This window comes from Hemicordylus capensis, chromosome 4 (genome assembly GCF_027244095.1).
Source record: "Hemicordylus capensis ecotype Gifberg chromosome 4, rHemCap1.1.pri, whole genome shotgun sequence".
Classification (NCBI taxonomy): Eukaryota; Metazoa; Chordata; class Lepidosauria; order Squamata; family Cordylidae; genus Hemicordylus; species Hemicordylus capensis.
Genome location: NC_069660.1, coordinates 61,036,374 through 61,108,462, shown reverse-complemented (window position 1 = coordinate 61,108,462; position 72,089 = coordinate 61,036,374). Strand labels below are relative to the sequence as shown.

The 72,089-nt window shown below is 44.3% G+C and overlaps 1 protein-coding gene across 1 annotated transcript; it reads left to right on the top strand.

The window, feature by feature from the left end:
• The first annotated feature begins 14,732 nt into the window (after positions 1-14,732).
• Positions 14,733-66,052, top strand: C4H6orf132 (chromosome 4 C6orf132 homolog). Its single transcript, XM_053248887.1, has 5 exons — positions 14,733-14,883; positions 37,294-37,409; positions 56,650-56,725; positions 60,829-63,838; positions 65,630-66,052. Exons 1-5 carry the CDS (start codon positions 14,733-14,735, stop codon positions 65,733-65,735), a joined length of 3,459 nt encoding a protein of 1,152 aa, XP_053104862.1. The 3' UTR covers positions 65,736-66,052.
• Positions 66,053-72,089: the final 6,037 nt, after the last annotated feature.

The window sequence follows — 72,089 nt, the reverse complement described above, 5'->3', positions numbered from 1 at the left end:
ATACTGCTGTCCAGAACAAAACTCATTTCGTACACAGATGAAAAAAATTAAAGAGAACACTGCCGTGCAGGTCCCACAACCCACAAGGACATATTTTGGGAGGCATAGGTATTTGCATAGACATATTATCAGAAGGCATAAGCTGCAAAGAGAAGGCAGGATTGCAGAAAATGGCCCCTGCATGTGGAAGCTTTCCCTGCACACACTTCTTAGTTTGGATGTAGGCCACTTGCGTGGGCAGCTGGGGGAGGTTCCTTGACTTCAAATCAATTCAGATTTCACGTTGGCTGAAATATTTCTAACCTATCAAAATTAACACTCCACAACCACGTTGTTTGAAAATCTATAGGAATGAACCCCAACCCCACATCATTTCCTAGTAAATAAGTTTACCAATGCATGATTATCTATACTCTTTTTTAAATTTAGCATATTTATATACCACCTCATACTCATGTCTCTGGGAGGTGTACAATAAAACAACACAGATTAAAACAAAAATTAAAACACTAAAACAATTTAAAACCATAACACATTCTAGACATCTGATCAAAATTCAGATTTGCAGGAATGAAAACTCTTTACTTCATCTCAGAAGCTGAAGAATAAACATTTTTGAAAGCATAAGAACAGCCCTGCTGGATCAGGCCCAAGGCCCATCTAGTCCAGCATCCCCTTTCACACAGTGGCCCACCAGATGCCTCTGGGAGCCCACAGGCAAGAGGTATGTGCATGCCCTTTCTCCTGCTGTTGCTGCCCTGCAACTGGTATTGAGAGGCATCATGCAAGATGCCTCTCAATATGAGCAAGAGGCTTGTATTTCATAAACCTGGGTGGGTGGTGTTGGAGATGGAGTTCCAGTACATCAGCCTTTTGCACCAACTATCCTAATGACCTCTAGGGGCGCATTGGGAGCAGAGATAGTGAGTAAGGGTCTCCCTAGCTGTTCTGCCTGTCTCTACTCTATGACCCCTGATTGGACTCCTCAGGTATTTCCTGTGAGAGTCAGAATCCCTTCCTTTCCTCTTAGAGAGCAGATGGAAACATCTCCCTCCCTCCCTATTCATTATGTAGTTCTATAGATTAGGATTAGGTCTTTCCTATCCAAAGTGTACTTCACCAATAAATACTTAGCATTTAGTTTTACAAGAATCTTCATGTGTCTTCTCTAAATAGCTGCAACAACTAAACTCTGCATTCTACTCTGTAAATGGAACGGGTAACTTCTTTAGTGCTCTGCTAATTAACTGGGGGTAAAAATTACAACCCCCAACAGGTGGTCGGGGAGCTACACTAATATTGGGCAGGATTGAGACTAAATTGGTCATGGCTCAGCACCATTGAATTAATTAGACAAGTTAATCATGACCATTTAAGCCCGACTAATGTCAATGAGGCTTAGTCTGGATCCTGCCTAGTGTTTTTTCAAGAATGCTGAAACTCCCCCGCCCCCCCCCCCCAATTTGCAATAGATAAACATTGCAGCAACCCTTGTACATTTAGCACCAACTTTTAATGTTATCTTTCTGTCCACATAAGATTAAATGTAAAAGTTAATTTCGTCTGAGAGGCATAATGTCTGACCGGTAATTTCAAAGAAGCATCAAATGTACTATTCTTCATAGTGGATTTATGGAAGTGTCAGTCAGCAGATTGTCAACAGGTAAGACATTGGAGAATGATGGGATGTTGCCTGTCTGTGGCATCCTTTCCTATTCCCTGAGCAGTTCACAAGAAACCTACCCTCCAGGTTTTCTACTGTGGAGATCAGAATCTATGTTTTTATGCATTGTTTTGACTTTTCTTGTTCAGCTTCATACCTTTCTGTGTTCCACTTAACCTGAACGGTGCTGGTACCAGCAGCTTTTTGAAACAGGCTGTTGTTGTATAAAACAAATGTTTTGTTTCCCTGTAGTGAAATGGGCATGAAGAGAAGCGCCTAGATGTTGGTTGTGTTTTTGTTAAAATAATATTTCCACTTCTGTGTTTATTTTTTGGGGGGGGTTTAAAGGACTCATGCTCTGTTTGCATTTTCAACAAGCATGGATGAAAGGAGGCAAGATCTGAACTGTGATATCGCGTAAAAACAACACAATAGCTTCTGAAGTGGGTTTATATGTGTTTGCACACACACACACATGCGCGTGCACACACACACAGAGTAAATTGTCTTTTGTTAGACCAAATTTGTCTAATGTCTATTATGATGCCTTTAGAGTTACATAGAACTTCTCTATTGAACTGAAGAGAAATGTAATTTAGTATTCCTGCACTAGGTTTCTACCAATGGTTCATGCTAATGTGAAGCATCACAATATGCACCTGACCTGCACTATCTGCACTGTAAACATCTAGTGATCTGTGAAGGCATGGTATTAAAAATGATCAATTTTCCCAACTTCAGTTTCCCTTGCTTCAAATGTGTAGTTGGGAATTGTGCAAGCAAGCCCTTATGACCAGTTACTGATTTCTTAAGAGAGAGGTACTCTGGCTTAAGAAATCTGGAATCTGCGCCCTCTTGACATGAAAGCCCTGTCCCTAGCCCCAGTCGTGGAAGGGGAGGGATTATGGTTTCTCAGATGTGAAGAGACACTCTGCACATGCTCAGGTTCTCTTTCCCCATTACCACTGGCTTAGATGTTTGGAGGCTGAGCCTTGGTGTTAAAAACATGTTCTTGGACTGAGTCCTTTTCAGGTTCTTACCCATTAGGTCTTGATGGAAGCTGCTGGCTGTGGGCAGAGCTTGTCATGTGCTCCTTTCTGCTTGAACCTGGTTTATTACAATTTACCTTGGTTCAAAGGCTAATAATAACAGGGTTTGGGGGAGAACTTAATTGTACAAGCACCAAGATCCACTGGAGATAGAAAGCAGTTTTTTAAGCAGGCGCCAGCCCAATTGTTGCCTGTGAATGTCCAGTTTAGGAATTCTCACCAGACATTTGCAAAAGAAGGGAGTGAACTGGTGATATTAATGGAAACTAAATTAGACTCTATAGCCTTCCTTAGAGACACCCCACTTGCCCAGACTGGATTGCAGAAAATGTCCTCTGAAAAAAATGCATGTACTTTCCCCCCAGCACCCTGGCTCTCCGGCACTAGCAGTGCAAAGTGAGCAGTGTAGACGGCACAGTCTGCTTCATCGTGGCGGACTGGAGAGGGACCACTGTTGGTTGAAGTCTCTGATCCAAGTGAACTCCTTCAATTGTGGGATTTGGAAGCATTTAATGAATGCATACAATGAGGCTGTCCTCACAAGCAGTGAAGACTGGGCTAGGGCAGCTAAGCGCGGGATTGGCTGCCCATGAGAACGGCCGGTAGCTGCAAGGCTTCTGGCAGCACCTCGGAAGCAAACTCACCTAGGGAGTTTGTGTTCCATCTAAGAGGGATTCCCAGATGTTGTTGACTACAGCCATTGCAGTAGTCACTGCTTAAAAGCCATTGCAGCTGGGGATTTGGGGAGTTGTAGTCAGCAACATCTGGGAATCCATTAGAGGGAACGCCGCTAGGGAGCCCGCTGGTTACAAGCATGAGTGTGCCTTTACCCCGGGCTAACTGCTTGTGTGTCAGCTCTGTTGGCTCCCAGCCAGCGCTGGCATAGGAGCGAGCTCCCAGCCGTCGCCGGGGGCATCCCCACAATGCATTGCGGTGGGATTTCCAAGGGCTGGGATGACACATCCCAACCCCCACACCTCCGTGTGCCCATGGTGGCTGTGGACCATCTGGGCATGGGATCAGCATGCCCAGAAACTCCTGGAGGGTCATCTGTGGGGAAGGCAAGCTTCTGCTGTGTATCATGATTATGTGGCAAACCTATAAGACATGAGGTAGGTGATGTCACTTTGCACTGCAGCTAACCTAACTGTTTGATAGATAGTGGGTAGCATCAAGCTAGCACTTGGGTGAATGGAAGACGTTCTATGCACACAAGGGGGCAATTTTCACAGATCCCTGCTTCCTTCTGCAGCCTCCCATGACCCCAGGAAATACGTCCTTGAGGGTTGGGGAACTTCAGGGGCAGGGTTTTTTGGGGGGGTTTTTTTGAGGGGATGCAGGGGGCAGAAGAGGGAAGGGGGATTGGTGACAACGCCACCTTGCCTGAGTGGAATGTCTTTTGCTTGCTAAAGTATTTGTCTGGATGTTATCCAGCAAGTTTACTTCTTAATGGGCATGGATTTAGTCATTTCAGGTGGGGAGTAGTAAAACTATATAATGTAGCTCTTTGACATACATGCACAGAAGAGAAAAATAAAAGCTGTCATTACCATTACTCTGGAGGCAGCCTCAGAGTAGCTTGCATGCAAAAATCTCATTGAAGACTGTTGTGGGAATGGTCTAGCAAAGGTTTTGTTTGCCATTAAATCTGGGAACAAAAGTCAGCATCTCAGATCCTGGGATCATTGGCAAATAGTTATTGTGCCCTTCCCATTTCCACATTTCTGTCTACTGTGTTTCTAGCGAGATTACCAACATCTTTCCTTTAATGGATTGTAGCACAGTTAATTGTATCATCTGCCTTTGATGAATAGGAAAGAATCCAGATCTTTGCAACTGTTATGTCTACTAATAGGGTTGTGCACAAAACCGGTTTGCCCAGTTGAGTTCGAATTGAACTGGACCAGGCACGCTCAGTTAAAAAAACACACCATACAGGCCCCCCTGGTTCGGTTCAAATTCAAACCAGTTCAGGCCCAGTTAGGGGGTGCCAGATACAATTAAATTTTGTTTTAAAAGGTTGACTTAACACAAAGTTGGTGGCCTTGGGGGGGGGGCTGCCATGCATGCACACAGGCCATGTGCATGACCAGGCCATATGTGAGATCGAGCCAGTATGCACAGCCCTATCTACTAACGTTTAATAGCACTTGGCTGTCTTGCAGAGCACAAGTCGTCAATATGTGGATGGCATGAACTAGCACAGGGGTCCCCAGTCTTCAGTCCCCAGATATGGTTGAACTAGAACTCCCATCATACCCAGTCACAGCAGCCAAAGGTGGCCTTGCCTTATCCAGCAGACATGGCAGCCAAAGGCCATTGTGGCTGGGAGGATGGGAGTTCTAGTTCAACAACATCTAGAGACCCAAGATTGGGAATTCTAGCATTAGGATGTGATTTACTGCCATTTTCCTCTTCATCGTCAACCATGTGTGAACAATGCAGAGTATCCATTTCTGGAAAGAAAATGAGGTGTACGTACTGTAGTTCAAGGTGAACAATTGATATTGTATCCTCAAATGGATATGTGTGGATGATGTGCTAAGAGATTTGAAAGATGGTGAAGATGTTTAGAAAATCAGCACATCTATTTAGTATATAGGGGTTTCTGGTGGGGAATGTAAAACAGTTGCCAAGTTACTTCTAGCAGGCAAAAATTGCAGGGAACCTTGTTGGTCAATTAGAAAAAATCCAAAAATAACTGCAGTCTAATACCTATTAGGACCAATGAAAAGATCACTAAGTAGTGTGAGCAAATTTTCAAGTTCGCCAGAGTCCCAGTGGATTAAAAAAAATTGCTAACATCTTTCTAAGTCATCCTTTCTCTAAAGGTAGGTAGGTGTGTGTTTGTGTATGTTTCTAACCACCCATTAAGACTATTCTTTCAGAAAGCTCCTCCCATTTTCCCTTCACTTCCCTTATCTATATAGCTTGCTGAACAGGTTTGATCAAACAATATAAATACCAAGTCATATGTCTTGCATATTTTTCACAGGAACTGTGGTACTGTGCACATGTATTATGAAGTGAGGGTGAGATGAGAGGGAAATTGGGCTCGTGTTTAGTTTGTGAGTTTGCACACAGATAGTTCTTCTCAGATCTTGGATGTGCTTCTCTGGTGAACCTAAGACTGGCGAGCCTGCACATCCAAGGCCACTCGGGTGCCCTGAATGCCTGGCATGCAATCCACACACCAGTTGAAGGGTGAAGGTAATTAGTCATTCTGATATGGGTGCATACCTGATGTCTTAGATAACAAAGTGCAGGAATTAAGATGAGTGCCATAACTTGCAATTTCCACAGTTTTTGGAGCATGAGTCAAAATCCGAGGCACCTTAATTTTAATCTTAGAATGAAGGGTTTAATTTTTAAAAAAATTATCCCCATATTACAGATGAATAGTAGAGGTAGAGAGATTTGTTTCTTGCCTAAAACCACCAAGTGAGCTTGTGACTGAATTCCCACCCCCATCCCTCCACATGAATGGTGAAGCTGAGGCAGTTGAACTCTTCAGAAGCACCAGTGCTGTGTTTGTCTGGGTGTCAGCCACGGAGCAAGAAGGACAGCAGCCCCCAGTTAGTGCTAAGCAGAGATCATGTATGCAGAGTCCTTTGAAAACTTATTTATTTATTTGTTTGTTTATTGATTTGATTTCAATACCGCCCTTCCAAAAATACAGGGAAATAATAAATAAATAAGATGGATCCCTGTCCCCAAAGGGCTCACATTCTAAAAAGAAACATAAGATAGACACCAGCAACAGTCCCTGGAGGTCCTGTGCTGGGGGTGGATAGGGCCAGTTACTCTCCCCCTGCTAAATAAAGAGAATCACCACGTTAAAAGGTGCCTCTTAGTGCACAATATAAATGCTTGGTATTACTATTATGTGTCAACTCTTAGTGACCACATGTGGTCGCTAAGAGTCAACACCTACTTGACGGCACTTAATCAATCAATCAATCAATCAACTCAATCATTACTATTATATTGACTTCAGTTACTAAAATGAAATGCAAGTATTGAGTCTCTGTGGGCTCTTCTTGTGATAGAAATGAAAGGCAGAAGATGACCTGAGAAAAATGCTAGAAATGAAGTGGACATAACGATTAACAATCCAGTCTTATGCATGTTTGCTTGGAAGTAAGTTCCATTGAGTCCATATGGTGCATTAACTGTAAATATTTGAGTTCCTTCGGCAAACTGTTTCTTTGTATCAAACCTTAAACAAACCAAAGATCTCTCAGCATGGATTAAAGAGAAGGGAATGTTTTGCAAAGTGAGATTGGCTCAAGAAATCATGGTTCTCAGCCTTCTAAGTTTTTGAATCCAGTATGACTGCATATTTTAGTTAGCAGACTCCTCTTTCAAGGACAGGTTTGCTTTCTGATAATGGACCAAAAGAGGGGGAGGGGGGCTGATTTCAGTGTTATAGAGTTTAATTTACTTAAAAAAAAATACTCCTGTGGTCTGATGTGAGCTAAATTTTTACAAATTTTATTTTAAATTTTATTTATTTTTGTTGTACACCACCCAGGACCTTCAGATAGGGTGACATAGAAATGTGATTGATAGATAGATAGATAGATAGAGCCAGAGTATATAGCCAGTCTAGTATAGGAAGTATGTTGCCGGTTCATTCCAGGATCATTCTAGCCACTTATTTATTTATTTATTTATTTAATTATTTATTTCTATGTATGTAATCCGCTTTGGGAATTTTTTTTGTTGAAAAGCTGAAACTGTCCACCAGTGAACTACAATCTACTTCTGTGTCCAGCCTTGGATGAAAATATGGAGTGTATAAGTTGCAGTGAACTGCTGATGCACTGTGCGACAGCATAAGGCATTTCCCCCACTCTCTGCTTCCTACTGAAGCTTCTTGAAGTCCCCAGAAAGCTGTTGCTGAGCGATGCAGGGGGAGGCGGATACCTGGAAAGCACTATGGCCAAGTTCAGATGTAGCGACAAAACCAGAGTTAAACAGGGAAGAGGATGGAACTCCAGTACATCCAAACACATGAAACCGTGGTTTTGTGGCAAAACAATCTCCAGTTTGCCTCACTAAACTCCAAATTTAACCTTCAGTTAGCACAAAGTTTCACCGCCGAGACTTGTGGTTTGGCTGCCGAAGCGTCTGGTCTGGCTGACTCCAGATGCCGCCATAACCACGGTTTCTCGTTGATTTTCAAACCGCAATCACAGAGGCCCTCCTATCACCTATACAGCTATGGTGTTGCCCAGAAACAGGGATGCTGCAACAGTGTCAGGAGGGGAACAAATGGATGCGGGGGGCGGGTGCCCAGGGTTGGGTCCAAAAGACAACCCCAAGCAGGGATTATGGAGCAACCAAGTTCTATTTTTTTCCTTACAGAAAGGTTGGGGAAGGGGGTCCCAGCCCCTTTCCCTTGGGGGTTAATGGTCCCTAGGCTTATTCACGAGAAGAACAGTCTGTGAAGAATAGTTCCAAATTTACTTGCTGGGACTCATGTACTTGCCACCCATTCTCCCACAGACCACTCTCTCACGAGAGTGCCAGACCATTAGGGCTCAAAATTGAGCCAGGATGGTCTATGAGGAAGGCCATGGGGATGGGTAGCTGGGTGAATACTGCCCCGGTCCTGGTGACTGCTGCCAAGTAGCTGTCAGAGTGTGCCTCCTGCCAGCCTGCCCATCCATGTGGACAGATGCACCCTTGCCTGTGCCCCTGCTGTCCTGGGGCTGCTGGAAACTGGGGCTCCCCTCTCCCATGGATCCCCACACTGGCAGATCTGCATATGGTGCAACATCAGACCAAACCTGGGAATTTTGAATGGGTTTAAAGATCCGTCCACACACCTAGTATTTTCCCTGTTCACACACATGGGCAGGCTGACACATGGGGCGTCAAAATCCCCTGTGGGTGTGCACAAGGCTTCACAGGGAAGGGGGTGTGGCAGTGCTCAAGTTTAATCTTTTGCCATTGAGAGTTGGGGGGCCCTTGCAAGTGGGGTCCCCAGTGGCGGGATTCGCTTGACTCGTGAGTGTGCAGTCTGAAGAGAGACCTGGGGCAAGCCACCCTTGGTCCTCCCCAGTGGACTGGCCCTCTCATGAGAGGGATAGCCAGCCATCAGCAAGCCACATGAACAGGGCACCCCGTCGTAGTGCCAGGAGGGGAGCAAATGGTGGGTGGGTGGGTTTAAAAGGCAGTCCCGTGCAGGGGGTCTCAAGCAGCCAAGTTCTATTTTTTTCACGGAATGATTGAGGAAAGGGGGACCAACCTTTCCCCTCTGGGGGGTTTGTGCTCCCTAGGCTTACTTATGGCCAGGCACCAGGGTCAGTAGTGCTCCAGTCTTAGGAGAGTGTCCCGCTACTGCGAAGACAGAGTCAACTGACCCGGGGCACACTGCTCAAACATGAGAGTGTGAGGCCATAGGGACACCCCCATACAACTCATGAGGTGAATGATCAGAGGGGAGGGGAGAGAACTGCCAATCAGAAACTCTACTGATGCCTGATGGCAAAACATCCCCTTCTCCCACAAACTGCTCTTTCATGAGAGTGCCAGGCCATTGGGGCTCAATATCCAGCCAGGCTGCTGTGTGGAGGGAAACAGTGGGAAAGGATACCCCAGCTACTGCTCTCCCAGTCTTAGCAACTGCAGCAAAGTTGCTGTCAAACTGTGGCCCCTGCCAGCCTGTCCACCCATGTGGACAGGTGCACCCTTGCCTGTGCCCTGAAATGACAACCCCATGGTTCCAAGATCACTGGCAAGTGGAAGCTCCCCTCTCCCGTGAATCCTCGCACCAGCAGATCTGCATACTACACAATGCTAGAGCGGACCCGGGAATTTTGAATGGGTTTAAAGGTCCGTCCCAGTGTCTCCACCATCTGCACAGTGAGTCCATGGCATCTGGAGCATCAATCTCCTTTGGGTGTGTGCAGGGTTTCACAGGGAATTGGGGCTTTGCAGATATGATGTTCTGTCTTTTACCATGGAGCGTTGGGGGCTCCATACAAGTGGGGGCCCCTTAGGTGGGCTGGCTCAATTCATGAGCGCACAGTCCGAGGGGAAACACGGGGCCCTCACAGCCGCATGACCTTCCCAAGTAGACTGGCCCTCTTGTGAGAGGGCAAGCCCAGCAGCAGCAAGAAGGCCTAGCAGCAAAGCCTGTGGGGCTCATTGGTGGCACCAGGGAAGAGCAGCCTTCACAAAACACGCATGGTAGCATCTCCCTCCGGCCCACCACCAAGGGCGCAAGTACCTCGGCGAATGCTGACCTGGTGACTGCCACCAAGTAGCTGTCAAACCGGGCCCACTACCAGCCTGTCCACCCATGTGGACATGTGCACTCTTGCCTGTGCCCCCAAACAGCAACCTTGCTGTCCCTGGAAAACAGGGGCTCCCCTCTCCCGCAAAACCCTGCACCAGCAGATCTGCATAAATGCAACACCTGACTGAACCTGGGGATTTTGAATGGGGTTAAAGGTCTGTCCCAGTCTCTCCCCCATCTGCTCACATGGCCAGACCATGGCACAGAGAGCGCCAACATCTCCTTTGGGTGTGTGCAAATGCTTCACAGCGAATGAGGGGGGGAGTTTACATACATTCTGTTCTATCTCTTACCATGGAGAGTTGGGGGCCCCACACAAGTGAGGCCCCGTTACGTGGGTTGGCTCAACTCATGGGTACACAGTCCAAGGGTAGACCAGCGCCCTCACAGCTACATGGTGTTCCCCAGTAGACTGGCCCTCTCCTTAGAGAGCGGGCAAATGGCAGCAAGCTGCCAGTGGAGCTGGATGTTGGTTGGATCTGCATGGACTACTTTGCCAAGGTTATCCCTCTCAATATTATCCCAGGTGATGGTGGGACGCCCCCCCCCCCGCATCCTTTGCCTTCCCTCATCTACATATCCCCTCCTAGGCTACATATCACCTCCTAAGATGTCTTCAGGTTCCACTCCCTTTCCTGAGTAACAGGGAAATAGCCCCCCACTTCAGGAATCATATGTGTGTGGGTCTATGTGGGTGCAGGGCTCGTGGGGGTGTGTGTGCCATCACTGTCCAAAGAGGCATTGGCATGGCATTTGATTGGTTGGTTGGTTGGTTGGTTGGTTGGTTGATTGATTAAGTGCCATCAAGTCAGTGTCAACTCTTAGCGACCACATAGATAGATTCTCTCCAGGTTGATCTGTCTTCAGCTTGGCCTTTAAGATCTCTCAATGGAGAGGAGAGCTGGTTTTGTGGTCGCAAGCATGACTTGTCCCCATAGCTAAGCAGGGTCTGCCCTGGTTGCATCTGAATGGGAGACTTGATGTGTGAGCACTGCAAGATATTCCCCTCAGGGGATGAAGCCGCTCTGGGAAGAGCAGAAGGTTTCAAGTTCCCTCCCTGGCTTCTCCAAGATAGGGCTGAGAGAGATTCCTGCCTGCAATCTTGGAGAAGCCACTGCCAGTCTGTGAAGACAATACTGAGCTAGATAGACCAATGGTCTGACTCAGTATATGGCAGTTTCCTATGTTCCAGTGGTGCATTCATTGCTGTCATAATCGGGTCCATCCACCTTGCTGCTGGTTGTCCTCCTCTTCTCATTCCTTCAACTTTCCCCAGCATTTAAAAGGCATTTAAATGCCCTTTCCATGCCAAGAGCGGGTGGACCACTCCAAAAATTTATGATTGCACTCAGCACCCCCCCCCCATTCGAGATCGTGGCCAATCGCAGCAGCTCTGCTGACATGGTGATGCTTTGCCCACAGTCCTGCCATGGAGCTTGCTGGGATCTGCCTCAGTGGCCTGGCAGAAGGGAGGAGCTCCTCTCTCCTGCAACTGGAGGTTGGTGAGCCATGGTTTGACAAATGTCTGCAGCACAATTCACAGTTAGAAATGGAAACCGCGGATTTGCCAACCTCTGGTTTCATGCTATGTCTGAACTCAGACTATGGGAAGTGCTGGTGAAGGCACCTCTCTGTTCCTGGTTTCCAGAGAATTCTCCTTCTCCCTGCCACCTCCTGTGCTGGATTTCATGCCATTGCCAAAAGTCCCATTACCCTCTGCAATAGCTTTTCAGGAGACTCAGGAAGCTTCAATAGGAGGAGAGGCTTTGTGGAACACAGAAAGCTGCCTTATACTCAGTCAGACCATTGATTCACCTAGCTCATTATTTTCTACACTGACTGGCAACAGTTCTCCAAGATTTTAGGCAGGTCTCTCCCAACCCTACTTGGAGATGCCAAGGATGAGCCAGGGGCCTTCTGAATGCAAGTAGGTGGTCTACCACTGAGCTGTGGCCCCATCCCCTAAGGGGAATATCTTACAGCAGACACTGCTCGCATGTAGCCACCCATCCCAATACAAAACAGGGCAAACCTTGCTAAGCAAAAGCAACAGTTCATGCTCGCGACCACAAGACCAGCTCTTCTCCTCAAGGAGGATGTTGTGCATCGCTGCTGCGGATGGTATGATAGGAAAAGCATGTACCTCAAAGTTAAAATGGGCTCTTCTTCATAATGACCTTTTCCTATCCATATTCATTCATGGTTGCTTCCTCTTGCTCTGAAAAACAGCAAAGAGGAATGTATAAATAATGACAGAGAAAAACACTGCTGCTTATTCTAAATGTAAAGTGCTCCAGTGCCATTTGGGAAATGTAGCCCATCTGTTAAGTTTTTAATTGGGCCCAACTCGAACACACACAAAGAGCCATTGGGTTGCTAGTTGAAGTGCAACTGTGTAGAACCTGTTACGTGTCCATCTAAATTTCTTACTAGACCTTTCCCACTGAGGTACTAAATTTGTACCCAAATTTGATGGAAAGCCTAAGTTTTGTGCCACATTATGAAGCTATTCACACGCGTAGCAAAAGCCGGGCTAGGGAAGCCCAGCCCAGTTATCGCTGCGCATGTGAACTGCCAGAAGCCATGTGGCTCCTGGCGGTGGCATGGCAGCAAACCCTGTAAAGTAGCCCACTGCTTAGCCAGGGTTTTGGGCACAGGTGCGCCCAAAAACTGGGCTAATTGATCGTGTGTCGCTGCCCTGTGGCTTCACACTGCACCGACACATGAGTAGCCTCCCGATACGTGTCGAGAGGCTGCCCATAATGCACTGCGCACCCACTGAGCTGGGTGATCGTCTGCAGACTCACCTGAAGTTCTTCACATGGATCATGTGAAGAGCTTATTTGAGTAATTCAGAGGAAGAAATTCAGTTTTTGCTACATTTGTGCTTGTTCAATATGAATTTACGCATCCACTGTGTTGGTTCTAGATTATTGGTGGTCTAGGGAAAATGTGTAGATGGAGAAGAGCACTGAGAGAGAAGTGATTTTCCAAACCTTCCTAATGTATCTTTATTCTGAAAGCTGTAGTTGATTTACACAAGGGTGAAACCCCATGCGGATGTTCCTGAAGTTGCTCTGTTTTACTTCCCCAAAAACTCTGTTGCTGCTTTAACATGTGGAATCACTAAGCGTATAATTCATCACTACATAGACCATCTCTGTGCCAGCACTGCACATTCCTGAAGGAGTCTAATGTTGGCATGCAGATAGCCCATGTGATGAGGAAACAGGATGGGTTTACCGCCACTTAATGTTATGGTGGTGATGGGGACAAGTATTCAGAAGGAGGCACTTCCTTCTTGGAAAACAGATCTCTTCTGCCTTTCTGTCTTTATGATCTCTGTTTCAGGCTGAAAGCAAATTCTTAATCATTCCCTCCGTACAGAGGCCCTCTTACACCTGGACTTCTGGGCAGAAGTCCAGGGCCTCCACACCCCTGGGGGCCCCCAAATCTTCTTTAGTCTGTCCTGGGTGGTGTGGCATTCACACCACGCTGCTGCACAAAGCGGCCGATGGTGACCTGTGCTGGGCAGCCAAGCATTACCTCTGCTTTAAAGACAGAGGTCGGGGTGGGGGGAGTGAGGAAAGAAATATGTGGGATGGGAATATGTGAAGTAGTGTGTTGCAATGTTTCTGCTAATGCATATTTGCATAAATATGCCTGTTTTATATTCTTAGATTCTTGTGAGTTCAGTTGCTGTTTTTGTCCTCAGGAAACCATGTGTTAAAAATATGCATGCATCACGGGGTGTGGGGAGGGGAGAGGGGGAGGGAGCGCCTCCAAAGGTCTTTAGGTCCAGGCTCCCAAATTACCTAGGTATACCTCTGCCTCTGTATATATAGTACACATGGTGAGGGCCCATGGAGAAAAGTTCCCCATGCCAGCTCCTTGGCCATGGGGAGGCTCATCAAAACCTTAGCCTGAGCTCACAGAGATGTTATGAAGGCAAGAATTCAGTGGCTCTGGATAAGGGAGTTGTTTTAACTGTACACAGTATTTTATTTATTTTATTTATTTGTTTAAAATATTGCTATACTGCCCAAAACTTGCATCTCTGAAAAATATTTCTGTTTTATCTTTTTTTTCCCTTCAATATGTCATTTTTGAACTGCGCATTTTCAAATGTTGTTACCTATTCTGAGACCAAACAAATAACATAACTGCCAACATGTCCCTATTTCCCCATTCATCATAATGGGGGAAAAGGCATGTTGGCAGGTATGAAATAAGGCAGGTTACAAACCTAAATAAATATTAACCTGGTAGATTGGGTAACATACGTATTGCCAACCAATGCTTTTTATTCACTTGACTTTGCCTCTGACAACCTGAAAGGCATGTTTGATTTGTACTGCTTTTCATGGAAACCTTTGTGAGTCTTACAGACTGTCTTGGACGTGGCAGCAGCACCTTGGGGAAAGACCTTCACAAGTCTCTGGGCTAAAGAAGGGCTGGTTTTAACAATGGCTCATTGTAGCAGCGAGGAAAGAATGTGACTGAAGTGGCTGCTACGGGGTGTGGCCAGCTGACAGCAGCCAACCCCCTCTACCTGCTCAGGTGGTTTACCTTTAAAGCAGCTGACAAGGTAGCTCAGCAGTCTAGCACCTGTTGGAGCCTCTGCGTGCTGGGTGGTAATAACTGAGCAAACTGGAAATATGTCTTGCTAGAGGGAACTTTTGGAGACGCATCAGAGAGGGCAGAAGCAAAGATGAAAAAGAACTCCATGCAGGGAACTTTTAGCAAGCTCTTTGGGAAAAAACATGCCAACAGTAACAACAATTCCGCCACTTCTCTATACGCCACCAACCCCCCATGGATCTTCACACAGGAGGTTAGCTCTGACAACCTGGCACGCTCTGGTCAGTATGGCTTTTCCTCTTTTTGAGCTTTCAAGGGAGGGAGAGGACTACCAGAGGAGCTGATTTGTGCTCTCGCTGTGCAACTTTATCTGATCAAACTCCAGCATGTAGGCTGTTCAGTTATAGGGGGTGATTGGAGAGAGGTGGGGTGAGCGACTGTGATCCTGATTGGGGTGCTTCAGCTGTACCTTTCGAGAGATCCTTATGAAGTAGCTGTAGAACTGGGCAGCTGCAGGAAGCATTTGGTAAGAATGACTGGATTAAACAGAAACTTGTTGCAACCTGCAAAACTAAACTAGCAGCCTGTGATCAGCTCTCTCAAAAACAACAAGGAGGATTCCAGCAGGTCTTCTTTTAAAGCAAGGATATGAGGGGGTAGAGCATAAACTGAGGAGCATCTCCACCAGACATCTGTCAATAAACCTTTGACGTTTATGTGAGATTACAGTTGTGCTGATTTGCTGCCATTAGGAAACCTTTAGAGGAATATTTCGTGCGTGCCTCCTGAGTTGGAGGCAGTAGAATTGTTTATTCCGTGGGCTTGATTTCCCTCTTGTAGTTTGTAATTGTGGTACAACCACCTGGAGGCTCAGATGGGAAGGTGTCAGCTCTAAATGGCGTCAGAACAGCATCCATGAAGAGAATGGGGATTGATCTTAGTTTAAGCTGAGCTTAGGGTGTGATCCAGCAAGCACACTGTTGCACAACCTGTTTGCTTTAGTAACCATGAGAGAATCCCATGCATGTGTCATTGGAACAAATGGAGGTTACACAAGCGAGATCTTCATAGACAGCACCCTTGGAGGCCATTCAGCAGGATGGTTAAAATGTACAGAGTTATGTAACTTGTACCTGGGTGTCAGCTTAAGATAGGCAGCGTTGCTGGGGGTGGGGAGAACAGCGTTGTCTCAAAATCCAGGACAGTGATATCTGGGATAAAGGGGAAACCTAAGCAATAGGAGAGAGGGGTGGAAACAGAATTCTCGGATATGAATTGAAATATGAAGCTTTGCCCTTTGGCTTGCTTCTAGTTCAAAGAATGAGTCAGTGCTTTACTATGATCAAAAAGTGTCTCCGTGTTTAGTTACCAAGCGATGCCCCAAGTCCAAGGCAGCATCTGTCGAATCTGCTCAGTGCTAAAGTTAGGAGTCGGCCTCTCCTGATGGTTGAGCCTCTATAGAAAGCTTTGTATGATCACTCGGGTCCCTTTGCTTACGGATTCCCATGTGGAGGGCTGTGAGGCTGCCAAGAGTGAACAGCAGTGGGATGCAGTGTTGTGGCAAAGGGCCCTTCTTTGATTGACAGATGGATTGATCATATTTCTATACCACCTGATATAGAAAGCTCCAGGCATGGAAGAGGTAAAACATAATATTAAAACAATATAAAACAGTTAAAACTCATAAAACAGATACAAATTTCAATGAGTAGAAACAAATTAAAATTTCAATTTCAGTCAAAAGACTGGGAAAACTGGTACGTCTTCACTGTCTTACTAAAAGCATACAGAGAAGGAGATGCTCTAATTTCATCAGGGAGTGAATTCCAAAGCTCCAGGGCAGCCACAGAGAAGTAGGGATGTGCATGGAACTGGCGACGGCCAGTTCGATGGTGGGGAGTTACCTTTAAGGAGCAGGGAGGGTGTTCCAGTGTACCTCCTTGCTGCCCTGGTGCATGATGGACCGGAAGTAACTGGTGTGCATGCGCACATCGCACACGCACACCTGGCACCTCCATGGTGGAGGGAGTTTAAGAGCACTCTCCCTGCTCCTTAAAGGTAACCACCCCCCATCAAACCAGCCAAATCTCTGGACCTTTGAATCAGTTCGGAGGTCCATAAAGGGGCCTCCGAACTGGTTCGTGCATATCCCAACGGAGAAGGCCCAGTCCCGAGTTGCCACCAAATGATTCTGTGGCAACCATAACCGGACCTCTCCAGATGATCTTAATAGGCGGCTGGGTTCACGCCAAAGAAGGCAATCTCTTAAGTTTTCTTGGTGCTCTCTTTTGCAGTTTTTCACATTGTCTTCTGTAATTCATGTTTCCTGTCCATACATCCTTCCTTCCTTCCTTCCTTCTCCCAGGATTGTGGGATGTTCTCTGGGGCCAGTAACTAATATATGAAGAAATACGTACAGATATCAGTCATGTTGAATAAAGAAAGGTCTTCCCAAGAAGCAATTTCAAAACAGTCACTTTGGGCAGCAGATTCCACTGGGGAATCTTTTCCCAACCCTCAATCTATTTCTTTGGTCTGTTGCTTTAAAAAATAAATGCAAGGAGTGGGGTAGGAAGAGAGGAATCTATCTATCTATCTATCTATCTATCTATCTATCTATCTTTGCTTCAGGTGCAATTGATCTAAGACTGGTACTGTGTTGTGTACTACGTTCAGTAGTACAGCAATGAAACAATTTCTGGGATGAGAGATACCAGGTCTGTTCAAATACTAGTTTTAATTTTTAAAGCCCTAAAAGACTTGGGACTAGGTTACCTGGTTGCCTTGCCCCATTTGTCCCTACCTGGATTATGAGATCCTCTTCAGAGGCCCTGCTCCCAGGACCCCAGCCAAATGAGGTGAGGCAGGTGGCTACTAGGGAGAGGGTCTTTTCAGTGGTGGCACCCTGTTTATGGATCCCCAGTGAGGATCACCTGGTGGCATCACTTTCTTCTCTTAGACACTAGGTGAAGACCTTTCTGTTCACTCAGGCTTTTAAAAACTGGTGGGGTGTTTTTTGATTTTTTAAATTAAAAAAACACCATTTTGTATTGTATTTTCCATTGCTGTTTTTCTTTTTCTTTTTATATGTGCTTAATTTTATGTTTTATTCTATTATTGTGAGCTGCCCAGATAACAATTTTTAATGGGGTGGGATCACTAAGATTTGACACTGACTTGACGGCACTTAATCAATCAATCAATCAATCAATCAATGAACAAATGAAGTTATTATTATTAGCTAGATTTGGTATAAAGTAGCTTCCTGGGTTCCTAAATGTAACACTGGGCCATGGTTTGACGTTACAAAAACATGGACTCCCTTCTTCCCTTGTCTTCCTATTCCCTCCTTTTCTTATGCACAGTGATCAGTAACTTCTGAGCCTTGCTTGTAAAAAAAACTCCCAAAAAATACAACCCTCAACCCTCAAAACATAGCTGATCATTCCATCTGAACCAGGCAGACTATGGTTTACACTTGCCTGCAGCTCAAGACCTCTATGCACCTGAGGCAGGGTGCCAAACAATGCCCCTTGTTGCATGCATCTCCTCCCCTTGCTCCCCCTAGTGTGTGTGGAGGAGATCTTGCTGCCTCACTGGTGCCCCAATAATCTGCTGCCTGAGGTGACTGCCTCACCTTGCCTCATGGAAGGGCTGCCCCTGGATGTTATCGAAACCCATTTTGCAAATGTGGGTTTCAAGCAAGCGCAAGCCATCATTTGTCCGGATGGAACAGCAATCTGTGGCTTGCCACAAACAAGGACTGGACATCACTGATGACGACATGCAAGGAGAGAAGGGAAGGGAAGATGGAGTGCACAAAGCAGAAGCTCCTCAGAGCTCATTCTAATAAAGCAAAGCCATGGCTTGGCATTCTGTCCAAACAGCCCCATTGTGGGAGTTTACTATAGACTATGATGACTATGAATATTTATATACTGCTTTTCAACACACGTTCTCAGAAATAAAGAAGATGGTTTGCTGTCCCTAAAGGGCTCACAGTCTAAAAGAAACATAAGGCAAACACCAGCAACAACCACTGGAAGAATGGTGTCCTGGGGCTGAATAGGGCCAGTTGTTCTGCCCCTGCTAAACAAGAGGATCACCACTTTAAAAAATGCCTCTTTGTTCAGTTAGCAGGGCATTTTTCACACAGGGCTTTTAGCTCGCATCTCCTCCAGAATGGGCGGGGGGCAGGGTGTTTACATATCAGCCAGATCTACTCAGAAGTCCTTGCAAACTATTGGGAAGCACTTCACACACGATTTGGGTTTTTCTTTGTAGCTCGGTTTATATCCAAGATTTAAAAAAACATTTTTGTGTGTCATTTTGGGGGGCAGCTTCAGACTTGCAACAAAGCCACACAATGAATTCATGGTAAAACCTGCTGTGTGAAACACACTGAGGGGACTAACAGAGAAACCCTGATATCCAGATCAAAAGTTGACATTGATGTGAGATCTGAATGAAACATTTTCTTCTTGGGTCCCCTTAGTGAAACATTTATCAGACCCTGTCTTAGTTTAACTTGTTTTCTAGTGGTCTGGGACACCTTTGTGTCATCTCCCACCTCCTAAAAGTTTGGACTTGCAGCAGCTGTTATAGGGTCGGCTCACACATGCGATTGGGCTATTTATTTTATTCCTACGATTTCTCTTGTGTGTAGTGTTGCAGGAAGAAATGGGTTGGACATGGACATAAGCCATGGTAAAGTTGTGCCATTGAGTCAGTGTCGACTCCTGGCAACCACACAACTGTGTGGTTTTCTTTTGGTAGAATACAGGAGGGGTTTACCATTGCCTCCCCCTGCACAGTGTGAGATGATGCCTTTCAGCATCTTGCTATATCACTGCTGCCCGATATAGGTGACAAGCCATGGTAGCTGGCAATAATAATTAGCAATAATTTCTCTGATGGCAAAAAGTGTTGCGGCCGTTGTAGAAATGCATGTGTGCAGATGACGATTGCATGGAAAAAATAAGCAGCCAGATCCCGTGCATGAGGTAGCCTACATCTCCACAGCCAAGCAACTTCAAGGGTTGGTCTGCTGCACTTGGACAGGCAGTTGTTTTGCTGAGCTACTGAGAGGTTACTCGGACACAATGACAACCTGAAAGAAAGGCTAAAGGTAGGAAACAGCCGCACTTGGCACAGCGAGGGCAGGGAGCACAGAGGCCCTGGGCTCCTCAAGCTTCACTGGGTGTAATCAAAGAATGATAAGAGTTGTGAGGGACTTTGGAGAGCTTCTCGTCCAACCCCTGCTCAGAGAAGGGAAGCTGGTGCAGCGTTCCTGATAGTTGGCCAGGCTCTGTTGGAAACCCTCCAATGAAGGAGAGAGAGCCCTCTGCTGTGTGAGTCAAACTGTTCCAATCTCATACAGCTCTTCCAGTTAGGAAATGCTTCCTAATGTCTAGTCTAAATCTGCTTCCTTTCAGCCCTCTGGTTCTAGTCTAGCTCTAGCTATGATCTTATGATTACATGAGTGAGCTTTGAGGAGCCTCAGTTCTGTGTGCTCCCTGCTTGATGTGTGGCAGTTTCCTACTTGCAGTTGTTTTTCACAGCAAACCATGAGTGGCATTTCATCTGAACAGGCAAAGTGTACAATTTGCATTTGCCTGCCAATCAGGATCACAAACCAGGGTTTGAGCCCTTTCCATGTGAACATTCCCATCGTTTCCTTGTATTTTGGCCACTTGTCTGCTTTCTGCTGATGGAACTTAATTACATGCTTTTTAAAACTGGGAACTTTTTGGCATCATGGGTAATCTGAGGCAAATCATCTCAGGTTCCTCCGCCCCATGATGTCCAAATAACCAGAGCTTCAGATCCAATTCTTCTCCCCAACCTGGACCCAACCATGTTTCTGATTCTTCCCCTGGAATGAACCCTCGGTTGGAATTAAGTCATACTCATGAAACCATTGCCTCCTACGTGATGCACAAACCAGAGTTAACTGTGGGAAACTCCTCCCTCTCTTAAATGCAGTTGGCTGCCGCAGCTGTCCTTCTGTTGGAGGAAGCCTACACAGCCAGTTCCTCCCCCTTTGTAGCCTCCCAAACTGCAAATGATGATAGTCTGGGAGTGTGCTGGGGGAATGGAGGCGAACTGCGGGTTATGTCCAAAGGTGTATTAAAGATGTAATACATCTTTATATGATATATATCAGGGCTACACAACATTGGCCTTCCTACAGATGCCGGACAACAATTCCCATAATGCCACTGTGGTTGGGGGTGATGGGAGTTGTGGTCCAACAGGGGCGTAGCTAGGGGAGAAGGGGCCCGTGTTCGCCCCTCTCTCCAGCGGCCCCACAGAGTGAGGAAGATAATGAAGAAAATAGGAAAATAGGGAGGGATGGAGCTGGGGGCCCTCAGGAGCTGGGGGGGGGCTGGGTTATTTGAACCCCTTTGCTCAATTATAGCTGCACCCTTGTGTCCAAAACCACTGAAAGGCTGAAGTTGTGTAGTCCCGGTATATAACATAAACCTGATCTACAGTGGTGACAGCTACATTCTGTTACGAAAAAATTATACATAATTGCCCCGAGCCTGCTATGGCCTATTGAGAAACGAAGTGGTCGGCATGAGGCAGACTGATGATAGGGGTGGCACTGGAGCCACTCCAGGCCTAACTATTTTACCAGCCCCCTTCCCTGAAGGTTTGTTGCATACTTTCCATGCTCCATGTGCTAAAAGCGACGGAATGCCTCAGCTAATCCCCACCTTAGTTTTGCACCAGATGAATTGCAAAGTAAACACAGGTTACCCAGCCTGAAATGGGTGTGGGCTTGTGGGTGTCACTGACTCAGAGATTCCTGAATCGAGTTCCCGGCCCCTCCCTCTCCCTTACACCTCCCTTAAAGCTACGGATGCACTCAGTCTCAAGAAACAGCTAAGCTGCCCTTCTCATGTGTAATGCAGTGAATGACATGACATGGTTAGCAATGTCACAGAAATAGCTCCTACCCAGTTACATATCTGAACTAATTATATCGTTGTCTGGGAGGGTAAAGTTCAGGCTCCAGTTTCTTCTAAAATGAAGATAACCCACCCCCCACCCCCCGGCTTGTGCAAACACAGACAGTATATACAGGGAGGCACCCATTTTGTAACTATCTTCTGAGTCCTCATGAAATGTAGCTGTCTGTTCCCTCTCCTTTCCAAGCAATGAATTGAGCATTTGTGACTTCATGAGGACTGTCTGAAAAGGGGCTTTCTCCAACATGTCCTCAAGGTGAATAGTGAAATTCAAACCAAGCATCAAACCTAGAACACAGGACTCATCCAAAAGTCACATAAGCCCAATCCACACACTATGTTCAATGATCTGTGTTCAGTCTAAGGATGTGTATGCTTGTGCTGTTATTTACACATGTTCAATGCAGGTACAGTAATAGACTTCCTTTCCGTACTCTGCATTTGAGGAGGCCTGCACCCCAGTTCACTTTTAAAATAAATGCATATGCAGCCACTCACACAGACATGTATGTGTGTGCAGACACCTGTATGCACATACTACATAATGGGCTACAGGGACACCATTAGGCATGGACCTGGGGGCCAGGTCCTTGTGCTCACTCTCCTAGAGGGCCTCATGATTTTATGTTTACAGAATGGCTTGGCCTAGAATTCTGAAATTTGGCACAGATATAGGACAGGTTATCAGGACTTTGTGTATTGATTTTGAAGCAGATCAGTTGATCTGATTATTTTTTTAAAAAAATTACAACCTTCCAAAAAAGTCCCATAAGTGGCTTGTTTCATGACAGAAAATTGCAAAAACCTCTGGAACTGAAGCACACACACACACACCCGATCATAATTCCACCTCCATGTGAAGAAATCTGCCCTTTTTACCTTCATAAAACATTACATGATGCCCTCCCTTTGCCTAATCCTTTACATTTCCAAAATCAGTGGGTTTACAGTTCTGAAACTGTGCACACATGTAGTCAAAGATCAGCAGGACTCTGCATATTTTTATTTCAAGGAGATTGGTCAATCCTATAATTTTTAATGATTCCCCCACCCTACTGCAGTAAAGCTGCCAGAAAGAGTTAGTTTTGTGTTTGAACTGTGGAGCAAGGGACACGTGTTGTGTCTCATTTAGTTTATGAATGGTCAAGAAGCTATGTGAATCTATTGGGGCTTGTGTAGTCTTTTGCGGGGCTGGGGGCTGGGTGGGAAAGCACTCTGGCCCAGATCTGTGGGTTTGTGCTGACTGGTCAAGAAGATGTATGGATCCTTTGGGGGTTGTATAGTCCTCCCCCTACACATGCACTCTGGTCCAGACCTGTGCGTTTCTGGTAAAATGCTTATTTTGCAGGTGAGGGGAGGAGGTGGTAAGCTAATTCCATCTAGGGTCCAAAATTACCTAGCTGCACCTCTGATGGGCTGGTTTGGACAAAATGCCTGCTAGCACACATCTATAAAGATGAGGTTGTGCTGAGAGTGTGACGGCTGTGATGTTGGCAGAGGATGTCCAGATACCCTTTCAGCAAGTCCCTTTATTGCATGAGGGAGTTGTTAATTTGAGTTACCCTTATACATTTGCTCCCAAGACCTGTTTAATCAAGTATTGGGAGTGTGTGTAGAGGGGCGATTCAGATTAACGGCCCCCTCATGTGATAAAGGGATACACTGAGAGTGTGTTGGGACATCTTCTGCCTACATCACAGTGGGTGGGTCCTGGTGTAACCCCATCCCACTGTGTGTGCCAGCGGACCTCTTGCCCGAACCAGCCCAATGTCTGGACTGGGCTCCATCATGGTTCTCGGGCATATTTCTCTAAGAAGACTACAAGCAATTAGCAGAAGCTAACATGTCTCCCTTGACTCCTCTCCTAGCTCAGTTTTTTGTATTTATTCGATTTGTTTGCTCAAGTACTTACATCAGGTCCTTGAAGCACTATTCAAGCACTTCAGTATTAAAAGACTCTCAGGATGGCCGTTAAAACTAGCATAACAGAAATATAAAACAATACAGTGAAACCTGCGAACAAAACAGCAATAGCATCAGAATAAAACTGCAACATCAAAAGACTGATTGAAAACCATTTAAAAAATGTTCAAAAAAGCCAGGGGAAATAATAAGGTCTGCTGAAAAAGCATAAGAGTGACGGGGAGCCACCTAATGGTCCAGTGGGGAAATGACTTGACTAGCAAGCCAAAGTTGCTGTTTCGAATCCCTGCTGGTATGTTTCCCAGACTATGGGAAACCAGACTATGTTTCCCAGACTATGGGAAACACCTATATTGGGCAGCAGCAATATAGGAAGTTGCTGAAAGGCATCATCTCATACTGCGTGGGAGGAGGCAATGGTAAACCCTCCTGTATTCTGCCAAAGACAACTACAGAGCTCTGTGGTTGCCAGGAGTCGACACTGATTCGACAGCACAACTTTACTTTTAAGTGACAGGGAAGCTTCCCTAGGGGGTGCATCCCACAGCTGGGGTGCCACAACAACCTTAAAAGGCCCTTTTTGTGATTGCCATCTGCCCAGCTTCTGAAGGAGCTCTGATGACGATCTTAGCACATGAGCACTAAGATGATCAGGTCTGAAGTGGTAAAGGGCTTTTAAGGTTAGCACCAGCACCTGATTACACCAGAATATGGTGGCTATATAAGCTATATCTGTTTGTTGTGGTGGTGGTTGTTGCCCCTGAAGACCTGTAGACCAACCCCACTTTTTAACCGGAGAGTATGACCCTTCAGCATTCTGTGAACTGCTGATGTCCTGAATCGTCTCTTTTGTTTGATCTGCCCATCCTCAAAATAGAAAATAGGAACAATGGCTGCTTCATTGCTCTCAGGTGGCTCCGTTTTATTGAAGCCTTACTTTAGTTGTGTGCCCTGAATCAAGAGGAAATGGATGGGCTCCATTCTCTATGGCAAGGGTTCATGAAGTTGGGTCACGAGATGTGGTTGGACCTCAATATTCATCATCCCCAGTCTTTGGCCACTGTGGCTGGGAATGGTGGGAGTTGTAGTCCAACACCGTCTGGGGAACCAAGGTTAGGAACCTCTGCTGAGGGATTTCTTTGATATTCTTGAAGAGCTTCTTTCTGTGTCAATGATGTTGCACAAACAACCTTCGGACTGGGTTGTAAGGAACATAGGAAGTCGCCTTATAGTCAGATCATTGGTTTGTTTAGTTCAGTATTGTCTACACTGACTGGTGACAGCAGCTCTCCAAGGTTTCAGGCAGGGGCAGGAGTCTTGCCCAGTGCTATTTGGAGATGCCAGGGATTGAACTTGGGACCTTCTGAATATAAAGTAGATTTTTAAAATTTTTATTTATGTTATATTTATATGCCACTCTTTCTCTAAGGAGCTCAGAGCAGTGTACATGGTTATTTGTATCCTCACAACAGCCCTGTGAGGTAGGTTAGGCTGATATATACATACGAATGACTGGCCCAGAGTCACCCAGTGAGTTTCATGGTTGAATGGGGATTCAAACTTGGGTCTTCCCAGTCTTAGTCCAACCACTACGCTCTTGGGTTATGGACCCATCCCCAGCTTTTATTTGCTGTCCTTTAAAAGGATTTGGTCTTGAGAAAGGGTCTATAGCTCAGAGGTAGAGTGTGTGTTTGGAAAGCGTAAATGGAAGACCCCTTTCTAAAACTTTGTACAGCTACCGCTGCCAGTCAGTGTAGACAATGCTAAGCTAGATGGATGAATTCTCTGACTCTGTATAAAGTGCCTTCGTATGTTCAAATAAGGGCTTCTGGGAAATCTCTTTGGCGTAGGCTTTGTCCAAATATAACGTTATTCAAGTTGAACGTTATTCAAGTCGGCTTTTGCAGATGACTCACATGCTGAACTCAAACATGTCCATACGGATGTCAGTATTAGGTATACATCCTATCCTTGGGTTCACTGGAGAGCCCTGACACAATCTCCAAGCTATTCAGCCTGCCTCTCATCCCATATCCCACTTATGCTGCTTGGCATAAGTCCTGCTCATTATGAGAAATGTATGTGCCCCAAAGCCTTAATGCTGTAAATGATTAAAAGGAATGGATGCATTTAGCTTCGCAAAAGGCAAAGTGTTAGATGGCTCCATAAAAAGTTCTCTGGAGCTGCATTATTCCCCTTTCTGGGGTCACGTGCCTTCTTGCACTGGCTGACTAGCAAAGTACTTGTGCAACAAACAAAGTAGCACCTGTGCAAGAAGATTGTGTAGCTGCCTGAGGTTGTGGGGACTTTGTGCACTCTTGCAGAAAAGTCCCCAGCAAAATGTATGAGGTGTGCCACTAACACCTTGTGCTAGTGCAATGCTAGTCTGGAATGCAAGCTCCAGAGTTAGCACAACTAGCTAGTGTAACAGCCTTGCAGTAGTGCAACACATTTGCACACATGCTTTGTCAATCTGGATGTCAGCCACTGCTTCAGAATGCCTCTCCTCACAGCAGATTTTCTCTCATTGGGTTTCACATGCATCTTTGCCCTCCCAAATGCTTGTTTTGTTCAACTGATGGGAAAGGCACCAGAGCAGAGCAGTGGTGGGAGGAGAAAGGATTAAGCACCCCTTTCACTTTCCTGCTGCCTCTCTATTCTCTCTTCCCAATGTGGCTTTGCTTCTTTGGCGGGCTCGGGGAGCATCTGGCATTGTTACACAATGGGCATCTTACCATCAGCTGTAGTAGAGGGCAGATATAGGAAAATCCCTATTAAGAATTGGATCTGTCCCTGTGGTCAAGGTATAGAATCGGTGGCTCATGTTTTGCTATATTGCTTATTTTACAGGGATATTCGTTCTGAATTGATTCCCCCCTTTTTATTGAATATCCCTGGTAGACCAGAGGATGGGTATGTTTCTTTTCTGTTAGCAGATGGCAGTGAATGCATAACACTGAATGTAGCTAAATTCTGTGCAGCAGCAAGCAAGATTAGATCCAGTTTGAGTAAATGGTATTAGAATGAATTGGTTAAATAATATTTCCTTGTATATGTGAAATGAGCTGTATTGTGTTGTTTCTGTTATGTGTCATTGACTGAAATAAACATTCATTCATTCACGATGGGCATTTTAGACATAGTTAGTTCCTAAGTTCCTCACATACCTCTTGTTTGTTTCAACCATTCACACTGATCTTCACTGAATATTGTTCCAAATTACCAAACTCCACTCACACCATGGCGAGACTGTTTACAGTCTTATATATAGTTGTACATAACTGCATGGATATAAATGTACTTTGTATCAAGCCCCGCCCCCACCACCACCCATAGGTCTGTATAAATGCTTTGCTTTCTCAGCAAAGCAACTTGCTATTGGGGGACTCTGCAGCTGACAGACAGGGCTGGTGGCTACTAGGCTGCAGCAGCAGCAAAGTTTCTGAAAGTGAAATACCTGATCTCGGGGGTGGGGGGAAGACCGCATGAGAGGTGGGAGCAAGCGAATGTTGTAGCTGCCTGTCTTCCCTACAGCACCATCAACCTGCCTGTGGCATCAGTTGCAACATAGGAAAGGCAAGCCAGCTAGCTAGCTGAATAGTGTCTGTGTGGGCAGAGTACATTGCAGGATGGGTGGAAAAGGAGGAATGGCTTGCAGAGAAACAAAGGGGTGGTGGTGTCAAGGTTTGGGAGCCTTTGGCTTAGACAAACAAGAGATAAGGAGTGAGAGTCTCTGCGTGGCACGTACGAGCCTCCTACATTTGTAGGGTAAGGTTTATGGACTTAGACACTTTGAAAGTAGCCTAGAAAATGCAGGTTAAACAGCAGGACTCACTGTCTGGTATTGTGCATGTCACTTTTTCTCAGCTGGGGTTCTCCTGCTTTCAAATGAATGACTAGCAATGCTGATCTGACTTTGATAATAGCTTGCTCAGGGTGACACTTGGGAAGGACATAGAATAGGTTCCCTCTCAATCTGCTGTGTGAGGGACATCTCCAGGATGATCCTGCTCCCACACTGCAATATTACCTTTCCTCCCTAGAGCATCCTCAAGTCCTCAGACTACCATTTCTGATGTGATCAAGTCAGCCCCAAGCACCACACGGTGATGGTGCAATATGATCACATGTATGCCATTCTGAGTTCCTTGGAGAAGATCCAGATATGACAAAGACACTGAAGTTATAACTCATCGCCACCTCTTCAAAACAGGTTCCCAAAATGGATGGAGGATGTGCAGTGAGTTGCAATTTGGAGATGGGCTGAAACCATCACACAACCAGTTTATTGCGTGTCAGCCTGGGATGACTTCCTTCTCCTCTGTTGTCCATTTTGGGGACCCTTTTGAAAGTGTGTTGAACTATGATGTGGGTATTCATAGAAGCAAGCACACCCAGATTGTCATCATCATCAAGGTTAACCTGATCTTCAGCTGCTTTATTTAGCTTGATTTGGCCATTTGGAAGGAAAACTGGGCAGAAGAGTCACAGATTGTGAGTATGGGTGAGTCTGGATGACAGTGACAATGATCACCATAGCAGCCCAGACAACCAGGTATCTCAAGAATTTCAACTGCAAGCTAGTTGGCAAGTCAAAAATAAACACATAGGCATGTTAAGAACAGTCCTGCTGGATCAGGCCAAACTCCTATCTAGTCCAGCATCCTGTTTCACACAGTGACCCACCAGATGATTCTGGGAAGCCCACAGGCAAGAGCTGAGGGCATGCCCTCACTCTTGCTGTTGCTCCCCTGCAACTGGTATTTAGAGGCATCTTGCCTCTGAGGCTGGAGGTGGCCTATAGCCACAAGACTAGTAGCCATTGATAGACTTGTTCTCCATGAATTTATCTAAGCCCTTCTTAAAGCCATCTAGGCTAGTGGCTGTCACCACATCTTGTGGCAGAGAAGCCACATAACTAAGAATGTTACTAAGAAGCACATGCTGATCATAAGTATATCCTTTCCCTTGTGTTGCTGAGGATTCTGCACTGTATTTTGAAACTAAGAGTTCATTGCAGTGAAAGTGATTGGCTCTGGTTCAATATGGTGCTTTGTTTTTCATATATTTAGAAAAGCTATTTAATCTTTAAATTAAGTCATCTTTTCACTCACACTGAACTAATAATGAAATATAATTGATTGGAATGGGTGTGGACCTTTTCATGTGGGAATTCATCCTATTTTATCGCTGATCATGCATATTCGGCATGTCTGCTTTCCTCCTTCATGCTTTTGCTTTAATGTTTGCTTTCTCTCTGTAGCAAATTGCTACATATCAGCCCTTCAAGCGGAGGTGGGGCTTGCAGGCTTTGAGTGCCTCTGCTGATCATACTTGTTAATTCATGCTGTTCAGCTGAGAATCTTATTAAATTAAATTATGGGCTGTGCTCAATGCTAGAAAGGACAGCTCAGAGAGGTGTGGCCCCATGGCAAGAACATAAGACTGGAAGCTAGGAAGTCCCCAACTTCTGTTCCCAGCGTTGACACCAACACTGTGCCATCAGCTTTCCTCCACTGTCATTTTTACAGTGGGAATAATTATATTTAACACAAGGTTTAGAAAGAATGCCTATATGCTCACAAAGAGAAAGGGAGGAGAGCTGGTCTTGTGGTAGCAAGCATGAATTGTCCTCTGTACTAAGCAGGGTCCAGCCTAGTTTGCATTTGAATGGAAGACTATATGTGAGCACTGTAAGATATTTCCCTTAGGGAAAGGGTTGACTGAGAAGGGTATACATGCAGAAGTTCCCAAGTTCCCTCCCTGGCATCTCCAGATAGGGTTGAGAGAGACTGCTGCCTATAACCTTGGAGAAGTCACTGCCAGACTAGGTAGACAATACTGAGCCAGATGAACCAATGGTCTGACTCGGTATACGGCAGCTTCCTATGTTCCTAGAAATCTGACATTCATTTTCCCCAACAGGGACAACTCCAGTGAATGGTGAGATCAGGCATTTGTTGGAGTTCCAAGACCATAAAGGTTCTTGAAGCATGTCATTTTCCCTGAGACATCTAGAGAAGTCAAAAGAAAGATGAGATAACTTGTAGTTTGCATGCTTCACTTCCTCTCTGTGGGGGACTCACTGCAATTGCCTTGCCATAGGATGCTCCTCCAAATCCTTGAGTAGTGGGCAGCCCAAGTAAAGTAATGTTTATAAAAGGTGCTGAATGAAAAAAAAAAGTCCATGCCTTTTTATCATTGTTGCTGTAAAAGCTGATTATTTTAGTGGTTTTGTATTGTGACAACAACCAATTGATGACATACTGTAGAAAGTGAAGTTCTGGTGAACTATCATTCCTATAATGCTGCGTATGCAAAACAGAGTAGACATCAGGAAGCTGGAGGCAGTTCTGAATCAACAAGCCTAAGGGTCTTTCTGGGAAGTACCAGTATCAAAGGATTTGATTCTTAGCATTATACTTATATGAGGCCTATTGCAACTCCAGTAGCACAATATTCCATCCTCATATAACATGGTGGGAAGAGAGGAAGTAAAGATACTGTTCACGTTTTGTTTTGTTTTTTAATGGGGGCACTGAATGTACTGTAGACTTCATCATTGATATGGCCTTGTGGTCATACACAGGCAGCAAGAACACGGTAAAATAAAATACCGTATTTTATGGACTATAAGACTCACTTTTTCCCTCAAAAAATATCCGCCAAAATTCAGGTGCGCCTTATATGTTTTAACAGTTTAATATGTTAAAACTCTGAAAAATTGGATTAAAATTAAGGTGCGTCTTATAGTCCGTAGCGTCTTATAGTCCGTAAAATACGGTAAATCCGTTTTCTAAAATAGTGGAGCAATGTTGGGGGTAGCCTTGTTGCTTTTCAAACCTGTTAAAACTCTATTGGAGGATTCTGTCTATGGGATGGGACGGTGTTGCTTGTCACCGGTGAAGATCACAGGAGATTGTCTGGGCAAGCTCTGATAGCCACCATTAAATTGATGAACCTTGCTGAAGCTTTAGACAGGAGATGTCTACCATTGCCAACACATGTGATGAAACACTAAGTGAAAACACTAAGAATCAGTCTCCTAAAACTGTTGCTATTTTCTATTTCTAGCAGGAAATAAATAGTTGTTGTTGGATAGAAGACAGCATAAACACAGTATATAAAAACGTTGGCATTGGTATGAGAAACCCAAAGTCAAATTTTGCTTGGTTATGGAACTCACTGTAACCTACCTCACAAAGACGTTTCCACAAAGAAAGTATGTAGCACATTTAATGTGTTTTACAATTTTAATTTGTTTGCCCTCACAACCCTTCTTGTAACTATAGTTACAGTTGGGAAATGGAGGCAGAGTCTATTTTTGAAGGGATTTGAACAAATGGTGTGTAAATCATCTTGTGTTGTGATTACATGCACGTCTATTGCTTTTCATGCACTCATGTGGGGAAGCTGAGTGAGGTGTTGGCTTCTCAGTGGTGTGGACATCATGAAACAGACTGCTCTGCAGGCCCTTCTTAAAACTCTAAGGCCCAGTTAATACGCAGCACAGAACTGTGGGTCCAATGGATCTGTGGTTCCGTGCCCCTCCCCCCTCTGCTCTCCCATCCACCTTCGGATGTTGGGGAGAGGGGCCTCTCTGCAGTCAGGGAGACTGCAGTGAGGCAGGGGAGCTGGCTGTGTGGGCTTCCTTCTTTCCTGAAAGACAGCCCACACAGCCAATAGAAGCCAGAGTGAGTGAGGAGCTTCCTCCCTCAACTCGGTTTCAGAGGGGTGAAACTGCGGTGCCAGCATTTGAATGTAACACTGGCCCTGCATAACCCCAGATGGAATTGAAAGGTCCCTGTTGGAATAGGTAAAACTGAGTGATAACCGAAGGTGGCAATAGAGTTTGGGGAGGGAAACCATGGGTCCATTTCCCCCCCCTTTAACTCCAGTTTGCCACGTTTGGTTAAAAAAACTGGAGGTGAAGGGACCTCCGGTTTTGTTTTTTTGTCTGCACCCAGCCTAAGAGACCCAGTGGCTGAATCAAATCTCCCTTGAGTCTCCTTCCACCATATGTCAATGTTGAGGTGGCCCCTGTCCATGTGTGAGACCTCTCCGTGCGTGAGTCCCAGAGCAGTTGCTTTCATTGCCCTGCCTCTTTAAAAGGTACTGCAGCTATGCACAATCATCTCACACAGTCATCTACTTGTGGTTTTCATACAGCTGAGTTCTGTGCTGAATAATGAGTAGTGTGTTTAAACAGTACTGAGTGTATCCATGCAGACTACAACTGCAGAGGTATGCTGTGAAGGTAAATGATATAAGAATTGCTGTAAGCTCTTTGTGTCCTGAAAAGTGCTATAGAAGTTATGAATGAAGTCTTCCACACCCCCAAAGCATGTTTGTTTTCTCCTTCAGCAATGATTTCCTTTGGAAATGGAAACTGGGATCCTCAAGAAGACTTTACCATTAGAATTTATGTGGTGGTACCTTTGCTTTGGAACTCTGTCTCTGGAGAAGGCTGCTTAGCTAGACCTATTGAACTGGGATTCAACATTTATTCTCTTCTTTTGAAATAGGGTCCTGTGGGCTTAGTTGGGTTGACTTAATGTTAGTCTTCTGCCACTGCTATATGATTTGTGGTTTTAAATAATTTGATACTTCTGATTGATGTTAAATGCATTGCTTTAGTCTACTTTTATAGGGCTGCATTAAAGTTAAATAAATAATTACCCTAAAAGGGTGTAATTGAAAGTAGCATTTTTTAAAAGGAGCATTTTCTCTTCCTTTTCATCCAGGAGAAAATGCATATTCTAAGATAATGCCTGACATGACTCCCATGGCCATAGCCTAAAGAAAAAGGCAGCCTGCTTCTTATTTCGGAACGATGATTGCCTAAAATGCATGCAACGGATCAATCATAATTTGTTTAACTGGGCGGCAGCCTAAATTATTTATTTTTTAAATATTTCTTATAGTGGGGTGCTTTCAGCCTGAAACTGAAAGGTGAGGTGATACTTTTTGTTCAGCCTACTTTCTGCATGGAAAGTACCAATATGAGATCGCCTTGCTGTCCCATCCATGTATGCCCTCCCCAGCAACTCCACAATTTGCATCAAATTTGGTACAGATGTTGTGCCACATAGGGACACATGACCAGTGTGGTCTGTGATGATGTCATGCACCCCCATCCAAAATGGCCGTTGCACAGAAATTAGGCAGGTTAGTTCTTACCTGAATTGCTTGTTAAAGCATCTAATTACCACCGAGGAGGTGTAAACTTTATAGTTAGAGATTCAATTTTAACTTGTATATTGCTTTTCTATTAAAACTTTGCCCAGACCAGCTCTCAGTATGCAGAACAGATGGGCTATTGGTAAGCTCTGAGGGAAGAATCAAGATGGACACCGTGTTTGCTGCTGGGTGAGGTGACGTGCCTCAAGCAGTAGATTTGGGAAGACTATTAAAAGACAGCAAAATGTTGGTTTATTTACTTATTGTTATCTATTTACAACCATGGAATTGCCATTTGAAGTTTCTGGCACAGAGCCCAAATCTCTGGGTCGTACCTCCTGAATTGTAGCTTTTAAAAAATATTTAGTCCCCCCCCTTTAAAGCACATAAAACAACAATAATATAAACAATGCACCACATAAAACTAACAAAGGACATTCAGCACTATTAATATCAAAAGGGCACTGAAAATATCCATATAATTTTAAATGTAAATATTTCACATAATAATCATCTTATTTAATCGCTCTGGCATGTGGACTTAGAACTGTCAATAAAATTAAGAAAATAAATCCACCTTTCTAAAAAAATAATTTTTATAACTCGCACTCAGAGAAGCTTTAATTTGTGAGGATAATTTGTACTGTATTAAGACTTCCCATATTTTTTGAAACTTTTCTTTCTCCTTTCTTTTCCTTTTCTTTCTCCCCCGTTAGAAGCAATTATAAATTTTGCTGATATTAATAACACGATTAAATCCTTCTGCAAATTGGAGGCTTTAATTTCTCTCGAGTCTTTCAGTAAAACTATCTCTGAAGATGGTTTAGTGAATTGTGCCTTGTTCTCAGCTGTGTATGTGCACCTCCTATACAATGTGTCTCTTTCATACTCTGCCTGGCTACAGCAGTAATGTGAGGAGGGACCATGGGAAATCATCTTCTCAGTTCCCCTTGGGAAGGGGTACCCAGAGGAGAAAGTTCTGTTTACCCAATAAGTGGGCTGTGCCAGGACATTTCCAGTGGTAATTATGCATGTCAAATACAGGTGTGACTGCAAGGATAGTTTCCTAATTCTTTCCATTCCTTGCTTAGGCAAGAATGGAGCAGCCAGGTAAAGGGAAAACAAGCAGTTTCAGGTACGCCTCACCCTGTGCCTCCTATTGTAGACTTTGTTCGCTGAGCTGAATGGAGAAAGGTACAGTAGCTCACTTGTCCTTTCCTCTGTTTGGTGTTTCTTGCAAAGCTTCCTGACAAAAGGCGTTGCAGGCACTGGCTGCTAAGCTATATGAGCAGCAATACTTTTTAGCAACACTGAGGGCTCATTGTCCCTTTCTGCACTGTGCACGATTAAATGACCAAGAGCTACTGAAGTGATAACATCATCCCAAGTGCCTGAGTATGGAAAGCAGACTCCCTGGCAATGGGGGTATAGCAGTTGGCAACACCAGGACATAAAGGAAAGTTGGTCGCTTGGGATTCATCAGGGCTTGGGTTGTGTGGTTAGTGACAGGCCATTGCTAACACTCTGACACTACAATCCAATTTTCCCTTCCCTGCCAAAGCCGGAATATCAGCCAAAGGCCACAGTTGGAGGGCTGCTAGCAGAGACGGGTCTATCTGCAGAATCAGCCAGGTGTTTTATCAAGAGATACGATAAGAGTGGAAGGAGAGAGTCCAAGACAGTCTTTCTCGCCAGACTTGAAAGAGCTTGCTTGTTGTTTTCTTCCTTGTAGCATGGCCAAAAGTGATTCATCGACATTTTTAAAACATGGCGTATTCCGGAGCTCTGCTGACAGCACTATTTGTAATGTTGTCTCTTGTATCTGAGAGTCAGTGTGGTGTGGTGTGGTGTGGTGGTCAGAGTTTTGTATGTATTTCAGTTGGGCATGCCTGGGCCGTGTGACCTCTGGGACATATTTTGGGGTGGTTCAGTGGGTTTCAGAGGGAAGGAGAGATTGGTGAGAATTGCCTCTCTCCCATAGCACCAGCTTTAGTCTGGATGTCAGCCACTATCTCTCATCCTAGCCTCCCTCACAAGGTTTGTTTTCAGAATCAAATGAGTTAAATGAGTTATTCCTAAATTGTGGTTTGCATGCCACAATTGGGGGTACTTGGTGTCAGAAGGCGTATGAACCCATCAGAGTTTGGGAACTATTGTGTTAAACCTTGAGCTTTTGGGAGCATATGCAGTGTTTGGGAATAGGCATATACATGAAAACCACTGAATGAATGAATGGTCAAAATTGTATGGGTGTATTTGTAGAAATTGTATCACTTGGTGAAATGCACCGGAGAGGAGCACTATTTTGATGTGTTTTTCTGCAAAAGCAACAGGATATGCTTCTGCAAGTCTTTCATAGGTGACTGTTCACAGAGGCTGCACTCACACATACAGGTGAAACTCGGAAAATTAGAATATCGTGCAAAAGTCCATTAATTTCAGTAATGCAAATTAAAAGGTGAAACTGATATATGAGACAGACGCATTACATGCAAAGCAAGATAAGTCAAGTCTTAATTTGTTATAATTGTGATGATCATGGCGTACAGCTCATGAAAACCCCAAATCCACAATCCCAGAAAATTAGAATATTACATGGAACCAAGAAGACAAGGATTGTAGAATAGAACAATATCGGACCTCTGAAAAGTATACAGTGTACTGTGCTTGATTGGCCAGCAAACTCGCCTGACCTGACCCCATAGAGAATCTATGGGGCATTGCCAAGAGAAGGATGAGAGACATGAGACCAAACAATGCAGAAGAGCTGAAGGCCGCTAATGAAGCATCCTGGTCTTCCATAACACCTCATCAGTGCCACAGGCTGATAGCATCCATGCCACGCCGCATTGAGGCAGTCATTGCTGCAAAAGGGGCCCAAACCAAGTACTGAATACATATGCATGCTTATACTTTTCAGAGGTCCGATATTGTTCTATTCTACAATCCTTGTCTTCTTGGTTCCATGTAATATTCTAATTTTCTGGGATTGTGGATTTGGGGTTCTCATGAGCTGTACGCCATGATCATCACAATTATAACAAATTAAGGCTTGACTTATCTCGCTTTGCATGTAATGCGTCTGTCTCATATATCAGTTTCACCTTTTAATTTGCATTACTGAAATTAATGGACTTTTGCATGATATTCTAATTTTCCGAGTTTCACCTGTAATGTGAAACCGATGTTTAAGGGGTCAGAGGTTGCCAAACCAGTATGTCTGAATGCAGGACACCCCTTCAAAACTCTGGATTTTCACAGAGAGTGTTTCTGCACTCCAAACTCCAATTTGGACCCTCGTGTTGTAGTGAGTTTCACCACCACAACACGAGGTTGAATGCAGCCTGTGTTACATGTGAATGCTGAACTGCAGGCTACATTCCCTGAAACCAAAGTTGAGGGAGGAAGTTCCTCCCTTTCTCTGGCTGTGATTGGCTGTGCAGGCTGTCCTTCATGAAAGAAGGAATCCCGCACAGCCAGTTCCCTCTCCTCCTTGTAGCCTCACTGACTGCAGGCTTCCAGCTTTCCATTGCATCTGAATTCAGACAGGAGAGCGGGTTGTGGTGGGGAGCAGAACCATGGGTCCCTTGGACCCACAATCCTGTGTTACATGCGAATACAGCCAGAAATTGTACTCATTAATTAGGGCCACTTCACACATTGCATTGTTTAAGGTAAGCACCTAACAGCCAAACTAAATGTGGCATTTGGAGATCTAGTGTAGCATGTCCTACAATTGTTTCAAAGGCTACACATTGCTGCAGGGGTCCCCAGTTTGGTTCAGGGCAGTGGTGTTGGGGAAGGTGGAAATTAATCTATGTTTACTGCATCTGAATCACCTCCCTGGAGTTGCTATTTGCCCTGTGAGGCAAAACATACAGGTGCCATTCAGGATTGGCTGCAATTCCATTTTTTGAAATGTTTTTTTAAAAATGTTTTTGTATTTATTGAAGCTTTTTGTTGTTAATGTGCTTCTAATTTTATGTTTTATTGCATTGCTTTTTGTTTGTGAGCTGCCAAGAGAACAGTTGTTATGGAACAGTCAATAAATAAAGTTGTTATTATTTATTATATTTTGTAGCAAACTAGAGTTTGCTGCTACAAAATGTCTGACATGGTCACGAGGTAACCCTAAGTTCTAGTGAGTGCTATAAATCATGGGTGCTCCTGAAATCGCAGTGCCCAGCTTTGTGACTTGCCTTAGAATGCCTTATCCTGCCCTTAGAATGGCAGGTTAAGACATTTGCTCTCCACACAAGCAATCCTGATCATCCCCAAACCTTGCTCTCTTGGGAAAAAGCATAATAGCCAGCATGAATAGTTTGCAAAAGCCAAACAAAAGGGGAGCCGATATGTAGCTATAACTTTAACCTCGAAGGCATTCATCTACCAAGGATTCCACAAACATCCAGATGGTTTTTCATTAAATTCTTGTCTTGATTTCCATCTGATTCAAAATACCAATTTAAGCAGCAGACTCAGAAATTCGCACATAAATCTGTGGAATTCTGCCCATTATCCTAGAGGAGACGTGATGGGGTTCACCACATCTTAAAACAAGGCTTGCACTGGGTTGCCTTCTATTACTTACTTGTTTCTTTTTTGGTTTAGGTGATGTAGATGGCATTTATTATGGGGATAATCGGTTTAGTTCAGTTACGGACTCTGGAACAGCAACACTTAAGGCACGCCCAAGAGTGCGACCCCTGCTAACCTTCTTACCTCTGGTGAGTATTTTCTGTGTTCTGGTGGTTTGGGTTTTCATTTTTAGACTGCTGTTTCTGTGTTGTTCTTGTTAAAGGAGGTGCACATAAGTGATAGCATTTTTTAATCAACCAACTGGTAGCAGCAACTGAAGATTTTCCATGATTTCCAGTTGTTTGTTGTTTAATATTATTATTAAGAATATTATATGCCACTTTTTAACAAATAAGTTTCAAAGCAGTTTAAATAGCAAAGTTATAAGAAAAATGGTTCCTGGTAATCTTATTTATTTATTATTTCTCCATGTAAACCACTTTGGACACTTTTGTTGAAAAGCTGTATATAAATATTTGTTGCTGTTGTTGGTCTAAAAGGGCTCACAATCTTAAAAAAACAACAACAAGGTAGACACCAGCAACCATCACTGGACAGACTCTGTGTTGGGATTGAATAGGGACAGTTGCTCTCTCCCTGATAAATATAAGTGAACCACCACTTTTAAAGGTGCCTCTTTGCTCAGTTATTGGGGTAAATTTCACAGACCTGCTTTCCAGACAAAGTCTAAAGAAATAACTTGAGAGGTCAAAAGATTCCATACACTGGGCACATATTTATATATGGGATCCAAGTTCTCTTGCTCTGATGAATTTATGAAATTGTATGTGCATGGTTCTTGAGGCCACAGAGACCGAATAAGATTTATGTTCTAGCAGAGCACTTGCTTTTGATATCAACACAAAGGGACAGGTTTTTTGCATAGCAAGTGGAATTGTGCTCTATCTTGAAATACTGCAAAGACATCTTCAGAATTATTTGGCATTTATATGGATATGATCTCTGACTGTATCCTAAATTTATTTTGTTGAAAAACTTGATAAACCAGCAGATTTTGGAATGAGTGTGCTGGTGAATATTAGGGATGAGCCCGAAAGTGCTTCAGTGCAGCAAGGGTGGTTCTTTAAGGGTGGGGAGGGTGCACTCACCCCTCCTGCCGCATTTTCCCTGCCCTCGCTCCGTTGGTTTCAAGCCCCTCGAGGTGGCAGTGTTCCTCCCTGCCGCCCTGTTGCCCTCATCAGCCGGAAGTGGCCAGAAGTAGCGATCATGCATGCGCCCATTGCCGGCGCCGAAAGGTTGAACCCACCCACCCCCACCCCCAGCCAAAACATTTCGGAGGCCTTTATAATGGCCTCCAAAACATTTCGGGCTCAAGCCCAGTGAATATATTAATAGTAGCAAAAATTGTTGGGCAACATCCGACTTGTTAGTCATGACTAAGCACCATTGAAGTCAATGAGACAAGTTGGCCACATGACTAACTTAAGTCCTATTAACTTCAATGAATTGTAGTCATGACTAACTTAGCCTGAATGTTGCCTGTTATTTCCAAAACATTAAAATTATTTTCTCCTCTAGAGAGCTGTGGACTCGTTAAATAAAGGGTGGGAAATCTCCAAGATGGACAAATGAACTTTTTGGATCTGTATAAAAGTCAGGAAGTTAAGGAGATATTTATTTGTCAACAGATGGAATTTATTTTTGAATCATGATTTGAAAACCATACTTCAGCACAGAGACTATACTACCACACATCTGCATAGAACATGTAGTGGGTTTTTAAAATACTTGTTAGAGTGATTTAAGAATCAAACTGGATGTTACTTTGAGCATGTGCAATGCAGCTGCATGCTTCTGCTTTCTTTGTTAAATTGCATACACAAGGATCCAATTCAGATTGGAACTGTGGCAAAGGGGGATTTGTCTCTGCTGCAGTCCTGAACTGGATCCACCTTTGTATGGCTGGCTGCTCCTTGACCAGGGGAGAAAGCTTTCATTGGCGCCAATGATAATTTTTCTCCCAAAATAATAACTGTGTGGGGCTGATAGACATCAGGAACGTGGTAGGGACAAAGGTAAAAGCCACCTGTCACAGTTCTGATTTGGACCCCACACCTGTGCTATGATCAACCAGTTTATCCAGTGGTTACATGTACACCATGGCTATTTGGTAAACAACAAATGTCTGTGTCCATCCACAGTCACTAGCATAAGTTGATCTAATAAAGCTGCTATTCCCATTAAAAGCTGTCTCTTAATCTTCTGCTTTAAATAGTAGGAGGTAGATTAGTAGGAGGTAGATACAAAAGGCAAAAGTTGAGAAATGAGGGTAGGAACTACTATGACTCATATTGTAACCATTGGGCCATAGCTTGGTGGTAGACCACATGCTTTGCGTGCAGAAAATCCCAGGATCAATCTTGGGCATTTCCAGGTAGGGTTAGGAAAGAGCCTGCTTGTAATCCTGGAAAGCTGCTTTCAGTCAGAGCTAGATGGACCAATAGTATAAGATGGTTTTATATGTTAGTACCACCTTAAGTGGTGTAGTGGGGAAATGCTTGACTAACAAGTAGAAGGTTGCCAGTTCGAATCCCCACTGGTACTATATTGGTCAGCAGCAATATAGGAAGATACTGAAAGGCATCGTCTCATACTGAAAGGCATCATCTCATACTGTGCAGGATGAGGCAATGGTAAACCCCTCCTGTATTCTACCAAAGAAAACCACAGGGCTCTGTGGGCGCCAGGAGTCGAAATCGACTTGATGGCACACTTTACCTTTACCAAATTTCCCATCCCTCTTGCAAGCAGTGGAGGATGGGAGAGAACTTCCTCTACAGGGGAATATCTCTAGCATAAATGGGAATGCCTCTGAACTTGGTTTACTGGCTTGGTATCCTTCATGCAAATGCGATGGGAAATTCATTGGTGTTGTTTGTGATTCATAAGTATATTGAGATGATGACCATTGGTTATGTCATAGCCTGCTAATCTTGTCTGCAGTGGTGCTTCAAGTTACTGATTCATGGAAGTGGGTGAAGGAAGAAGGTGATGTCACGACTGAAATGTCAAAAAGGACAAGACTGTTCCACATTACTATTTGTATTGATGATGTGGAGGGGTGCAGATCCTCTCCTAAGCATTTGGGATGCCCCCCTCATTTTATTGAATTTCCCCCACCAAACCTTATTACCCATATCCCCTCCCGGAAGTGTATTTTTTCTCCCACTGTAAATAATTTAAGTGAGGAGTTGCTTCTTTGAGGCAGGATGCCTCCGAATACCAATGCTTTTGACAAAGTTCCTCATCAAAGACTCCTGAGAAAAATTAGCATTGATGACAGTGACCCATGCCCTTGTTATCTCCTGCCTAGATTATTGTAACGCCCTCTATCTAGGGTTACCTTTGAGGATGATTGGAAAGCTACAACGGGTGTAGAATGCAGCGGCTCATTTACTTATGGGTGCCAGAAAACATGACAGGGTAACACCTCTCCTGCAGTCATTGCACTGGTTGCCTATTCGCTACCGAGTTCAATTTAAGGTCCTGGTTTTGACCTTCAAAGCCTTGCGGGATTTGGCACCTGTCTACCTACTTACCTGCCTTTCCCATCCATTTACATCCCATCCAGTCAGATCTGCTCAGATGGCCCTTGCGTCGGTCCCCAATTTCCGAGAGGTTTGGGGTGCTAGGACCCGTGAAAGGGCCTTCTCGGTTGCTGCCCCACTTCTCTGGAATTCCCTTCCCCTGCAGATTCGTTTAGCTCCTTCCCTGTTGATTTTTAAATCTTTATTGAAGACTTTTCTTTTTCGCCAGGCTTTTACCCTGTAGTTTACCTATTTGCTTTTTTGGCTTTTTCTTTTTTGTTAGTTACTTTAGTTTTATTTAGAATGTAATTTTAATGCTGTCTTGTTTTGCATGTTTTTGTGCACCACCCAGAGTCTTCGGAGTGGGCGTTATATCAAATGTTTCAAATGAATGAATGAATGAATGAATGAATGAATGAATGAATAAATAAATAAATAAATAAAATTACTAACAGACTGCAATGGGCAAATTGGTTGCTAGAGAAAGCAACCAAAAGAATACCTTTTCCTAATGACATTTTACAGTCTGGTTTCCCTCTGAAGCCAAACAGACTTTTGTCTGCCTTTCATCTTCATGTCCTGTGGTACTCCACGTATTCTTCCTAGTTGCTGGGTGCTCACCCAGAGACTCTTCCTGTCCCTTTAAAAGCTCAGAGGCAGCAAAAGAGGAGGCAGCAACAAAGACCTTCACCCTTCTGCTCCAATGATCCCTTCATTCACATGTCTTTCCAGTCTTGCTGGATTCAACAAGCAGAAGCTGAGAAAGGTCCACCAGGATGCTTTCCAAATTAGCTGCTCAACAGTGGCAAAATGCTTCCGTTCAGGCTAATTGCATTCAAAACATGAATAGCAAAGCGCCCAGCAGGGGGAGCTGTCTTGCGAAAACTAACAACCCCCCCAAACCAGCAACTTTTTTACACCAGATATACACCATTATAGCACTATAACACAGTGATTAAATTTGAAAAAAGGCATTGGAAATATGAACGGCACCCTGCTGTCAGTGTAGGGACTGCGCTGTCACAACACAGGAAGTGTGGAAGCACATTTCAGAGATTTCAGATTCACATTTCAGAGCACATTTGGTGTGACCCTGTTGCAGGGTGTAATCTGGAAAGCGCCCAGAAAAGCACAATTTCCACATACTGTCCTGCTAGCTCCAGATTTTCAAAGTGACAGCTCGAATCTGTGGATTAGCACCTGGTAATCTTATTGCCAGACAAAAGAACAACATGGCAATAAGTGTCTCTGCCTACATATTTGCACTATCAGACTGACAGATAGACAGACAGGATTAGTTAGGTAATTCCTTGGGCCATTATATATTGGTGGAGTAGACAACTTTCGGATCTGAAAAAGGTGTCCTGAGCTAAGTGAGGCTGGCTTCACATGTGCAATTTTGAACTACTTTTACTCTTTATGGTGGTCCATAAAGACCACCATGTGCAGAGATGCACATTTGCAATGTAAAAGGGCCATATCTGTATTTAGTAATGTAAATGTTGGTGTTACCATTACTAAAGTTGGTGTTCCTCTTTCTTCTGTTCTGTTCCCAGTCATAGAGAGGATTTCTCCCTGGGCAGGGAGCCAATGGAGCATATTGAGGTAGGATTTGCCACTGCCAGTATGCTTCAGTTGGCATTTTAACCATGTATAGTGCACATGGTTCCAGGATGCCTGAACTGAACTTAAGGCATGTCTGACTGGGGCCAGGTCTTTCCAGAAATGGGCAATTCTGGAGCACCTATCGAAGCTGTGCAATTTGGGCACAGCTGACCAAGAGTCAGCATGCGTAGTGGTTAGAGTGTTGGACTAGGACCGGGAAGACCCAAGTTCAAACCTCCATTCAGCCATGAAACTCACTGGGTGACTCTGGGCCAGTCATGTATCTCTCAACCTAACCTACCTCACAGGGTTGTTGTGAGGATAAAAATAACCATGTACACCACTCTGACCTCTCAGAGGAAGAGCGAGATATAAGTGTAAAAATAAAAACCCTTTCCCAACATCAGTGTGTTGATCCTGTACCTTGCCTGGGGCAGACAGATGCGGGGAGAGAAAGGTGTCTGGCAGATGCACCAGCCTTATAGTCATCCAAGCAGACATGGCATCTGCACTGGTCTACAGCTGCAGCTGTTGCCTCAGACATGCTCCAGTAAACATTGCTTAGAATGCAATTCCTTTCTCAGTGAAATATGAAGAATGCTTCCTGGATGCTATACTCACCATGTGTGAAGTTCAAAACAGGGTGCAGCAAGGAAGTTTTAGTTTTGCAGCGTGATATTTTCAAGGCAAAGGAACATGCATGGGCTTCCGTCCAACCTCGGGTCATGTACACAGTTCTTAAGCCTCTTCAAATATTGACTCACACACCCAATGGCAACCGGTCAAACCCTCATTCTTTTCTGATGCACAGGGACTAAAGCCTGTGTAAGGAAAGGGCTCAGAGATCAAGAATTCCAGACACACACATAGCAGGAGAGATGGGCTTGGCCCACGAACTTCATATTTTAGGCACATTTGCCTGACCCAGCATTTAAGGATCTAACTAGTTAGGGCACATTATATATCAGTGTATGAAATGAAGCCTCAATATGACCACTTTTTATAAATAATAATAGCATCTCGTGTAGTGTGCTGGACTAGGACCGGGGAGACCCAAGTTCAAATCCCCATTTAGCCATGATACTTGCTGGGTGACTCTGGGCCAGTCACTTCTCTCTCAGCCTAACCTACTTCACAGAGTTGTTGTGAGGAGAAACCTAAATGTAGTACACCGCTCTGGTCTCCTTGGAGGAAGAGCGGGATATAAAATATAAAATAATAATAAAATATTAATAATAATCTCGAGGGGATGATTCTGAGCAAAGAAACTGGGTGTTGGGGGGGGGGGAGAATTAACATTTCCATTCCCAACCATCTTTCTCCTTCAACTTGATCCATCCCAGCTGCTTTTCCCTCTATGAAATACCAGCAGATACCATATTTACCCAAATAGAAAATGAATCTGAATTTAAGATAACCCCTTTAAAAATACAGGCTATATGCATCTCTAAATTTAAGATGACTCCCCGATTTATAACATCAAAGAACTTGTGGTGGGGGGACCTAATCCTGAATACAGGTAAATATGGTACATGTTTACAAGGATAAACACCCATTTGGAACTTTGTAGAAGAAAAGGTAGATGGGGAATTTGCCGTTTCAAGCAAAACAGCTAAGAGGAAAGGGTTAAGCACATGAACATGTGTGCACATGCACATATAAGCACACCTCACCTTTCTGCTCATCCTCTCCTCCCCAGTTGCTTTTAGTCACACTCAACATAAGGTGCATGCTGTATGCGTTTCCATTTCATTCAGCAACGTTAGCTTAGATATCTCTACAGCACCACTGACCTTGAATTGTTTCCTTAATAACATTTGATCCATGCCATTCCCTCCCTTTTAATTATGCCCTCAGTGCGAGCCATGCAACCTTACTACCTTCTAATAATACCCTCCATAACGTTGCCCAAGTCAGCATGACTTCCTTATATATGAGTTACTAAGTGGAGAAATGTATCAAGGAAGCAAAACAGAATTGGTGGTCACAGAGCTACATTTAAAATGATGCCTGGGGGGGTGTTCTGATAGGAACTGGATGGTATCTTGCTCAGCAAGCAAAATCCCCTAAATGACAAATGACAGTAAGGGAGATAGCACACACCAGGTAAGAGACTCGATGTACAGGTGTTTACAAACGAATGCCAGAAGCCTCCAAGCCAAGATGAGCTAGCTGGAGTGCTTGATTGCTAATGAAAACATAGATATAGTGAGCATAATTGAAACCTGATGGAACAGTGAGAACCAGTGGGACACTGTTATTCCTGGATATAAACTCCTACAAAAAGGACAGGGAGGGGCAGATTGGGGGTGGAGTAACACTGTATATTGAAGAAGGGATAGAATCAATGAGCTAGAAAATCTAGGAGGACTGGAGTTCGTTGGAGAGGAGAGCTGGTCTTGTGGTCACAAGCATGACTTGTCCCCATAGCTAAGCAGGGTCTGCCCTGGTTGCATCTGAATGGGAGACTTGATGTGTGAGCACTGCAGGACATTCCCCTCAGGGGATGAAGCCGCTCTGGGAAGAGCAGAAGGTTTCAAGTTCCCTCCCTGGCTTCTCCAAGATGGGGCTGAGAGAGACTCCTGCCTGCAACCTTGGAGAAGCCGCTGCCAGTCTGTGAAGACAATACTGAGCTAGATAGACCAATGGTCTGACTCAGTATATGGCAGGTTCCTATGTCACAGTATCCTTATTGGTGACAATACGAGGTCTGAAAGGAAATGTGTTACTGGGGATATGCTATTGCCCTCCAGATCAAAACGCTGAGAATGACTTGGAATTGGAAAAGCAAATCAGAAAAGCATCAAAGAGAGAGAGAGCTGTAATAATGGGTGACTTCAATTACCCTCAAAAAGACTGGGCAAATTCCCATGCAGGTATTGACAGAGTGGCCACATTTCTAGACATGCTATATGACTGTGTCTTAGAACAGTTGGTTGTCAAACCAACCAGAGAGAAGGCAACCTTGGACTTAATCCTGAGTAGTGTGCAGGACCTGGTGGAAGATGTCAGAGTTGTAGAACCATTGGGGAACAGTTACAATAATGTGATCCAATTCAGCTTATATGCAAGTGGAGCACTGCCAAGGAAGTCCAACACAGATGTGTTGAACTTAAGAAGAGGAAACTTCTCAAAAATGAGGGGATTGGTAAAAAGGAAGCTGAAAGGGAAAGTCAGGAGGGTTAAATCACTCCAGAAATCATGGAGCTTATTTAAAACCACAGTAATAGAAGCTCAGTTGGAATGTATACCAAGAAGGAGGAAAGGTACCACCAAGTACAGGAGGATGCCAGCGTGGCTAACAAGTAGAATTGGGGGAGCAATAAAAGGGAAGAAGACTTCCTTCAGAAAATGGAAGCCCTGTCCAAAGGAACATAAACTCTGGCAAAGGTTTATGGAAATAATAAGGGTTGCAAAAAGAGTTTGAGGAGCATGTAGCTAGAAGGGGAATAGCTGTTAAGGGGAATAACAAAAACTTCTTTAGATATATCAGAAACGGAAATCCTGCCAGGGAGGCGGTTGGACCCTTAGATGATGAGGGCGTGAAAGGGATTATTAAGGAAGATAAGAAGACTCTGAATGAGTTATTTGCATCAGTCTTCATTGCGGAGGATACTGACTATATACCCACTCCAGAATTGAGCTTCTTGGGCTTGGTGGCTGCAGACCTGGGCCAATTTAAGGCAATGAAAGAGGATGCTCTAAACTGTCTTTAAAAACCTAAACATTAACAAATTGCCAGGGCCAGATGGCATCCACCTAAGAGATCTGAATAAAATCAAATGTGAAACTTCTGGTCTCCTAGCAAAAATATGCAACTTGTCCCTACAATCAGGCTCTGTACCAAAAGACCTGAAAGTAGCTAATGTAACTCCAATTTTCAAAAAGGGATCCAGGGGGGATCTGAGAAACTACAGGCCAGTTAGCTTAACTTCTCTGCTGAGTAAATTGATAGAAAGCATACTTAAGGACAAAATTGTTTAACATGTAGAAGAACAGGCCTTGCTGAAGGAGAACCAGCATGGCTTCTGCAAGGGCAGGTCTTGCCTCACTAACCTTTTGGAGTTCTCTGAGGCTATCAAAAGGCATGTGAATAAAGGTGATCCAGTCAACATAGTATACTCAGACTTCCAAAAAGCTTTTAAGAAAGTAGGGATGTGCACAAATGTTTTGGTGGGAAGCAGTACCTTTTAAGCATGAGTAAAGGAGGCCCTTACCTGCTCCTCTACTGCCCCACCACTTTTCTGGGTGTGTCGCTGCCTCACTCAGAAGTCCGCGCAGGGCCGCGGGGCTTCACCTAGCATCCTGCGCACAGAGGCAGGACACACATGGCCACCGTGCATGCATGGTGGCCATGTGCATGGTCAGCATGGTGTTGCTGGCCATGTGTGTTCTGCTGCCACACACAGACTTCTGAGTGGTGTGGTGCCACACTCAGAAAAGCAGTGGAGGAGCAGGTAAGGATCTGCATTACTCATGCTTAAAGGTACCAGGCAGCTCATTGAAAGTGTCGACTCAGTGCACAGCAGCTGTGAAAAAGGCCAATTCCATGCTTGGAATAATTAGGAAGGAGATTAAAAACAGAAATGCTAATATCGTAATGCCCTTATACAAATCTATGGTATGGCCACATTTTGAGTACTGCGTACAGTTCTGGTCACCGTATCTTAAGAACAAGATTGCAGAACTGAAAAAGGTGTAGAAGAGGGCATCCAAGATTATCAGAGGCCTAGAGCAACTTCCTTATGAGGCAAGGCTGCAACACCTGGGGCTTTTTAGTTTGGGAAAGAAGCAGCTTCAGGGAGACATGTTAGAGGCGTATAAATGTATGCATAGAATAGAGAGAGTGGACAGGGAGAAAACTTTCTCCCTCTCTCACAACACTAGAACCAGGGGTCATCCCACAAAACTGAAGGCCAGGAAATTCAGGACCAACAAAGGGAAATACTTTTTCACACAGCACATAATTAATCTATGGAATTATCTGCCGTAGGATGTAGTGATGGTCACTAGCTTGAATGGCTTTAAAAGGGACTTAGACACAATAGATTGATAGATCTGTCCTCCATTGACTACTAGTCTGGTGGCTATAGGCCACCTCCAGCCTCTGAGCCAAGATGTCGCTAAATACCAGTTGCAGGGGAGCAAGAGCAAGAGAAAGGGCATGCCCTCACCTCTTGCCTGTGGGCTTCTCAGAGGAATCTAGTGGACCACAGTGTGAAACAGGATGCTAGACTAGATAGGCCTTGGGTCTGATCCAACAGGGCTGTTCTTATGTTGTATTGCACACACACACACACCACACCACACCACATTTGATTTCTAATTGAGTTCAGCAAACCAAGCCATTTCCCCAGGGGAGAAGGGAGGATAGTGGGGGACTTGGGCCTGGGCCTGCCCACCGCCACAGCCCCATAGCCCCACCCCCTGCATCTGGCATCAGACGCAAAGCTATGCCCTCTGTGTGATGTCAGATGCAGGGAATGTGGCTGGGTCATGAGGCACGGCCCCTGAGGGGCGGTGGCTCAGGTTCTTCGAACCCATTTGCTCAATGGTGGCTCCACCCCTATATTTCCCCCTACCCCAATAGGGAAATAGTAATGCTGATCAGAATAATTCTTCCGCTTTGGTTTCAGTGGTGCATGCATTTTACCAACCATTTGTTAGCATACAGCTGATGGTGTTCTCCCATAATCTTGGCATTGTGACAGAAAAGTCCTGCTTCTCCTATACACCTGCTGTACTTGTGATGACAGAAGAATACAGAGATGGCCTCTAAAGATGGCCTCAGAATTCAGGGAGGTTAACATGGGAAGAGGTGGTTCTTCAGGTATCCTGGTCCTAGGTTTTGCTCTGTCCCTCAACAGTCACAGAACATTTCCTTACTGTAGTGAAGGCCTACCTGAAAAGGATGGCTGATGCAATGAATGCCTCAGGACTCACATTCTGCAAGCTTGAAATGCTGGTTTTAACTTAAGCGACGCTCAACAGTGAAAGTGGCTCTCCCTGAGTCAGATAAATGCGAGGAAAAGGCTACTGATGTTGCTAATGCTGGGCATGTATACCACACCAACAAAGAACTATCGAACACAGAAGTGATCAAGGGCTAGCAGGCAGGGGCATATCTAGGGCAGGGCGCCACTTGAAGGGGGCGCCATTTTTTAAAATGAAATTTTTTTAAAAAAATGGCCACTGAAAACAAAATGGCCACCACACATGCTCAAATGGCCTCTGTGAGGCCCTAGGCCATGTTAGGCCTCGCAGAGGCCATTTGAGTATGCACAGCAGCCATTTTGTTTTTGGTGGCCATTTAAAAAAAAAATATATATATATATATATATATAAATGGCCACCGCACAGGCTCAAATGGTCCCTGCAAGGCCCTAGTCCTTGCCAGGCCTCGTAGAGGCCATTTGAACATGCGTAGCAGCCTCCAAAATGGCCATGACGCCGATCTTTGTAGGCCCGAACAGGCCTGTAAATCAGCCTGAGACGGGCTGCGGCGGTGAATTAAGAGACCAGTGGGGGGAGGGGGAACCTTTGCAGACCCCCCCCCAGCCTTTAGGAAGCCCCCCAAAGGGGCTACAGGTTTAAAAAAAAAGTTACTGTACACATATTCAGTTTGGCACTCTGTACAGAGAATCAGGGCTTGGGAATACTGAGCTGAAGCTTATGAGCTAAGATTGTATTCATTTGCTCTTACTTTGCTTCTTGTGATAAGTGAGTTAAATGTGATGTCTTAATAATTGGCTATGAATGCTTAGTTTGTCTTTGAATCAGTGTGAAATCCTTAGTATTAAGGCCCACTGGGAGTTTCTTGCTCTCTTTCTCTCATTTTAACTGTCTTTCTGAAATACTAGAATATATTCCAACACAGTGACACAGTTTACTCTGCATATCCCTTTAATTATTTTCAGAGTATCTGGGAAAAGCCAAATTCTCCATTTATTTTTAAAACTTATGTAATAGTGATGCTACAATGCATAGTAGAGAATTAGACAGGCACTTCTGTTTAGTTTTCCAAGTACACCTCCACATAGTATTTGGGTATTTCATGAGCCCCAACATACTGAAATCTGTAGTTTTCCAGCATTTTTTGGTCTGGCTAAGTCCACTGCTAAAATAGTTTTTGAAATATGAAAAGATTAACGAGTTTGACTTGTATTTTTGAGCTGATATTATGGTAAAGTTATCTGAAAGATGGGTGTCGGTTGTTTGGACAGGGGTCGCAATTTCAGTGCTTGCCCTAGGCGCTATTTTCCCTAGATACGCCTCTGCTAGCAGGGCATCTGTGTGAAGAAATGACTGAGTGCTATATTAGTCAGCTTTACTAGAGGTTTTAAATACCTTCAAGAGAAGCCCAATCTGTTTTGGGAACTTCTCAGTTGACTTGTCCATACATTTTAGTTGAATTCAACTAATTAAATCTGAAACTTAGTTTTAAAAACATCATTATTTATTTTGCCACAGAGAAATGCATGGATGGTGGGGTTAATAGTGAGGGTGGAGTAAGAGGTGGGTTAAGACCATAGGAACAAGAACTTAGGCCTTGCAGAGTTCTGCAAAATGGAGGGAAACCACCATTCCCTGACCACTGTTTTCTAACTGTATGCAGGTTTCTCTCTACCTCCATGAGAGGTATACTCTAAGGCTCTGGAGAGCTTGAATGGGGTTCACGGGGAGAGCGGGCTCCCGCACACGAGCAGGAAGCCCTCTCTGGGTGGCTGGATCGGCTGCCCAGATAATTACCGGCTCCGTCACGGAGCTGGTTGGTGCTGAGGGGTTCGGGGACCTCCTGGCCCCCGCAAGTCCCAGAATGACCTGCATGAGTGTGGGGGGCATTGAGCTCCCCATCTCCAGGAGACTTGTTGTAGCGCCCCGGTCAGGAGGCTACTTGCAAGTTGCTGTGGCGCGGAGCCGCGACACATGAGCAAGAAAATGGGGTTAGTGGAGCATGCACTCCGCTAACCTCATTTGGGGGAGCTTTTAAGTGGGCTTGCCGCCAGGAGTCGCATAGCTCCCATTGCAGCACATGACAAGCCGAAACCAGGCTGTGCTCCCTTAGCCCGGTTTCAGCTGATTGTGAGAATAGCCACACTGCGGGCTTGTTCTCATAGCCTGCATGATCGTAGTTAAGGCATTAACTACGGTCACCGAGTTTGGTGTGATCCATCAGATCATAATTGCTGATCATTGCTTAAACCTGGCTAGCTGAAGTGGGGGGACTCATTGCTGGTCAAGTGCGAGTTCTCACATGAAGCTCCACAGGAAGGAACAAGCCCAGCTCAGTGATCGTAGTCTAACAGTGATTACACAGGTTGTGAAAACAAGCCCAAAGACAGAGACATAGAGGCAATTCTCACAATCACCAAAAAGTGGGCTAAGGGAGCCTAGCCCACTGTCTGGCTACCATGAGAACCACTGGGCTCGCAGGCAAGCCCAGTTGCTCTCAAGCGGGTCACCCACTTAAGTACCCCTCCCCTAAGCCCAGGTTAGAGGAGCGAGCGCTCTACTAACCCGGGCTTTACGCTTGTGTGTTGCTGCAGCATGGCTTCGTGCCACGGCAACTCACAAGTAGACCCCTGACCAGGAGGCTTAAAAGCAGCCTCCCAGCTCGGGGGTCTCTCCAGCATGCCCTGTGTGCTCGTGCAGGGCATGCTGGAGCTTCCGGGGGCTGCACAGCCCCCTGATCCTCCCAGCCCCCGCTGGCTCCGTAACGTAGCTGGCAGACCTGTGGGTGGCCGGTTCGGGCACGTGGAGCAGACTGGCTGGTCGTCTGCGGGGAGAGCGGGCTAAGCCCACACTCCCCACTAACCCTCTGGAGGCAGGTCTCGTTGATCGTGTGACCCGCCTCATAGAATTCTATAGATTCTGTGCAAGGCACAGGATTTCATATTTCGGACCATATCTGTGCACCAGCCACGAAGCAGCTGTGACTAAATCTATACCAGTTCCATTTTGAATGCATCAGAGAACAGAGTATGGTCTGAAGGCACATGACATGATACTTCAACCTACCTTGCTGAAGCTAAGCGGATAAGTCTGGTTAGTGTCTAGATGGGAGACCTGGTCCTGTGGCTGGGAAACTATATACACTGTCTTGAGCTTCATCATGTAAGAAAGGCAGAGTATAAACACAATAAAAGTGCTCAGTCTCCAGTGAACTTCCTTCCCTGACATATTCAGCAGTATTGTGATTTGGAATGGGGTCAAGTTAATATCTATGGTCTTAAAAAACAAGGACTCTTGTGGCATCTTAAAGGCTTACAGGTGAATTGTGGCACAAACATTTATTGACTAGAGCCCACTTTGTCTGATGCATGAAGTTATGTATAGTGTCTTTTTAAGGCCCAAATCTAGGCGGCTTCAGGATGAGAACAACCATCTCAGAGAGAACTGGAGATACAGATTCAGTTTTGCAGCAGAAGGCTGTGTGACAGGTTGACGGTCGACCTATATAATCTCCTCTGGGCCCTGGGCAGTTTTTAACCCAGATGGCCTGGAAACTAGAGGCAGTCTTGAAACACATTGTGCTTGGTTTTGTCTTTTACATGTCTAAATTTATACCCAGGACTTTCCCAGTGAGTTGTAAGCAACCAATATTTGAGGTATTAGAAGAGAGTCCTGTTCTCATACCTCCAATAGTCTCTAGGGTGTTATATAGAGCTGTGATGTCCTAGCATAGGAAGTTAATCTTTAAAACAGCAGTTCCCAAAAGGGAGTACTAGTACCCCTAGGGGTGCTTGAAAAGCTCCCAGGGAGCTCCTGCCTCCTCACATTGCAGCTGTGCTATATGTTCCTCAACTGAAGATTATCGACTTGAGGTCAACACATCCTCAGCAATGTGTCCACTGCAGAAAGGGCTTCTGCTTCTGATTGGCTGGCTATGTGCTGCATCAGTACTAGGCCCACTGCTTCTGACTGGGGGGTTATGTGCTGAAGTTCAATATACCCATCCCCTCAGTCTCACTGACAGGCTTCAGAAAATTAGCATTGAGTACTTCCACTAAGCTTAATAGGACAAGTAAACAGGTCCTATTGGTTTCAGTGGGAGTACTAATGAGTAATTTAGTTTGGATGTAAACCAGTGACTGGAGTAGATGTAAACTAACGACTGTCTCATAATTGTTGCATTTAAATGTGTCTGTGTTCATTCATTCATTTGCGTTCTCTCTCTCTCTTTCCATAATTGTATCATTTATTTAAAAATTTTTATTTTTTTTTTACATTTTACATCCCACTCTTCCTCCAAGGAGCCCAGAGCAGTGTACTACATACTTAAGTTTCTCCTCACAACAATCCTGTGAAGTAGGTTAGGCTGAGAGAGAAGTGACTGGCCCAGAGTCACCTAGCAAGTCTAGAGTACCTGAGCTGAAGATTTGTGACATAAAAGATGCACTAGTTTTAATAGGTTGGGAACCCCTGCTTTAAAATAATATTTATGACATTTGTGCTTAACCCAAACTACTCAAAACTTCATGAGCAGCTAGAGGCTGGGCACATAGGAAACAAGTAAAAAGATGGGAGGGGCATTCAGGGGTTCAGAGGAGGGTGTGCTTTTAGGATTAGGGGGATGCTGGTGCATCAGGAAGAAAGGCAATTAGAGCGAGGATTTATATGCATATTTGAGATGCAACTTTATCCTATAAAATATGCGTATAAATCCTCACTCTAATTGCTCTTCTTCCAAATTACAGACAGCTGGTTTTTTTAATTACAAGACCAGTCAAGGTTTTCATCCTGCTTCCCTGTTCCATGTATGTATAGAATAAGCTAGAAGAAAATCTTAAAGGATTGGTAGACTGCGGCTGTTGCACAACAAGCATAGGACTGGGGTGTCGATCCATTTCTTCGCGACAGACTGCATATCTGCCCTTTGATACTATGGTTTGATTTGTCTGTGATGTCACAGGTTAAGCCTGGAGACTTTGGTCTTCTGTTGCAGTCTCCAAAAACAATGGTAACAAGTACTCAATGACAAGCTCAGATTTCTGGCTTAATTATTATCCATGGGAGTATTCATAGTAGTGCAGTAAAAAAAACTCCCAATGAGATAAAGCTATTTAATGCCATTAATAATTCCCATTTCCTGTTTATTTCTAAAAGCAGTCTGGCGCATTTACATGCTCTAAAACAGCATGTTAAATATGCAGAATAAAGGACTTTGACTGAAAAGTGCCGTAAGGGTACATCCATTTGCTTACATTGAAGCAATCATTGCAGCTGCATGGAAGGTGTGCTTCAGTCTGCTGGTTTCTAGACTACAGGTCTGACAAGGGAGCAGTATAGAACCAGCATGTAGCTGGTGCAGTGAAAAACAGTGAGAGGAGAGCTGGTCTTGTGGCAGTGAGCATGAATTGTCCCCTTTGCTAAGCATGGTCCACCCTGATTTGCATTTGAATGGGAGACTACATGTGATCCCTGTAAGACAGGGGTGTCAAACTGTGGCCCTCCAGCTGTTGTTGGCCTACAACTCCCATCATCCCCAGTCACCATGGCCAGTAGCCAGGGATGATGGGGGTTGTAGGCCAGCAACATCTGGAGGGCCTCAGTTTGACACCCCTGCTGTAAGATATTCCCCTTAGGGCATGGGTCCACTCTGGGAAGAGCAGAAGGTTCCAAGTTCCTTCCCTGGCATGGCATCTCCGAAATAGGGCTGAGAGAGACTCCTGCCTGTAACCTTGGAGAAGCCATTGCCAATCTGTGTAGACAATACGGAGCTAGATGGACCAAGGGTCTGGCTCAGTACAAGGCAGCTTCATGTTTCTGACTTCCTGTGGCTGACTTCTTGTGATGAACATGAAAGAGTCCCCTGGGGGAAGGCATATGCATCTTCCAGGAACCTTCCCAACATTCCCAACTTCCCAACCCTGCAGTGAGCCCTGGAGCACTGGAAGCCTGGGGGCTATGTTCCAAATATAGAGCACATACCTTTATCTAAACTGTGTTTGTACGTGGGGCTGATTCACATAATTAAGTTGTTGTGCTATCTTAACAGAACCCACACAGAAAAATAATTTATGTTTTCATTCATATTTACTGAAATTATGGTGGGACACAGTGCAATATGCAAACTAGCCCTCATTTCTGTGAAGAAATGCCTCTGGTGTTGGTCTGTTGAACCTGGGTGAGGCAGAAACTCAGTGCTGCTAAATAAACCACTGTCCCAGGAAGAAGGAAGCATGAGTTTGACTCCTGGCAAGCACTTCCCTATAATTTTGATGCATTAGCATATATTCAGAGGGCAGCAGGAACATTAAATGCCTTTTTGTGGAATGATCTCAAGAGTGAGTCACCAACAGAGGGGCAAGTTGAGTTCTTTGGCTTGAGGCTGGGTTAGGAGGCGAAAATTTGTATTTGGGGTTGCTTTGAAGCACCTGGAAGTTTTTCACACCTAGTTTTTAGTTTGCATCTCCTCTGGAATGGAGGGGTTTGCATTCACATATTGCCCAAATTTACCCCAAAGTCCTTGCAAGCTATCAGGGAGCACTTTACACACAATTCAGGTTTTTTATTGCATGTTAGAGTGTGGGTCGATTTATATCTGGGGTTAAAAAATCTACTTTTTGTATTGTTTTTTGGAGGCAAATTCAAACTTGCAGCAAAGCCTTTCAGTAAACCTCTCAGTAAAGCCTGCTGTCTGGGAAAGATCCAGGACTCAGGAGTTAAAAAGCTTCATATTGAAATGATAACAACTAGCGTTGTGGGCAGGGAAGTGAGCACCCCAAACAACCTAAAATAGCCTCGACACTTCCACAAGCATGAAATCTAAGTAGTTCAGTTTGAGTGCTGAGTCAACCCATACACAGGATTGTTCTTAATAGTCATATTATTTTACCAGCTTTTAGAGATGAGGACGGGAAGGAAAACAGAACCAGACCAACTGTGAGCACTGCTTTGAGCCTTGCAAGGAAGGAGTATGCAAACAACTTTGTCACTGGTGCTTGTCTGGCTATGCAAACCATTTTATAACCACACTGAATGCGGTTTGGCTTCTAGAGGCCAAAATACATGCTATTGTTTCTGAGAATATAGTGTATGTTTATATAAGCAGGACCTAGAGAGCTAACTTTGGATGTGCCCAAGGACTTGGGTATATCTGGTTGGTTTTTTACTCCCCTCCCTCTTTTGAACGGCATATTCCCACACTACATCATGACCTGCTTCTGAAAGCCTCCTTGGCTTCAAAAGCAGTTTTGTAAAGGACACCCTCAGTACCCACTGGAGTTGCAGCAGTTTTACTCACTCACCTGTGCTCCAGTGTGATGTGGCCACTATCTGAAATAGGCCCTGAGAGTTTATTTTCCATGGCTTCCTCTGTCTTCTGAAGCCAAGATTGTCAGCAATTAATATCAGATGGTCTTTCTTAAACACATCCATCTCTACTTTAAAGTGTCATCAAGGGGTGTGGAGAAGGAAAGTGATAAATCTGTTTGTGAAATGTCTTTTAAAAAACTATTTACTTTTGAGTCATATGGTTTAGATTTCTGTAAATATGATATATTTATATTTCATTTAAATATATATAAATATATTCCCTTTAAATATGATATATCTATATTCCCTTTATTTCCTGTCAACTTGGTCAGGATGAAAAGCTAAAATAAAATAAAATAAAATCCTATCATTCTATGATTTCCATGTTGACATATAGTTGTGGGTATGATGAGACTTTTGTAAGATAACTTAGTGGATAATATGTAAAGCTGTTGCATTGCAAATTTGTGAACCAGATTTACATACTTCCTATCAGTATTTGGATCTGCATTCTTTAGACTGGTTATTATTAAGTATTAAGACTTATTATTGTGTTGTAATATGCTTTAAATTGGACATGGTTAAGTGTGGTTAATTAAGTGTTCGTAATAATAATCAGATTGATTGTTATTAAGTGTTAAGAGACATGCAAAACAGTGAATGGAAATTCAGCTTTGCCACATTACATAACACTTAGTACTACACCATCAAATAACATTCAGACTTTTAAAATGAAAATTTAATAAATAAGTCATGTCAAATAAATAACAAAAGGCCACAGTAATCATATACCAATGTAACAAACTCTTCTTGTGTTGCCGCTTCTTAAAGGGTTGTGTTTTTCTTCCCTGGAATTGGCATTCTGCTTTGCTTTGAATTTCAGACTTAATATTTATCATTTTCTACTTTATCTTTGAATATTTTGACTTTCAGCACTTGTTGTATGTGATCTTATAGTCCATCTTTCTAACCATTTCAGAATGCTCAAGAAGCACATGGAGTCGCTGTACCAACACCCTCAGTACCAGAAGGCTTTGAGGAGAAAACAGCTTTGGGTAAGTTGCCAGTTTTAATGTGCTCATCTAACAAAGCCAACTCTGCATTTGCACATGGTTCAGTACCGCTTGCTGTTGTCTCCTCTCGCACTTAAGCCTTACTGTTGCAAGCTTCTTTCCAAGTCACTAACATCCTTGCAACAGCAGTGCAATGACATATTTTGTGATGGTGCACTGTTGCAGGGCTTGGAACAACCCACCCTTGGTGTTTATTTCATGGCTCAGTAGATGTGATGACTGGACCATAATGTGCCTTTGGCAGGGAAAAGAGATGAGCCATTCCACAACCATATAGTAAAGGATAACTTAACACCATCACCACACCTGAGTCCATGCTAATACTGACCATGCAATCACACAACTGATTGCTTCTATCTGCAATGCAGACAATGTTGCCAAGTTCTGCATTTGATGTGTAATTGACCATCAAAATCATACAGACTGGGTAGGTTAGTCATTCACCCAGTGCTCAATACTAGACAAGTGTAGAGATGGCCTTAGAGTGCATCTAGAGAGGGCTTGCTTCACGTCGAGTTAAGATGGTGCACTTGACAGAGTGCTGGATTTGGGATGGAGACCATAAAGCTTACTGGGGTGGTCGTTGGCAGTTCACACCCTCTGAATCCAGTTTTTTTCACAGAATGAGAATGGATGAAATGGGATAACTTCATATACAACATGCTGAGCTCTTTCAGGAAAGAGTTGGGGAGACACATGACTAGGAACTAAGTAGGCAACATGTACATGCATTCGGCCCCTGCAATCCACATGCTGCAATAATATATGGAAGGTGCTCTGAGCACTCAAAGTGAAGCACTATGTAAATGCTAAGTGTTATGTAAAGCCAGAGCTGGGACAGGGTTAGATCCAAGTTTCAGGGAGCCCTTGCCAAATTGCCCTTTGTGAACCTCCTCCTGCCTGGACAGGCCCTAAATGAGTCACTCTGCCACCATCACATGCAGTAAAGATTGTAGGCACAGAGGTAGACTCAGGGATCAGCAGTAGGCCCTTAGTGGCTGCCCAGTGATGCTGGCCATGTGTTGGGTGTTTGGAAAATCAGGCTTGAGTTTTGAAACCCAGTTGAGAAACCCAGACTGAAATCCCTGCTGAGTTATGAAGCTTGTTGCTGGTTTAAAATGAGACTACTTAATGTATGTTTGCATGAGCTTGTTGGAGAAAGAATGGGATTGAAATATAATAAATTACAAAACAAACAAATGCTCTTTGGACTTCAGCTTGCATTCCACACCCATCCTGCACATTCAGGCTTTCTTTGAGAAATTCTTGCCTGAAGAGGAGTTCTATATATTCCCTAGAGCAGGGATTCTCAACGTTGGGTCCTCAGATGTTGTTGGACTTCAACTCCCATAATCCCCAGCCCCAGTGGCCTTTGGTTGGGGTTTATGGGAGTTTGGTTGGGGTTTATGGGAATCCAAGAACATTTGGGGGCCCAACGTTGAGGCTCCATGCCCTAGAGTCTTGCTTCCCTACTGACATAATTTATCAAATTTGAAATATTTGTTTAAATCATGGTTACAATCCTGAAACTTTAATTGCATAGCTCCTCTTCATTCCCGTGTTGCTTGCCCTAAAGAAATACCTAGTGCAGAGGTTGGCAACCTTGGCTCTCGAGAAGTTGTTGAATTACAACTCCCCAGCCACAGTTTTTTGTGGCTGGGGATTATGGGAGTTGTAGTCCAACAAGTTGGACAACGGGTACAGCAACCAGACTCAGAATTGACAATGAAGTCATTGAAGTGGTGGATAGCTTCTGCCTTTTAGAATTGACCATCAACAGTAAATGATCCAGCAGTCAAGAAATATGCTGAATATGGTAGGGTTGCAGTGAAGGCCTTGGAAAGGATATTTAGATTCTGTGGTGTGTCTATACCTACAAAGGTTAGAATTGTTCAGACAATGGTTTTTCCCGTGACACTCTATGGATGTGATAGCTGGCATTTGAAGAAGCAAGATAGAAAAGGTATGGACGCTTTTGAACTTCAGTGCTGGAGAAGACTTTTGAGGATACCATGGACAGCCAGGAAAACAAACAAATGGATCATAGGAAAAAATCAATCCAGAATTTTCACTCGAAGCACAAATGACCAGGCTTAAAGCATCATACTTTGGACACATTATGCGAAAACCTAGCTCCCTTGAGAAGTCCATAATGTTGGGAAAATTTGAACGAAAGAGAAGAAGATGATGACCAGCAACAAGGTGGATGAACTCGATTACGACAACAATTGACAGACCTTAAAGGCCAAGTTGAAGACAGATCATCCTGGAGTGAATCTATCTATGCAGTTGCTAAGAGTTGACACCGGCTTGATAGCACTTAATCAATCAGTCAGTCAATCAATCAATCCATCAATCAGTTCAACAAGAGGTGTAGAGCCAAGGTTGCCTACTCCTGGCCTAGTGGATTATGCCCAATGTGTTCAATCTGAGGGCAACAAAATAGCAATGAACATTTTTTCCATACAAAACTTCTAATTATTTCCCAATATCCAAAAATGTTTATCGTCCATGTTTAAAATGGGAGAGAGGAGTATTTACATTTATATTAAAATATTAAGCTGAGATCATTAGTCTTTATTCATTCTGTTCTAGTTTTTCTGGTTGTAGTATTTAATCTACAAGTGACTCAAAATATTTAGTGTTGCTAACAGGAAGTCTTGGCACAGAATTAAGGGCAGCTATCATGATGCTGAATCAACCTCTTCAGAAGCACGTTCAGCTAGTTTCTGCAAGCGAGGCAACCATGGCAATTATCAAACATATTTTAAACTATAGAGTTACTTCCCTGTTAATGAGTAAATCTTGTTTGCTGTAGCCCCTCATTTACTAGGCAGCTGGAATGTCAATTGATTTTTGTTTGTTCTTTCAGTTCGATGGCGACCCTTAATAGGGTTGTCAGTTCTGTGGATTCCAGAATCTGTTCCTACAATGGGAGGAACATTTCCTGGACACCAGCTAGGTGGGGTGCTGTGTGTGGTTTCACTTGAAATAATCATTATATTCCCACTGAGATTTTGTTGATAATTCTAGCCATTATGTAAGAACTAGGGCACTGCCAGATTTATATTGAGGGGACACATTAAAAGTACAGCATGGACAGATGGGGAAAGGAGCTGAGCTCTCCCACCTCACCTGTGCTTGTTGCCTTGAAACTGCTCCTCTTCAGCTGTTTTGCTTCTGATGGGGCTTTGCAACGCAAAATTATTCCTGTTGGCTAAAAAATAGCTAGCAAAATCCATCTGCAGGGGAAAGTGTGGGTGGGTGAAAAGACTAGCTTCTCTTCTCACACTAGCTCAGACTGCACTTTAAGGACACCCCTTCCATGTTGCAGTTTTATAGAAATTTGGCACAAGCTAACTAATTTGAGTTGCCCTATTGTGTAGTTTGCCTTTTCGTCAATGACAAAGACTATTTATTTACCAGTTTTCAACCAAAGGTTGTCAAAGTAGCTTACATAGAAAAATAAAAAATAGATAAGACGATTCCCTGTCCCAAAAGGGCTCAGCAGAAGAAATGAAGTGTGTATTTAGTCATATTTTCCAGGTGAAGAAGCCCCCTCCATTTAAGCAAACAGACTACCTTACATGCACAGGAAGATTCCTATGCATGGTTGTGCATTCACAGACCTTTGGGTTAAGACAAGGAAGTGCTGTGTAGTTGATAAGGTTTTCCTTATCAAATTCACAAATTGATATGTTTGTATCAATTTCAGAAGCCCAATGAGCTTCTGAAAAATTAAAGAAACCTGTTTACTTAGAAGAAGGTTGGGTGGCCAAAGCACTCGTTTTCATTTAATGGTCAACAAAACTTTAGTTAATAGAACATCTTCTGGGGGTGGGGCACAGGGGGCAATGAAATCAAAAGCAGAAAATTTGATTAATGTGCCTGTAGGTTTTAATTTCTGTTTATTTGTCTTTTGCTGGCAGAGCTGGACCTGTGTGTGTGATTTTATTTTTTTCAGCCCTATAAAAATGCTTGTCATGATTGCCTAATGAAAAATGTTCACTTACACTAATGTTGACTTTCCTAGTGTAAAATGAGAGGAAGTCTTAATGCCATGTGCTCTGCTCTTTTCTCCTTAGGGCTTGGTTCCCAGATCAATGGCAATTACAGGAAGTACAATTCTGCTCTTGACCTGAGGCCCAGGGCATTTGAAGAAGACTACTTGGATGATGATGATATTCCACCCCCACCATCAGTTCCGCCTCCACCACCTCCATCCTCCACTGACCTAGCTCCACCTCCACCTCCAATGGAAGCTCCACCTCCACCTCCAATGGAAGCTCCTCCTCCACCTCCACCAATGGTACCACCTCCACCACCCCCACTTCCACCAGCAATGCCAGTTTCATCTCCATTCCTGGCTCCACCTTCATACCCATATTCCAATTTGTCTTCTCCCAGCACTCCATCCCCACCAGACTTCATCCCCCCTACTCCTCCTCTGGCTTTTAAGGATGGTTCTGCTTCTCCTATGCCTCCCCTTTCACCAGCACTTCATATCTCCTCCTTCTCAAATGGTGTGTCCAAATGGAAATCTGAGACTGTTTTAAATCTGAGGCAAGCAGAAACCAGCTTTCATAGTCCAAACCCCCTATCTCCACTGACCCCTATGCAAAAGGTGCCTCAAGTGTCCCAGTCCAGCCCAGACCCTAATCTCACCTTCCCCAGATCATTTAAAATACCTCCCCCAACCCCTGTGAGGACATCATCTATTCCCTTGGAAGAAAAGGAATCCAGCCCAAAAGATGAGCACTTTCCCAAGAAGGTTCCTCACAGCCGGCCTGCCCTGCCAACTAATTTCACTATACGAACTGCAGCCATGGTTCACTCAGGGGGACAAACTGGGGGGGAAGCTACTTTTGAAAAACCTTCCACATTAATCACAGAGAGTGCAAAACCAACATCAGATTCCAGTAGCTCTTCTCATGCCCCACTGAAACGTGAGGTGCCAGTTGCAGAAGAAACAGAGCTTCCTTCTCTGGACGGAGCATCCTCCGATGATGATGATGATGACTGGAAGGAACGCAGCAACCTGGACAAGCTGAAGCATGAACTGTCAGCTTTGCTATCCTCTTCGTACAGAAAGGAAGACAGACAGCAAGACAAAGCTGTAGTTCCCAAGACTAAAACCGGCATTACTGTTGGCAACCAGTCTAGTACAGATGAGTTAAAACAAGCTAAGCCTGCTGTGATGAGACCACTGTCACCTGCAAGGCCAGAGGGTGAGAGGAAAGAGAAGATCCCTGCTAATGCACCTGCTCCAGGCAAAGATGTCATTCTCTCAGCTCCAGACCATAAATCCACCACTGTGCAAGCAAACCCTGTTATGACATTCAGAAATGAGCTGGAAGCTATGTTGTCCCCAGTCAAGGGTGGAGGCCCACCCTTGGCTCTTGCAAACCTAAGACACAATTCAGAACCAAAGAAACAAATTACTCTTCAGTTTGGTGGCAGCCAGACCAATGTTGGTGAGTCCAGGCTTCCAAAACCCACAGCAAGTCAGTATGCACCAACATCAGAAGTAACACAGAAAGAGTCTAAGATTTCTAGTGCCTCTTCTGGTAACTCTCCATCTGACACCATCCGTAAACTTCCAGTCTCCCCACTGAAACCAAAGAATGTATTCTTGTTTCCAGCTGCAGCTTCACCGGCCTCCTCTGGGACCGCCTCCCCAGTACGAACTGCCTCTCCCAGTGTGGACTTTTCTCTCCTGCAGTACAAGACACATAGGACAAGGTTCGGCTCTGTTGACAGCCTGGCTTCTGTCACCTCTTCACAAACGACTGAAGATGGACCACTTAGCACAAATAATAATGAAAACCCAAGAGACTCTGCTGAGGGTGTGTCACCGCAGACACCCACAGTTTCTAGGAATGCAGAGCAAGCAAATAGTAATGCTTTGGTCCATCCTGTTACGGGAGAAAAAGTAGAGAGAGGCTCTCCAATGGCTCTCCTCTTGGCTGCTCAGCAGCGGGCCCAGAAAGGCAGGTGTTCTGCCTCTGCCTCTCGACAGAACAGTTACGTATCTGAGAGGCCTCCATTAAAGTTGTCAGAAAAACTGCAGCTTAACAGCCAATCGGAGAGTGGGCCCTCCTCTACCATTTACTACAGTAAGCCAAACTCTGTCACTGTTGTACCAAAGTCCCCTCAAAGAGAATCTCTTACCATCTCAGAGACTAAGCAGCACAATGGGGCAAACACACCTGATGGCAAGATCTGGGGCTTGTCAGAATTAGGGCAGAGAGAGCACAGGCCTCATTCATTCTCCAGTGCCTCAGAACAATGCGGGAACGTGCAGCACCTCAGAGAGAACGAACCTCAGAATCTCCCCACATCAAGTAAGTCTGGGGCCTCCATTTCAGTTCAAAGTCTGCTAGAGTCCAGCCAGTTGAAAGAGCAAGTATCTCACAGCATGCCTGATACTCCCCAGCACTCTTTTGCTACACCCCAAAGCCACACCATGAGCAATAACTATGAGGTGGAAGAGGATTTTGACTATGAGATCATTCCCCCACCACCAGAGTTCAGCAACGATGCCAGTGGGGTCACAGGTGTGTCTTCAAGTGGGGAAGGGAACCCCAAAAGCCTTGATATCCAAAGTGATGATCGGGCCTCCAATAAGCAACTTCATTTCAATAACTTGAGCAGTAGCTATGGCAATGGTTATTCCCTGACATCCAAGCCAACTCTGGAAAACAGCGTGAGGCCCAGTGGATACAGTTGCTTCTACTATCCTGGAGGGAGCTACTCATCTAATTATCTCAATTGCTCTTCCAGCAGCCGTCCTCTGATAAAGAAGCGTCTTTACGTGTCAGAGACTGATGGATCATACAGCAGGCCCACCATGTCCTCTCGTAGTATTAGCACACCCAATGCCTATGGCCACAATACAATGACCTACAACTCTCAGGTGGCGGAAGGGATGCGCCGGGTCAACTCTGCTCACAGGAATGTTCCCGGCAGTGCACAGGGCAGGAGAGTTTCCCTGGAGCTACCTGGGAAGATGGTGACTTACAGCAGTGCGGCCAACGATGTCAAGTATAAAGGGCAGAACGGAGAGTATGCTTCTAATGCAGCAGCTGCTAGCAGGTATGTTGTACTTGCCATAAATGTAACGGGAGTTAGGAGCAGCTAGAAAATGTTGCTGGTCAAATATAGGCGGGTGGATGGCCTCTCTAAAATCCTACATTTTCAACTGGGTAGTGGTAGACAGAGGATTTTCCTCCTTTTGGACAACAGTGGGGAAAACACTTAAATGCCCATTTCCTCGGAGAAAGCAATGAAGTCCATAACCCTAAATGTATATGTGGACTGAGGAAAATTGCATGTGTAAGCTGGAGTTGTGTTACCATCAGTTAGTTGTTAGCATCAGTTAGTTGTGTTATCATCACCCAGTAGAATGGACAAACACTTTTTTTGTATAAAATCAGTTTGTCTGCTCAGGTGGGTGATTGGCTGCAGTAAAGCAAAAACAAAACCCCTCTGGCTGCATGTGTGCTTCTTCCTCACCCGCACATACAGCTGAGTAAGACAATGGCCTCCAAATGTCAAGATCTCAGCTGGCGAAAAACACTGCGGCTGTCGGCTGACATCCTCACAAAGTGTGCATACTTCTAGGGACTCTGGGGATGTGACAGAAACTCTTGTGCAACTTCTCTTTCTGCCCTGTGCATGCACTGTCGCTCCAGAGAGACTCTGCAAGGTTGTTGAAGGTCAGTTATATCCAATATGTTTCTGATCTTGCGGAGCCCTTCTGGAACATGAGCACCATTCAGAGGTCTAATGGCTCTGGCACATCAGTGTGTGCACAAGGTGTGTGAGGACTCCAGTTGTGCCCCCTCAGTCATCCACAACTACTACCATTGCTTCCAGTCCCTTGAAGCCTGTATGCTTTGTTAGTCAGGATGTCGGCCTACATGTCTAACGCTGTTATTGGGGTGCTACCTTGTGTACATTTATCAGAGTTGGCTTTATTGAACGCATTGGAACTAACTTCCGGGTAAATATGAACACTGTTGTGCTGTTGGTAATTTAGGTGGGGATGTCAGGACCCAAGTCAGTTTGGGGAACCATTGAGAGGACAGTGATGATAAGAGAAAGAGTATTTTATGATGTATAGCTGGAGTTCATACTGACACTACTGACATCACACCATGAGAATCCCAACAAGCATACATTGGCTCTTGGAAATTATTGGCAGAAGTGATTGCTGCAAAGTCTTTTGTCCAGGAAAGCTTTTTTTCTTCAATATTCCTTGTATTTGGAATTTATTTATTTTTTAAGAGATTTAATATACCGCCCAATCCACACGACCCAGGGCGGTGTACAAACAAGAACAGCATTTGAGATTTTTAACAAACAAACAAAAATTAAAGGGCAAACATCTGGCAGAAAAGAAATGCCTTCAATAAAGTTATAAAGGCTGAAAGGGAGGAGGCAGACTGAATCGGGGGGGGGGGGAATTCCAAAGTGAAGGAGCAGCAACAGAGAATACCCTTCCACAGGCCCTAGTACTATGAACCTCTCTGAGACCAGGGACCAAAAGAAGGGCAACCTGAGAAGACCTCACAGGATGGGATCTCACAGGAATGAAAGCTGGTAGTTTGTGTGTGTGGTGGGGTTGTTTTTGTTTGCCTTGGGAGAGGCATACTCTTCTCTCCATCTCCTATTACAGCTCTTCCCAACTTGGGTGTTGGACTACAATTCCCATCCATAGCCTTTGGCCATTGTTAACTGGAGATCATGGGATTTGTAGTCCAACAATACCCACAGACCCCAAACTTGGGGGCCGCTGTTTTATTTCATTGTATTGTATGGTGAAAGGTTTCCATTCATCTGATGATATTTTTGCTTTTTTCTCTCTCTCTCTCTCCTTTCCAGGCCTTCCCATGGAAGTCAACAGTATGGTGGAACTACAAATACATTTACTGTCAGGCCTGGAACAAGACAACCCATTTCTTATTCATACCAAGGAGGTTTTCGATAAGGCACTCAAAGAGGAAGCTTCATCATCTTGCACATAGCTCTAGCCAAGCCTGGTGTTTCACATCATAGGCGTGACTCTCCCTGCTTTGTTGTGACTCTTTAAGGAGGCCTAAGAGCCTCAGGTTGTCCCAGTACCTTCTTGTAAATAGATTGGCTGTAAGTGACCAGGGACAAGGGTAAGAATGAGTCATTTGGATGGATCCCCCGCTTCTAAGGGCTTCTTCTATGCAATAAGAATACCAGGGCAAGAAATGGCACCAGGTGATGCAGCAATATTAGCTTAACTTCTAAGTATGCAGTTACATCACCTTCCTTGTGACTCGGGGCAACTTAGCCAATAAGTGATAGCAGCTTATGGAAGGGACTTTACCTTTCCAGCATCATCTTCATTAATGTATTTTTGTTGTTCAGGAAAAGCAAAGAAAGCACCCTGGTCCTCTAGGAGGACAAGGATTCTCAACAGCAGAAAGTGACAAGCCTAAAATCCAGGAGCTGGGATCAGAAGGGCGATTGAATGGTAGCAATAGCTATGCTGGACGCAGCAAAACTGAAAGCTAAAAGGCCTAGGAGGTGGAAGTAAGTAGGTGGCTCAGATGTGGGGACAGGAAAGAGCAGAGTAGAGAAGTAAAGAGCAAGCCAGGCAGAACGGATGAGAAGAGTAGGGTTGCCCTTTTGGTTATTGTTTTTCTTTTATATCTGTAGCTTTAACAGCTGCATCACAAGAGGGAAAGGTAGCAGCCGCAGCTGTTCTCATTGCTGAATCTCCAAGTTGTGACAAACTGCACCTGTTCTGCTTGATATGTAGCTGTTAAAAGGCACAGGATCCCTGACAGAAAAGAAGCTGGTAAACTTATGAGGGATTATCAGACAAAAGCCTTATTCACACACATCCAGCATTCACAGCGCATGCAGTCTGTATAGATAGGTAAAGATCTACATGCAGATATAGTTATCTACATGTTATGTTGCATGCAGGCACAGCAGTACATTCTCTATCTGTACCACACATTTGAGGGACCCTTATCCACTTTTAAAACACAGATAGGTACAGTCATTTGCACAAAAATACATATGAGTGTACAGACATTTGAACTGAGGTACAACATAATGTCTGAATTGGGCTCCAGATGCTCTTATCAATCAGTTCCAAAGCTGAGCATGACATCTTTGTAGAATCCACTTCTTCACTGACAAGAATGAGACTTCCCAAGTATGATAATATCAGTTCCCTATGAAGTCACATGCTAGGATTTATGCTGTCACTTTGGGATTCAACTTTTTCATTTAATTTGAGAGAGCAACTTTAATTAAGAAACTGCAGAAGGTTAAAATGAGTTGGAAGTGCCATGCAGTTGCTAGACTACAGTCTGGAGATCCTGCTTGTTCCATTAAAAATTGGGGCAGCAAGCAAGGGTGTAGTGATGATGTCTCCTACCCTGTTCCACCATTGGTTCTCTTGACCCTTCGTACTGTGATGGAAAACTAGATTCTGGCTAGCTACACCAGGTGGGAGAAGGGTGCGGGCAGACGTACAGGATGGGAGGTGTAGTGCTGCATCTTTTTTTTTGCTTCCTTGGAATGTTTGAGATAGACTCTCCAGGTTGCCATTTGCAAAAAAAGAGGTGCAAACAGGCACTGGCAGCCTGAAATGTCTGCATTTCTTAGGAAGTACACAGCAGCCCCACTCTCGGAAGTAGCATCCTTTACAGTGCCTCGGAAGCAGCAAGCGTGCACCTCGTGTCTGGATCTGCGGCTCGCTGAGCAGTATGGAGGCCCATGTTTCAGTAGCTTGCTTTGGTTTGAGGGATTCTTATTCCTTTGGGGAGCACCTTAATAAAGAGGTGCTGGCACCTTTTAAAAATTATTAGATCACTAACATTGAAGTAATACAGGTTTATAGGCCACCTATGAGAACTTGAGTCTTTCAGCCTGATCCTAACCCTGTTTTACTTGGAAGTAAATATTGATTAAATGGGATTCACTTGCCATTGGGAAGTATATGCAGTCTTATTCCAATTAAGCTTATTTTGCCCTGTATATGGAGTTCTCATAATCTAACTGATGGACAATCTTGTAAGATATTAATAACTAGCTAACTGGTAAACATCATGTTTTTAACAGTGAGTTAAGAGAGAATTCTGAACCTCCGATTGAAAAGCTAGTCCTATTGTCTATGCATGAACAAGGGCTTTTAGGATTGTAAAATATGCACAAACCTTTCTGCAAAATGATCTATCTATTAATAGTTTTTCACACTTGTAGATACCATTGTATATTATAAACCATGTACAGTACAGTATTTCTGTCTTTGCGTAACAGATTGTCTTTCACATGATTTTATATCTCAAAGGCATGTGGTTTAGTTCAAATCAGGTCAGTTTAGTTCAACGGTTTGATGCTCTATCCCTTAAGACCACTTCATACATAAAGCAACCAAGTGCAGGGGAGAAGGCATAACCCTTAAGAGCAATGTAGAAAAGTGAATTTCAGCTGCTCCAGCTTTTCATGTCATAGTAACGCAAGGGTGAAGAAATTCCCTCTTCTACACAACTCTGCAGTTGCATTAAGTCATCTTATTAATAAGTTACATAGTTCCTACATAAAAACCCATAATGGCTGATATACTGTGCATTGTTCCATTTTCCTTGTAATGAAACATGTGCACAAGAGTGCTTTTGTGCAAAATGCAATAATGGCACAATGTGATGAATGGCCATTTCCAACAGACACATGCAACTGTGTTTGTGCACTTCTTGCCTTTTGCGCAGAAGCACTCTTGCACAACTGCACAGACATTCCATTACAAGGAAGATAGAGAGCCGGGTCTCACGATCCGTGAGACCTGGTTTGGGGCTGTGAGCGGGAAGAGCGGGCTAAGCCCACTCTCCTCGCTCACAAGCAGGGAGGGAGCCCTGGGCAGCCGGATTGGCCACCCACACAATTGCAGGCTCCAAGATGGAGCCGGCGGGGGCTGGGGAGCTCGGGGGCCGCGCGCCCCCTGGAAGCCCCAGTATGACCTGCACAAGCACGCAGGGCATACTGGGGAGACCCCTGGAGCTGGGAGGCGGCTTTTCGCCTCCCCTCCAGGGGTCTACTCATGAGTAGGTGCAGCGCGGAGCCGCCCCACAGCTACTCACAATCCTAAAAACCAGGTTTGTGAACCGCTCGCTCCGCAAACCTGCTTTTAAGGCAGGGGTTCTTGACTGGGTTACCCGCTCTAGAGCCACCGGGCTTGGCTGAGAGCCCGGTTCTTACGATCAGCAAAAATCAGGCTAGGCTTTCCTAGCCTGATTTTTGCCGATCATCTGAATAGCCCCAGAATGTTTCACAGTACATCAGCCAGTGTTTAGAAGCTGCAAAACCATTGACTTCTTTATATATACAAATAGCATGAGAGGCTCCAGCCATTGCACAAGCCACATATTCACTGATGTAGCAAAAATAACCTGAAGTGATCTTATTGCCTTATTTTACTTGCATCCAACTTTTGCTTGTATTATTTTGCTCATCAAAATATCCATGTTGAGCACATCTCACCAGGGAGTTATTCACACTTGGCTTCAGGCTTCGGGGTAAACATTGAGCGAAGCCGCTTTGAAGTACACTCGCTGCATTGAGGGAAGCAGCCCCTCCCCTCTGCTCTCGGTTTTATTTTGAAACAAGTCCACATGGCATGCTCCGTGTTTTCCTTCTAGCCAGAGAGGCAGCGGGGAGAGCTCCTGCAGAGATTTCTGAAGAGAGCATGCCTCTTATCATGCTAATGATTCTACATCAGTGCCTCTCCCATTTGCTCCAGCATTTTCAGAAAAAGTAGCTTAAAACCAGCATTTTAAAAACCCAGACATATGTAGAGATAAGCTAGAATTCACATCACAAACCTCAGTTTGTGTGTGGAGTGGGTCCAAAAATCTCAAAGGGACTTCGAGGTAAGTGTGGCTGGTGTGTGAATGCACACACTCTCTTCTGAGGGAGATTTGGGGCAGACGCCCTGTGTGAAAAGCCTCCAGATGGTGGTTTCCAAACGAAAACAAACCATCCCCAGTGCTGACAGTAGCTGAAAAAATATCCAACATGGGAGTAGCTTGAGCCATAATTTGTTTCCCCAGCACAATTTTTAAATTCATTTCAGATGGCCAACTTGTGTAAGAGATCATGTGATTAGAAAAGTTCAGAAGCAAACCTTCTGAAGAAAACTTCAGAAGCAAATTAAAGGATTATTTGCATCATAAAGCAATGTTAAGGACTGAAAACATGTAAAGACTACATTGTACTGTGGAAATATAAAGCACTTTGACACACAAGTATCTTGAAAGCACTTTTTTATTTTTCTCCTTATGCAACATCTCTTCTTTAATTCATTTCACTTTTCCGAGGTAGGGTGTATGTGTATAGAAATATGTTTATATAAATTACACTTAAACTTAGTATCTTGGAAATACGTATGTGTAAATTACACAAAAACTTGGTATCTTAGTATACAAGTATCTAGGCTATGCTAATTTTGAAAACTGGTTGTATTGCTGTTAAGTATTTGCGGTTGCAAAAGCCGTTGTGTGTTTACCTATAATTTATTATAGTAACAATTGATAGTATCTCGCTTTCATTTTCAGATGGTGGAAACACTAGATAAAATGTAATTAATTTCAAACCATTATTCTGCTCCAAGTAAAATGAGATTGCAAAGATTTCCGTCTGTGGCTGTAAGTCAAAGGGTTGCACCTGAAGAAAAAAGGTGCATGCACACAGGAAGAACTTACATGCCATGCTCTGCAAAGAGAGACACATACTAAAGTGCTGGTAGCCAATCAATCAATCAAAGTTTATTACGGTCTATGACCAGCACAACAAGGGGGGAAAGACAATACAATTAAAATATAAATAATTTAAAAAACAAACAAACAAGTCAACAGTCTAACCCAATATTATAACTGAAAGGTTAAAGAGCAGCACTAGGACTGTTAATTAAAAACTGGCGCACTCTTCGAGCTGCTGCACAAAAGCCCGCCACTTTCCGAGTAATGGCAGGTATGCTGTCCTCAAGCAGGAAAGCCACTTGTTGGCTAGACGAATTTCCTGGGAAATGAGCCAACAGTGGATATATTAGTTCTAAACGTAAGTCCCTATAAAAGGAGCAATAAAGCAAAACATGTTCGATGGTTTCAACTTCCCCATCACCACAGGGGCATAGACGCTCCGCATAAGGAGTCCCACTGTAATGACCTTAGAGGACAGCAGAGGGAAGGCATCTACATCTGGCCTGTGTAAAAGCCAACCTATATCTGGGGATGTCTAATTGTTGCAGATAAGATAATGGAGCAACAAGGTACCTTGTGGTATCATTACAGTAGAAATCCGGAGACTTAGATAAATCTTCCTGCCGCTCCGTGTCTAATATTTTCTGTTTCACCAAGGCACGGGCTTGTGATACTTCCATTTTGAGCAGCGGAAGCGGAAGCAACCCCAATGTTGCCAGTTTAGTAAATATTCTGCGTTCCCAGGAGGCATGAAATGAATCTTGTAATGTGAGAAATACTAAACTACCATGGGAGTGATGGATTTTAATCCAGTAAAAAATCGTAAGTATCCAATATCTAGCCTCCACCTTCACTAGACCCGTCTCCAGTCTCAATCTGGCATTAGAGACACAACGGGGGGTCGAAAGTATAGCTCTAAGAAATTTAGATTGAATTCTTTCCACCTGCTGAAAACTAGATAAAGGCCCTAGCTGTGCACCATATGCAAGCTGAGCAAGAGATTTGGCAAGAAAAAGTTTGATAGCAGAGGGTATAAAACGCCCCCCCCCCTGCAGGGTTGCACCTGAAGAAAAAAGGTGCATGCACACAGGAAGAACTTACATGCCATGCTCTGCAAAGAGAGACACATACTAAAGTGCTGGCAGCCAAAACATACACATTGAGCGTATTAAAGCACACACACGATTCCACGTGCTTCTCTAGTGTCAGCATGTAGACACCAAAGGATCGTATCAACTCTTTGTAAAGAGCCTGGTTCAGGAAGCTAGTGACCTCTCCCAAAGCAAAAATTTATGCTTTAACACTGAACTTCAAGCATATTACTATTCCTGTTCAAAGTAAGCAAGTGTGTTATCAATTGCTAGGAGTAAAATATTCAGCCTTCAGATCTAACCCCTAGCTGCGCTACTTTAGTAGCATTCTACTGTTAAATATCCCTTGGTTATCATACTGCCACTGATTGGTAATGTGTGTAACAGTGCCTGCAGTAAAGAAATATAGTCAGTTATTTTTAAACATTAACTAACACCAAAGGAATCAGTGTCCATATATTGTGCAGCGAACCACCAATCCAAGGGAGGTGCACTCACTGCTTCCGAGCC

Coding starts and splice junctions, on each gene's coding strand:
- C4H6orf132 (XM_053248887.1), top strand. CDS start 14,733: ATGAAAAAGAACTCCATGCAGGGAACTTTTAGCAAGCTCTTTGGGAAA. Junction 37,410..56,649: donor TGCTAACCTTCTTACCTCTG/GTGAGTATTTTC, acceptor TAACCATTTCAG/AATGCTCAAGAAGCACATGG. Junction 63,839..65,629: donor AATGCAGCAGCTGCTAGCAG/GTATGTTGTACT, acceptor TCTCCTTTCCAG/GCCTTCCCATGGAAGTCAAC.